General features: G+C 39.3%; 1 long non-coding RNA gene across 2 annotated transcripts; it reads right to left on the bottom strand.

Annotated features, from left to right (window-relative positions):
- Positions 1 to 42,179: 42,179 nt before the first annotated feature.
- LOC148215093 (uncharacterized) lies at positions 42,180 to 69,480 on the bottom strand. 2 transcript variants are annotated; one of them, XR_015796921.1, is made up of 3 exons: positions 69,196 to 69,480; positions 66,634 to 66,745; positions 42,180 to 42,609 (listed from the first exon to the last, which is right to left on the bottom strand). It is a non-coding gene; the product is annotated as an uncharacterized LOC148215093 (long non-coding RNA). The 2 variants fall into 2 exon arrangements; XR_015796920.1 differs by lacking the exon at positions 42,180 to 42,609 and adding an exon at positions 63,747 to 64,899.
- Positions 69,481 to 72,089: the final 2,609 nt, after the last annotated feature.

Raw genomic sequence — 72,089 nt, 5'->3', positions numbered from 1 at the left:
CACTTGGGGCTGGCTGTAGCAACAGCAGCAAAAGCCACAACAATTTATTAACACCCATCGGGTCATGGAAAGCAGGGGTGCATTGTTAGTAGAGCACTGACTGGGTCATTGGCATGGCCGGAACATGAAAATGGAGAAAGTCAGAGAAGTCAGAGATCACCTTTGTCTGGCTTAGGATATGAATATCTCGCCCTGCTTACTAAGAGGTCTTGATGATTTTTCATTGAAGGTCATCTTTTCAGTAATGAAGTAGGAACAAAGTTGTAGCAAGTATTTCTAGAGGTCAGACTCTGCATCCCACATCCTTGTGCCACTGGACAATGCAGAGGTACAGAGTACCATCATTCATGGATACAATTTTTACTTAAGGTTCTATTATAATAATTGGCTATTTATACTTTGCTAGTTTGACTTCCCAGGAAATAGCACTCTCCTGCCTACATCATGTATAAATGAAACAAGGCTTCTGTTCTGAGATTGCTTATTATTGTTTTTATTCTTGAAATCTTTTTTTTATTAGATTTTTATCCTGCCTTTATTTTTAGTGTGTGTGTGTGTGCGTGCACATTAGGCAAACATGCCTAATAATCTGCCTCCTATTTTTCCCACAACAGCAACCCTGGGAAGTGGGTTGGGCTAAGAGAGAGAGACTGGCCCAAACTCTCCCAGCTGGCTTTCATACTGAAGGAAGAACTAAAACACACCATCTCCTGGTTTCTAGGCTGGCACCTTCACCACTACACCAAACTGGCTTTCTCATTCCGTAGGAGCTGGACTGAAAAGACTTAGCTTAGAGGTTTTTTTAAAAGGTACTTAAATTTTCAGAGGGACCTGAATCTTTGAAGATTGGAGAATTAAACAATAGAATGCCCATCCCAAAATTACTGTTGCAATTAGTGATATTTATATGTGGGTTTTATGCTGTAAAAAGAATAAAGGACAATCATCAGTTTCAAAAACTGCAAGTTAAAGGTGTCCCATCTCTTAAACTGATCTATCGTGTTAGAAAAGAAATGTAAAAGCTGGCATATTCAATCTAAAATTAAATACAGATTTTGAATTTCAGGCAGCAAAGCTAAAAAGATCAAAGGAAACTCTTTACAGTTCTTTCGAATTTGATATTATGCTTCTCAGGAGATCATTTATTCCCATAATTTAGTCTGACTTATTTTGGCTTCAGTTCCATTAAAAGTATGTAGCAAAGAGAGAGCCTCTCTTTACTTAAATTTTTAACTTCAACCTGTCAGTAAAAAAAGAGGAAAGTGTCTGAAAGAGGATGATCTACAGAATGGCTAATAGCTTTCAAATCTTTTGACTTTTTGAGCCTGATAGGGGGAGGGTTTTTTTTTTCCTTCCTGGCATGATTGTATTTTAACCCTTATGGTCATTATTGCCTGAAATAGGCACATTTATTGAAGCACAGCTTTCCCATTTGCCCTTGAATATATGCTGTGCATTCTATGGCATCAACCATAACGACTCCCTTGCCAGCAATAATGTTGCTTAGGTAGCCATAATTATGAGGGAAAGCCTGCCATGTTTCCTTTGAAGTAATTAGAGGCAAATACGGAAGGAGCTGGAGATGCAAGACAGGTGAGTTTCCGAAAGTTCACACAGTGATCAGAACAATCTAAATCTCATGAGATGGGAGGCACTCAGGAGCGTTTATTTGGATTGGGCTCAGATAAATCATGGCTGTGCATCTCAGTAGCTTTTGATCAAAATACTAATCCAGTCTCCTGGGTATGCTGATGCTGAACGGCTGCTCAAGGAGCTTGGGTCATTCCCATATAGGTAAATGCAATCCATATGGCCACTATTCCTTACACGTTCTATCCCCTTTTCTTCTGATAGGTGGGCAAAATCTTTGCTACCATTTGATTGAATGACCCTAACTATTCTGAGATGGTTCATTTGCTGGCATGGGACTTGCTTCCCTGGAGAAAAAAAAAGTGATCAGTCGAGATTGCTGACATGTTAGTGATTAAACAGACTTGTGGTCCTGGATAAATAGTGTAGAGGAACTCCTTACAGGGTTTGGAGGAAGTAGTCACAGAGGTCCAGGTTTTCTAAAGTTGCCCCTGATGTGTCAAAGATGTAGTTCATAGATTTCAGTAGGACTGTTTGCCTTCAGCTAAGCAGCCCAAGCACTTTTCATTAAGCTTAGCCATAGAGTGGAAGATTTCAGACTAAGGAACAAAGTCTTCCAAAACCGAATAGCATTCTCCTAATGGTCGCTTTAGGGAGGATCTGTGTGACAAGTGAACTTCTTGAAGGAAAGATAGCTTCTACAGAGAGAAAGGGGAGATTCTCTGTAGTAGAGATAATGATAGGCATGACATGCCTGTCTCCACAATCATAGGAATTATTTTTATATCATCCCTGCCTGATCGGGTATTGCACTTTCCAATCCGTACACCTGCCTAGGTGGGATGCTTGTCTGGTCTCCATCATGCTGGCTAATTATGTATTTGTGAGTGAAATATGGAGGATGATTGCACTTTGGAAGAGGATGTTGGGTTGAGGACCCTAAAGCTAAACCCTGAAAGCAAGTATTAATTATTGAATATTCTTTGATCCATTTTTGATGTCCATAGCCCAACCGAACCCTAGTACTTTAATTGGACTAGTGACCCATTTGCATAACCAAACATATACATTTAATTAATTGGAATTATGCACTGCATAGCCACTAGTAATCACAGTGGACTCTTCCCCCCATCACAGACTCTAAGCACATTTACTCTATAATTTTTTTTAAAAAAACAAAACTTCAGAAATGTTTAAGCATTAGAGGTCACTTCCATATGGCACCATTTATTCCCCAATTCCTCCAAAGCACTTGGAAATTGATCAGCTGATGATCATTCCTACTGACCTCAGAACGCTTGAATACCCGAAGAACACAGTCTATGATACCCTTCCAGGTGACCCATAAGAGCCTGCAAAACAATGTAATTCATGGAGTGTCTTGCTGAAGCTACAGCCAAACCTACTTGTAGCAAAACAAAACAAAAACAAAACAAACCCAAAATTCAGAGCATTTCTAATAGGGTTAAGCTGCCTGGCTACCAAGCCATCATTCCTCTTGCATTACAACCCAGGAGTTGTGAAGTGACATGATATCACCTCTTCAGTTTTGCAATGAGGCACATTTTTTAACATCTCCCACCATAGCTGTTGGCAGCAGTAGTGGGTGAAATGGGGGACAGGAGGCCACATGTTATACATTAAACAGCATACCTTTTAGGCAGTAGGAACACATTGTGAGACTAACTCCACAGTTGCCATCGATTCCACTTCACTGGAATAACCAAAACATCCTCCACCTTCATTTCACACAGAAGGGAAAGGAAAGGAATGTAAAGAATGAAGCAGCCTGTGGTAATAGACAAAGAGAAAACAGTGGAGATTTTTCTCAGCCTCACTGCTGCTACGTCAGTCCACATCCCTCTGAAGCAGCCCCAAATGCTGGAAAGGGAGAGGACGCAAGGGTTCTGTCCAATGGGGAAGGGGATCATCCCAAAGCCATACAAAACTTTACCACTGCAAAAAGAAATTTTGGCAATTTGGATCCTCCACCGTAAGAAAAAAATCAAACAACATGTGTCTTGAGCTGGTTTACGCTGAAGGTTGGAAGTACTTTTGAATTGGCAAAGAATCCTCACGCATGGCATTGCCTGCCCTCCAGATAGAGTCCTGGAGTTACGTGGCAGGCATTTGCTGAAGCTCTACTCTTGTCAGGCCCAGCCCAAGAACAACAGTGAAACAGTCCAGTTGGGTAAAGTTCCTTATTTGCTTACACCTTGAGAGAATCTTGCCAGATTAAATCTATACTATTGCAACTAGTGGATATACCCTGGGAGATTCTAGGGAGTGGCTATCCTGAACCTCTTTCTCTTCCCACTTTCCCCCTGTGGACTGTATTGTCTCTTGTCTCCTCTCCCTTCCTGGAATGCACCCCGCCCCCTCCTGATAGCCTTGATCTCCCATATCACTCTATTCCTCGTAGATACATTCCATCACAACTCTACTCAACAGTGGTGGCCAACTTGATTGCGGGAATTGTTTCTTCACCAGCTTCAGTCCAAATAAATCAGCATTCTTGTACTGCACCTTGAAAGACTGAGAAGAAAGGGAGACATTTTGCCTTTGCTTATGGAATATACTTAGGCATTTTTCTTGTATATAAATCAGTTATTCCATCTGGCTGCATTTATCACTAATTCAATGCGGAAGGGGTAAAATAATTCAACAGAGCTCTAAACCCAAAGTATTATGAGCTTAGCAATAGAGTACATTCATGGATGATGAGACCAGCCCCTGACTTGATCTTGCAGGATTCTTTTTGCATCCTTCTTCTCCTAGTCTCTCTCACACAGATGTATAGGTACGTTGCATTTATATATACTTGTTTCTGTTGTATGAAAAAAATGTATGGAGTATCCTTTAGAATAGTTTCAAAGACCAGTTCTAGCCCAGAATTCTGGTGCCCCAGTAGCTAACCAGATGCCCACTGGATGACTGAAAGCAAAAAGTTCCCTCCCAGTTCCAGTATTTGAGGCATAATACAGCTATTGACAGTGGAGGCAAGGCAGAACTGTAATGACTAGCAGTCATTGCTATAATTTTGATTGGAGAAGCACCACTACAAATATCAACTTTGCACCTTTTATCCTGTGGATCACTAGGAGTGTAAGGAGTACAGAAAGTAGGCAGAAGACTCTCTCTTTGTTCCTCTCTCAACATCAGCTTTGCTTTCCCCCTGCTGGAACACTGATATTCTTTGGCTGCCCCCAAAGCCTGCTTCCTACAGGAAAAATGGACCTTCTCCTCCTTTCTCCCCTTGCTTCCCACAATGGGGATAAGAATCTCAGAGATTATTGGCCCCTGCTACTTCCTTAATACACTTTACTTCTTGTTTTAGACCATATGTATCTAGATCAGGGTACTTCAAACTTGGCAACCTTGCTGGCTGGGGAATTCTGGCAGTTGAAGTCCACACACCTTAAAGTAGCCAAGTCTGAAATATCCTGTTCTAGATACTCTTCATGGGCTTGGTTCTACTGACTCGTGGGCACTCTGCTAAATAGGGATCCCAGGGATGAAGTGGAAGTTCCAGCCAGGGATATGCCACTATGCAGATTTTAAGCAGAAAGGGTGTGTTGGCTGCAGCATGAGAGTACTCGGTGTATCTATTGGTGCCTCCTTAAAAAAGCGGCGCTGTTTCCTGGCTTGCAAGACAGTGGTAAAGTCCCAGGAAAATATATATTCAAATTAAGGTGATCTTAAGGAAGTGGGTTGTCATACACTTTATGTTTGAGCTTTCTTAACTCAAAAGAATATTTCCACTTTGGAATATCTCTAATTCCAGCCAAGGTAGCATCTAAACTTTCCCTATAGTTATATCTCATCCCTTTATAAATCCTTTTAAGTTGATAGCCATCATTATATAATATGGTAGTGAATTTTTTTCAGCTTAACACTCTGCTATGTGAAGTTCTTCCTTTCAACTGCCTGGGACCTCACACCTTTTATCTTTTCAGGATCTCCACCAAGTGAGTAGCATGACTCAGCTTCTACTATTATAAGGGGGGGGGGGCAGGAATCTCCTTATCCACTTTCTCTTCACTATGTGCAATTTTTACCACTCTTTAATTCTCTTCTTGACTTTTTTCTAAGCTTAAAAAGCCCCAACTTCTCCCTTTCCTTATAGGAGTTCTCCCAGTTTCTGGATCATTTGGTTAACTTTTTCACTGGAAATTGATGGAGAATAATTGAATTGTGGATGAGTGGACCCAATACTAAACTAGACTTCCCCAGAAGTTCCTCTGATATGGAAGCAAAATAGAAGCTGTAGCTGAGAAAACACAAATAGGATCTGAAATGGATACATTTTGTGACAGAGAGCAGAATGCCTTAAAGACTCAATTTCCAAAGAGGTATAGCGGTATTAATTTGTTACAGCAAAAACAGTTTTCTGGCATTTAAAACCACAAACCACATTTATCCTATAAAAGCTTATGCCATAATCATTTGTGATTTATTTAGATGCCACAACACTCTTTGGTGTTAATACCTTTAGGCAGTTAATGCAACTTTTAAAGAAATCTACATAATTCTTCAGCATTCTCTCATTCTTTATATTGTCTTCAAAAATTCATTTTCCACTGATAGCAAAAAATAAAAATAAACCGTTTAGAAATCCAGTTGAAGTAAATTATGACCCAAATCTTAACTTAAAATGACATTATCCAAAGAAGGGATTAAAAATCCATATTAGATTATTCATTGTTTTATAGTGCATAGTTCTGAAGTGAGGTTTCTGCATCTCCACTGTTGTGGCTGCAATCAACCTTCCAGCAATCTCTGCCAGTGAGGCTATTGCTCCAAACTATGTTAGACAAGATGGTAGCTTTCTTCAGCACGGTGCCTTTCAGATATGTTGGACAGCAACTGCCATGTTTCTCAATCAGCATACTTTCAGCATGCCCGAGTCACAGCACAACAGGAGTTGTAAATCCAACACATCTGGAGGACACAAAGCTGGGAAGACTGAGTATGAAGAATCTGTTGCTTTCAGGTAGACTGATTTTGTCATCTGATCCATTGCTGGGGTAGAATAGAAATTCAGTATCTCTCAGCTTCTTAAGATAAAAAAATAAGTGAAGAACTACAATTTGAGTGGCTGCCCGTCTTTTGGATATCATTAACATAAATGTGCAGGGAATTGTCCTCCAACTGCAAATAACCAGAATTTGCTCTTTCCTTTCCTTTCCTTTCCTTTCCTTTCCTTTCCTTTCCTTTCCTTTCCTTTCCTTTCCTTTCCTTCCCCTTCCCCTTCCCCTTCCCCTTCCCCTTTCCTTTCCTCCCCCTCCCCCTCCCCTTCCCCTTCCCCTTCCCTTCCCCTTCCCTTCCCTTCCCTTCCCTTCCCTTCCCTTCCCTTCCCTTCCCTTCCCTTCCCTTCCCTTCCCTTCCCTTCCCTTCCCTCTTCCATCCATCAAAGAAGTAAATAAAGCAAAGATCTCTTACTCCTACTTTTTCTTTTTTTTCAGATCCTATCACTCTCCCTGCATCTCCTTTGCTTTGAAAACAAGATGTTATAGATCAGGTGGAGACTGGGTGGCTTGTGCGCTGCTAGACTTGCTTCAGTCCATGCTGGCAGCCAAAGTATCACTTCTATTCTTCCCTCTTAAGCTGGGTATTATCATTTAGATGGCAGCAGCAACTAGGATAGGCTAGCTTTAAGGACTATCTTGGATATCTTTCTGAATAGCCTTCGTGGGCTACTTCCCTCAGTGATATTTGCCCTCTGGGAGCTGCCTTGACAGCTGTTATCTCATCTCCCTCCCTCCCATCTTTCTTAAAATGCTTCCTCTGCATTCTTGCTGGTACAGCTTTGTGTACAGAATTTAGAAGAGGGCGTCCAACCAAGTAATGCTGTTCTTCTCTTCAGTAAAAATGCATCAGTTAAGTGCAAGCGGTCTCTCTGTATATACCTTTTCCAAATTAAGAAATGGTATATTACATTATTCCATTAACACAGCAATGTTCCTCACTGTCAGCCTGAAAGTCCTCCTTCCCTCCCTCCAAGCTGTGTTTGGGAATGAACAGAAAAGCTTATTGTAAAAGGCTTGATGCTGATATGCTTAGGTAGAAAACAGGGTTGCGAACCAGTTTCAGTGTAGTGGTTGAAGGTGCTGGCCTAGAAACTGGGAAACCTTAAGTTCTAGTCCGCTCTGAGGCATGGAAGCCAGTTGGGTGGCTTTGGGCCAGTCACTCAGCCTGACCCACTTCACTATGGGCAAAAAAGGAGAAGGAAGCATTCGGTATGCCACCTTGAGTTGTACGAAAGAAAGCTGGGTATCAATCTAATAATAAATAAATGTGGTGCTGCCTTGTTGTGAAGAACAGTCTATGTCAGTGAAGAGCTCTAAGATAACACATATTAAGAGGGTTTTTTAAAACGATATATTTCAAGAATTAGAACAAATAACTGTTCTTTATTAGAATATAATGTACTCTGATGCAATATATCAAAGGTAAAATCTTTATTAAGTCAGGCTCCACTTCTGATGATTTCATGGACAGGTCTACGGAGTTTTATCTGCAACCATACAGAGGTGTTTCGCCATTGCTGTCTTTGGGGATGTTTTTCAAGTTCGCCGTGTACCTAAGGTCCTGCTGTTCCTCTAACCAAATACTAAAGAGGCCCAGTCCTGCTTAGCATCCAAGCCTGGCCAAGCAGGGCCTCATAAATGTATTGGCTTTCTGAGCAAGTTGCTGCTAGAATTAATGAGTAGCATTCAGATTACGTTCAAACATAACTAAGTCCCATTGAAATTAATGGAATTTAAATTAGTCACAAGGACTAGTTGTCTCTTTGGATTCAATATGCTTCTCATGAGTACACTAGTCTAAATGCTGCTCCATAAAAATAGCAATAACCTTTTTGAATTGTAGCGTTAAAGAGAACTAGATAACATAAAATCTCCAACAGTTTCTATAGGTGGCAGGCAAAATTAAAAATAGCATTTTTTTTTTTCAGTTATGGTCCAGCTCTCCCAGAATCTCAGAAAAGCAAAAATTGCATTCCTTATTAACCTGAAAAGGAGTGATACATTTTAATCTTAAATAAGAATCTGCTCCTTAGAATAAGGGCATATCCACACTTAAGCTATTCCTGTCCTGTGCTCATGTTGGCTTGACTCTAAGCCATTTTAAGAAAATCCTGCCCAGATTGAGACACAAGGTATTCAGTCTGGACAGCAAGCTACTCCATCCTCCCACTGGACAATAACAAATCTTCCCTTTACACGTAGGTTCAATCCAGTTGGGAGTCAGAGACTGCACAGTTCATGAACTTTCTCATGGGCTTGGGCTTATGCTCACGGGCTGTATAGTAATGCCCAGGAATCTTGCCCAACTATGTCTGATCTGCAATTAATACCCAAGAATAGGCTGGAGAGAATTCATTATCTTAAATGTCTTTACACTAATGCACAAAGTATAGGTAGCAAGCCAGATGAACTGGATGTCCTTAGCAGAAAGGCTAGTGAGATATAACAGGGATTACACAAGCATGGTGAGATGAATCCCACCAGTGGAACATCGAGCTTGATGGATGTACCTTGTTTCAAAGGGACAGGCAACACAAGAGAGGAATGGAATAGCGTTGCATATTGGGAATGAACTTACCTCGGTAGAGGTCCACAGGTAAGCCTTACCCAGAAGATAATGCAAATTAAACAGACATGTTGACGTTATCTGGGTTAAGGTAAAAACACAATCTAACAGAAGTGTTATCTTGCTGCAACTCTGATACAGGCCACCAAACCAGCCAGAAGAGATAGATGAAGATCTGTTAAAGCAGATAACAGAAGCCCCCCCCCAAATCCATATAGTGATTGTGATTTCAACTACAGTGACATCTATTCTACCAAACACAAGATGTCAGATATATTCTTGACTTGGGTTGATGATACTTTTTTTTCTTTCAAAAGGTTGAGGTGGGCTTCAGAGGATCTTTTACCTTAGTTTTGGTCCATATTAACTGGGAGGAGTTGACTGAAAATATTAAAGTCATGGGTATAAGTGATCATGCATTGCTAGAATTCTTGATTTTAACAAAAAGCTCGGCAAAAGACAAACTCAACCATGAATTTTAGAAAGGCAAATTCTAATAGATTAAGCTAAATAGTTAGATGCCATGGGAAGAAAACCTTAAAGGCAAAAGTATTGTAGCTGGCTGGAACTTCTTGAAAAGGCCATTAAGGATAGCACAGTCTCAAGCAATACCACGGAGGAAGTGAACTAGAAGACATCTAAAGATGCCAATGCGAGGAGCTAAGGCTAAAGAAGGATGCTTATTGGAAATGGAAGGAAGGGCTAACAACCAAGAAATTCTACAAAAATATAGCTCAGAAATGTAGAAATGAGGTCAGGAAGGCAAAGGTGGAAAGTGAGCGAAGGATAATAAGAGAGACAAAATCCAGCAAGAAGGGTTTCTTCAAATATGTCATCAACAAAAAGGAAGACAAAGGTGGTGATGGGCTCACAGCTTACTCCAAATGAAGCAGTCTTAACAGATGGTGAAGAAAAAGTAGAGAAGCTCAACTCCTATTTTGCCTCTGCTTTACATCCAAAAGAAATGGTGATTTAAGTAGCATAGTCTTGAAATGAACATAACAGTGGAGGAGGTAGGTCAATCAGGATAGAGTAAAAGATCTTCTAGCTAGTTTGAATACCTTCAAGTCCCAAGTCTTAGTGAAAGATATTCTAGAATACTGAAGAAACTGGTTGATGAGGTTTTGGGACTTCTGTCAATTTCCTTTGAGAAGTCGTAGAGAACAGAGGAGGAGTACCAGACTGGAAAAGAGCAAATGTGGTCCCCCATTTCAGAAAAGGAGAAAAATAGGGTCCCAGTAATTATTGATCCGTGAGCATCAATCCCTGGAAAGATGTTAGTTCAGATAATAGAACAATCCATTTGTAAGCATCTTGAAGACAATGGCAAGATTGCTAAGAGTCAGCATGGGTTTGTCAAAAAAAGGACCTATGAGACAAACGTCTCTCCTTTCTTGACAAGGTATTGTAATGGTATGTGGAAATGACCTTGGGAGACCGGGCAAAGAGATGCTGCCTAGGGAATGGTCAGATAAGAGGGAGCATAGCCACAACTGCACAGTGGGTAGAGCAAGAGGCTCAGAAGGGACCCTTCCTAAGTTATTGGGCTGTAGAAGTGATGGTGGGTGAATTGTACTTTCAGATTTGCACGATTTTATTAATGTAGCCTTACAATAAAGTAGAATTAGTTCAACTGGTCTTGTTTGCTGTCTGATCACCCAGGGAAGGCTGACAATGGGGAAGGGGAATGTTGTGGATATAATCTACCTCAATTTCAGCAAAACTTTTGACAAGATTCCACATGACAATCTCATTGAGAATATTAAAGTGTGATATGGATTGTGCTACAGTAAAGTGGGCCCACAATTGGCTGGCTAACTGCACTCAGAGAGACACCATTAATGACTTTATATCAAGTTGGAGAGCCATAACCAGTGAATCCCACAAGGTTATTCCTTGGTGCCAGTATCTTCAACATTTTTATTAATGATCTGGACAATGGGATTGATAGGCTGCCTATCAAATTTGCTGATGACACAAAATTGGGAGGTCTGCCCAATACTCAGGAAGACATAGAAGGATAGGAATCTACTCTGGAAAAGTTGGAAAACTGGTCTGAGAGCAACAAGATCCCTTCAACAGGGAAAATTGTAAGGTATTATATTTAGGGAGGATAAATACAAGTCACAAATACAAGATGGAGGATTCGTGGCTAGGATGCTTTATGTCAGAGAAGGACTTAGGTGTTATTGTTAACAACAAGTTGAACTTTAGTCAGCAGTGTGAGACAACTATTAGAAAGGCTAATGCAGTTCTGGGTCACATCAGAAGAGGGGGACACCTAAAACTGATGAAGAAACTTGGGATATTGAGTCTGGAAAAAGAGAACTGAGGGGAGCATAATATCAGTGTTCAGTCACATAAAAGGGTTCCAAATGAAAGATGGTTAGGAACTATTTTCAATTGCCACAGAAACTAGGACTAGAAATAATGGGTGCAAATTGCAGCTACCTAGATTTTGTATAAATATAAGGAAAAACTTCCACACACTAAGATATATACAATAGTGGAACAGTCTACCTACGGAGGTTGTGGGTTCTCCATCTCCGGAGGTTTTTAAGAAGACACTGAATGGCCACCTTTTGAGAATGGTTTAATTGGTTTTTCCATGCATTGCAGAAGGCTGGAAAGGGAGTTGCATTTTGGTATCTGTACTGTACTTTAATATAATAGGTTGCAAGACAACTGCTGCAAAATTCTTAATAGCTCATTCCTCTCAACTTCAGATTGATGTCTTCCCTATTTGAGTTTTTTGTAGCTGCACAGACCATGGTGAAAAATAGTGAGCAGTACATGTGTCCCTCAGGATCAATTTATTTATTGCATCTGTATTCTGTCCTTGCTTCAAATAGATGAGAGTAGCATTTTACTCTTTCAAACAACAAAGCTAGGACCAAACCAGACATGACAGAGAGTGTCATTCATGAGACTGCTTGATTCATGTATAAACTGCCAGTATGGAAAAAAAACACTGGAAGTGGTATTTTTTTTGTATAACATGATGTCATCTATTCTTTCATTTTTAATGTTCAGATGTCAGGATTGTTATGTCACTCATGCTTCCACTGAGACTGACATCATATGAAACCTTAAATACGTCCCCTGAAAAATAATTCTAAACCCATAAATTTCTTTTTTGAATCAAGATGATCATACAAGGCAAAGGTTCTGTGGACTTTTCCCCAATTCATCAGAAGATGCACAACAGGCCTGAAGGCTGCAGAGGTTCCTGTATATACTTGGATTACAATTTAACTTCAGTGTATTTTTCTGCTCCTTACTACCCAGACTTTTATTTTCAAATAAGAATAAGGCCCAAGGAATGACAGGGAACCTGGCCTTGGGTAGATCTTTCAGATTTCTAGCTTGTATTTGTAGCATTAGTACAAGTCAGAGGATTGTATGAGGCTACCAATAGAATAATAATAATAATTAGTAATAATTTATTAAATTGATACACCAACTTATTCCCAGTGAGTTCTGGGTGGTTTGCAAATTGTTAGAAACATTGAAAAACAAGGGGGGAAAAAAAGAATAAAGACAGCAGAAATGACAAAACCAGATGAGAACAAAGAAAAAAAACACACACATACCCATGTAAAGGGGGCTTCCACCACCCTTACCCAAGGCCTGGGCAAACCTTGCCCTTCAAGGGAATCTCAGCATTGTTAAGCATATTGTGGCTATTGAAAGCTCCCTTGTTTAGAAAAGAGTTTTACCTGTTGACATGCTCTTGTTAAAAAAATAAGATGTGTGTGTGTGTGTGTGTATGTGTGTGTGTGTATATATATATATATATATATATGTGTGTGTGTGTGTGTGTGTGTGTGTGTGGATTGGTGTTATTTGAACTTCACCTTAGCAAAAGTTAAAGCCAGCACCTGCGGATCTGGATTCCCCAGAATGCTTGTTCTTTGCTGCTTTGAAGTTGATATAAAAAATACGTCATGCCAACATCACCCTAGGCCTATCTGTGCGGTGCAATTGTGCATGTATCCGGGGCTAAGTGATAACAAAAAGCATGTAGTATTCTCATCAGAAGGTAACCATATTGCCGTCGTACCCTGCCCCTGTACGGCTTCCCGGCCAGATTGTCACTTAACGTGGGTGGAAAAGGACCCTGTACTAAATTGAATTGCATAAAAGGAAGCTTCGTACTGATTCCCAGCAGCCTGTGATTCCCAGGAGTCACTTTGTCTCCTCTATGATTTCTGATGCTGTAGTCAGAAGCCTTGACTGCAAGTAATGGGTTCATAAAACCTATCTTTAAAATTTTACCTGACAGTAATGCTGTGCAAATATCTGCTCTTCTAGTTCACCTTCTCCACTTGTTTACATCAGGATTTTAATAGAGTGGCTGTCACAGAACAACAGCTAAAGGCCACTGTTTGATAAGTTGCTGTAAAAAATAGACTGTTCAGAATGAGAATTCTAGTCTTCAATTCAGCCATCATAAAAGGTGAGGGTGAAGTTTCTGGTTAGAAGAAACAGTTGCTGGGAGGACTGCAGTAAAATTCATTGAAACGACAGTGATATTAAGGCTAAGGAGGAAGGAACTACATTTCCCATATATCTTCAGGCTGGTAGTGGAATGTTCAACCCTCTGAAGGTTTACAGAAAGGAAAAAAATAACCTTGGTTTCTTTGTGCTTTAATTGAGCTATTATTTAGAGAATTTCAGGAGGCTGTAATGGGGCATTTTAAAAAAAAAGTGTTTGTCCAGTCCAGCTTCTCTCAGACTGACTAATCCACTTCTTCTCAACCACAGGGCACAGCAAGTGAAAAGCACATTCATAATGAACTGTTACCCCAAAACAGGATACCCCATAAAATGGCTTGCTAAGGCTCAACAAATAGTTCATTTCTAAAGAGTTCATTTCAGGCCAGGAGCCTTGGTGGGCTCCAGCCACTTTTAGACAGAGCCACATAGATACCAGCCCCAAACAAATTTGGCACCAGCGGTTAAGGGAGATGACTTTAGGTGCATAACTTTAAGCAAACAAAGCCCCTTAATGAAAACAGTGGCATCTTGGAGGGAGGACACTGCATCATTTTAAACAGGATATAAAGAGCATGATTTTTCTTTCCTTGTTGGTAGAAGATTTTATAAAGGGCTGGAATCATAGCTCTGAACATTCACATACCTCCCCTGCCTATTGCTACAAATGCAAAGCTGTGACAGAAATGCCAAGCCTTCCGATAAACACCTTCAACTGCCAGCCAATGCCTGGTACTATTTCAGCAAAGACTTTTTTTTCTCCATCCCTTTTGATTCAGCAGGGCAACTGGCAGTGGCACCAGAGCACAAGTAAGTGCCGGTCTAGATCCTGTCTTCCAGAAGGCCCATCCCAGAGAGGACACCTAATCAACTACTGTGTGAGGAAACTGGGTGAGTCTCCACCCGCACGCGTGCCATTTTAAAAGACATTACATTTCTCTACTAGCAGCAAGGTAAACCAATCAGCTACTCCCCTGAGAGTCCACCTCCAATGAGTGGTGAAAAGGTTGGCCTCTTGGTCCTCCAGTCCCCCGATTGGCCGTGCATTTCCAAGCAGCGGCTAGCTTTGCTGGCTGGGGAATTCTGGGAGTTGAAGTCCATACAGGTTAAAGTGGCCAAGGTTGAGAAACACTGGGCTAGGGATTTTTGAAATGAGATGGGAGGGACAGCAGCCTCATCCAGAGCTAGTGTTGCTTAGTTTGAGCTGGATGGCAGGAGGATGAGCAGAGAGAAGAAGGCAGAGGAGTAGGAAGCAGCAGTAGCAGGAAAGAAGAGGAGACTGTAGAGCAGTGTTGTCCAAACTTGTCCACTAAGATGAGTGGACTTCAACTGCCAGAATTCCCCAGCCAGCATGGCTGGCTGGGGAATTCTGGGAGTTGAAGTCCACTCATCTTAAAGTGGCCAAGTTTGGACAACACTGCTGTAGAGGCTTTGCCCACTCTTTGCAAGACAGATGCTTTTTTTAAAATATAATGTTTACTGAAGAAATGCTTAATAAGATAAAAACAATACAAATATTAGAAAAGAAAGAAAGAAAAGAAAGAAGAATAGTGAATAGGAAAATAGAAAAAGGAAAAGAAAAGATTATAAAGAAGCGGCTTCTGATTTTTTCGACAGGGATTAGAAATGCATTTATATTTTATCCTCTCTCTCTAAGGTTACATCATAATTTCCTTCTTCTGTAAGCTACTCTTTCTAATCGTCAAACCCATGAATCACAAATTCATTTTTTTTCTTTTTTACACAAAAAGTCCATAAGGGGTTTCCAGTCACTGATAAATGTAACAGGTGATCTTTCTCTAAGTAAACAAGTTAATTTTGCCATCTCTGCTAGTTCCATCACCTTCACCAACCATTCTTCCACTGTGGGTATATCAGAGTCTTTCCACTTTTGTTCACGTAGTAGTCTCAGCAGAGATCATGTATAAAATAGTCTTCTGTGGCTCTTTTCTAGTTGTCTGTCCATTAATCCCAACAAGAAAAGTTCCGGTTTCAGTTGAATCTTAGTCTTTAAAATTCTTTGTATCAGTGTACGTTTTGCTTAAATGGAAAAGACCAATGGTTGCTGAAGTATCCCTCCAAAAGGAACAAAAATTATAATTTCTGGATACTATCATTATTTCTCTTCTGCACCTTTCTGAGCAGAGGGCTTTATAAAGCATATGTAATGCATATGATATTATCTGTTCTATAGCCAAGACCCAATTCTTGGAGTCCAGACATGTATTAACTGAGCTTTTCCATTGGCCCTTTCTTTATAACAGATACGGTGGACAGGCCTCTCCCAAAATCTGGATCACATCAGCAGTGTGTCAAGCTACTCTGTAATCAGATCATTAAAGGATTCAAGAGCTCGAAGTAGATTTCTTGAAGAAAAGCTAATGAAACCATTATAAAAGAATTCCAAATGTAAACCCTCTTTACAGTGAAATCAAGTGCTTTTTTTCTCCCTCCTGTGTGATGATGCAACAGGCAGGAGGCACACTATCAATCTGTCTCTTGTTTTGGTATTTTGGTATTGATCTGGTATTTAGATGTTTGATTAAGACTGCATGAGAGGCATCCCCACAGCCCATGTTTATTTCCTGACCTACTTAGATGTCCTAAGCAATTTATGGAAGTATCTGGGGTTGGTGGTAAGGATAATGTACTATTTTTGTTTTTAATCCTTATAAGCTGCCCAGAGTCATCAATGAGTGGGTTGCTTTATAATTTAAATTATAAATTAATAAAGGTAAATAAATAAAAATAAATAATGAGGGAAGTCCTGTCACATGAGTGGAAGTGCACTTGCATCATCTTGGATGGAATGCTATTTGGTTTTCTAATTCTTCCAATGTTTTAAGAGGTCATATCAATTTGATGTCTACAGCAACAGTATTGTGTTTTTTAGTAGATACTGGGTATGCCACACTGACTAGGAATGATGGTATTGGCAGTGTATTGCCATTGGGGAGGGAAAGACATGTACAGGTTCATGAAGAAATTCATTTATGCTATAGAAGGACTAACAATCATTATTCTATAGACTTACTATCAGAATGTTAAGACATGATGACTACTAATACCTTAAGTGAAATAAGGATGTTTCATATTGATGGAAAAAATGTAAAATATTCTGATATGTCAGTATTAGGGTAATAAAGGTTGATCCCCCTCACCTATTAATTGTATAATTTTAATTAGGCTTCCCTTAATTTAAGCAGCTGACTCCCTCTTGCTTGGCATTCAGAAAATTAATAGGATGACTGCAAAAAGACTTTCAGGTTTTTTTAAAACTTATTTTATTTAAACATTATTATTGTTGTTATTCTTGTCCTCCTAAAAATAATATTTTGTGTATTCAGTCTATCTTAAACTAAGCTTAATGCATATTTAAAATGTGTTTAAGAGTATTTAATAAATATGAATTTTTAAAAGGGTTTTCTAGAAAATATATTCTGGTTTATATCAGGCTGAATAAATTTATATACTTCTTAATTATGGCATATGGTCATCAATTTGCTGACAACAATTTCTATCTAGATGTCATACCTTAATTTCTCTCTGCTCTGGTAAAATTGAAATATTGACAGTTTTTTGTTTGTTTGTTTTGTTTTTTTGCAGAGAGAGTAGAAAAGTTCTTAGACATGTTGAAGTTAGACAATTTTTAGCTGCATGACTCTTCAGTGATAATTTGCATAAATACAAGTTGTGATGTGCAAATAGATCAGTAATAATAGCATAAATTCAGATGGATTGAAGCTATGAATTCTATCAACATAGGGATGGTTATTTCTAAATAAAAAAACTTCCATGATACTGGTTCAGAGACCTCTCTTACTGTTTGTGACCATCTGCTTTTCAGTCTTCTGCAAATTTTTCAAGCTCCACATGGACTGTGCTGGAAATAACATACATCTCTCTAATGTTACCCAGAGGACTTTTATATATATTGAATGGAGGAGGGCACCACATGGAAGTTCTTTGGTGATGTCTAACAGCTGTCCACCAAACCATTCCCTGCAATGATTTAGTGAACTGCTCATGAGTGGCTTCAGAGTTCTGCTCTTTTGAGAGGTCACCAAACCACCTGGTCAACGCAATGGCAGGTTGCAGAAAGCTGACAAAATCAGCAGAGAGATTGTTTTTACCTGAAAAGCAGTATCCAAGACTCTAGGCCCAACTGAATAGTTCTTACAAAATGGAGCTTTGTGAGCTGCATCTGATCTTAAATTTGCCATTGTCAGTGGCTCTTCCACACTCCTTCTTACCATTACCATGTAAGATAGCTTATGACTTTATAGGAGTAGATGACACCTCCAAATCCTATAATCAGTGCTTGTGCTAATTTAGGAATAGGAAACCAATAGTTTCCGAGGTCTTGCTGAACTACTACTACTAGCATCCCTTACTATTTGAATGGGGTTTGGAACTACTGGAAGTTCAGCAATGTCAGAAGGGCCTCAGAGGTTCCACCTATGGTTTAGCCCATGCGCGAGTTTATGATGGAGTTGTAAATCTTTATACTGTATCCTAAAAGTGCATTTGTTTAGGCTCTGGTTGGTTCATAAGAAATATCCGTGCAAGCATGTCTATCCACGGCTTTATCAGGAATCTCCTCGCCCTTTCAAAGTCAGTCTGCATTGGGGTAGGAAGCCTGTGAAGGGTTTTACTATGCTTTTCATCACCGTTGAAAACAAGATGTCAAAGAGAATGATTCTAAACTAGTCTTTTACTTGACATTCCACTTTTCTGTGTACATGAGTTTATTATTTTCAGTGTCAAAAGAATATTTCAGGTATGATCTCTCTCTTTCTCTTTCACACACATACAAAGTAGTATAGTTTACTTCCCCAGTGGGAACACAAATTGTTAGTAGTCTGCTAAAACTCAGGATGGCATAACTCATGCATGCAAATACAGATGTGTATAGGTCTAGATGTGTGAAAGTACCTGCAGATGTGAATGTATATGTATAAAATTTGGCTGTTTCTACACTGAAGCATTTTCCTTCGACTTAACTAATCTTAAATGCTACATAAAATTGGTACTGTAAGTTGGACTCTACTGGAGGCTCAACATTTGTAAAAGTAAGAATAAATACAGTAAATTGTAAACCTAAACAAAACAGCAGCAGTGAGACTAAGAAAAATATAATAATGATACCAAGAATTGTCACACTGCAAACCAAAAGGAAGTATAAATAGCTAGAAAGGAAAGTTGCTACAGAGAGACTGAAACGCTTTAATGCTTCATAGCATGTGGATTTGTGATCAGAGGTAATATAAAATATTGTATGTCATTATATTCTCTATTTTAGTGGCAGGTTGGCTGGAAAATTCAATCCTGAGCCTATTACATAAATATCTCCAACTAAGGGAAATCTCCAATAATTTCCATCCCATTGTGCTAATATCTACTGTGAGGAAGTGCATTATCAACTGCTGTAACCTAACGATTTTTTCTGTTGATTCTGCTGATTACAGATGATTTTATACATCCTCAATCTTATTATGGGAAACTCTGAGTAGAAAAGATCTGCAGACACTTGGTCTTAAGTCTTTTCTTTAAAATACTTTTATTTCTCTCTAAGGAGGGAACTCTAGCTATGCCTTGAGCTACTCTGCCCAAACTGAAAATGAAATGTGTATGTCTCCAAAGCGAGCTGATGTCAATTTTGGCTATCACTCTCCCTCCTCCTTCAGTGTATTTATGGCATAGTGTTTCTCAACCTTGGGAACTCTAAGATGTGTGGACTTCAAGTCTCAAAATTCCCCAGCCAGCATGGCTGGCTGGGGAATTCTGGGAGTTGAAGTCCACACATCTTAGAGTACCTGAGGTTGAGAAACACTGTTATGGCAGCTGGAGGCCCATCACTGGTTAAGGACTGAACAAGAGGCTGAGCTAAATAGATGATAGGATTCAGTAAAAAGCAGAGAAGAACACTAGGAAGCTATAGAGGGATGGGCTTACATGGCATGGTGGAAGGAATGTCGTTCCTCTGTTCCTTTTAAATGGCTCCATTTGTTGACACCGATATCAGAAAGAAAGGAATTTGCCACTCAGCTGAGAGAGGTAAGGGAGAAGATTTTGTTCCTCCCAGCAGATTGGACCTGGCCGAAATGGCCAGACACTGTTTCTCCTGAATACAGCTAAATGAACGAGTTAAGAACTAGATAAAGCTGACAGCAAAGAACCATAAGAAAAACAAGTCAATTCTTTTTTTTCCTTTCTGATTTCTTTCTTCTCTCTTTTGTCTTTCACACCTTTTAATCTTTCATACTTCTTATTTCTGTAATTCTCTTTCTCTTTCTGTAGTCTTTTCTTAATGCTAGTTTTTGTTAGTTTAGTTTTTATTATTATTATTAAATAATATTATTATTATAATTATATTATTATGTCATTATTAAAAGAAAAAAGAAAAAAAGAAAAACAGCAGCCTCGCTGAGCTTGCCTGCAGTGGCAGCCTCAAAGATAAGAGTGTCAAGGCTAGGAAGAAGCCTGGTGACAGCCGGAGCAACGAGGCAGAGGATGACCCAGTGGCAGTTGAAAGTGGCTTGTCATCAGATTTGGCAGGGAAGGCCAGAAGAGTTTCGTGGTGGGGCACAGAAGAGGCCTGCAGCCTAAGTAGTGCAGTGGCTGAAGCCCAGTGAAGACGCCCAGTGGCAGACTGATCTGGGGATCATATACACACTCAAGAGGTCTCAGTAACTGAGGCCTATCACCGAGGGCAAATGACAGTGACCAGTTGAAGACATCTGGGGACAGAGACTAGCTGCCAGCTGAGCTAAAGGCTCAGACTGGCCAGGACTTCCAGTGGAGTTACCAGCAGGATAGAGCTTGCACCAGTCTTTGTAGGCCCAGCTAGACTTAGTAAGCCTTTAGCTGGCCCAAAGACTAAAGTCTAACGGTCCACAGAAGAATTATATGGACCCCCACTATAGTTAACCAGGGCAGGAGGGGCCTAGCTGCTTAGAAGGCAGCTTGAGGATGGATGACGTAGCCCACCTCTGAGCAACCTGCCAATAAACTGATTGCCTGATTGCTGGGACTTTTCACTCCATTGGTCTGTGCTTGATATAATCTGAAATCAGCCTACAGCTGTGTCAGTGTGCATGGCATGGCTTCTTAAAAAATGTCTGTCTCTTCTATAAGACAATCCACACAGCTTATGAAGCTCAGGTCTCTCTGCCACTTGTGAATTATAGTGAGGGACAGCATTGGGCTTATATTGTGAATTTCACTGTATCCCAAGCTATGACTCTCCAGATATGTCTGGTCTGCCACTCCCAATATTGATGTCCAGCAGGATCATGGAATTTTGGGGACCGAGAAGCGATTGTAGGGAACTGGAACAAACCAGTAGGGGAAAGATAGAATGGACAAAAGTTTTGACAAAATCTGAAGTGATCCCCTTTCCTTACACTTTCTTAAAAATCTGCTTCAGTAAACTATGTGCTGCTGTGGAAAGGATCTGGGGTGAGGGGCTTGGAGATAAAAAATGGAAGAGAAATCCCATTAGGTTAGTAGATGTCCACTCATGTACTCTTGCACCAGATCATGTCACCCTCTGTTAAGAATACAGGTATAAGACCACACAGGTCAAATTTATCAAGAAATAACATTCTTTACATGATTAATTATGAAATATGGTATCCCTTTATTCCTCACATGAACTGCAATCTGTGTGTTCCTAGACCAACCTCTTCATGTTTGGTGCCCTCCAGAGGGGCACAGCTATTCTAGCCTGTAATAATTTTGGATGGTGTTTTAGATAATTAGGGCACTTCTATACCACTACACTCCCCAAACCCTCAGAAAGAGTTCAAAGTTAACTTGTGTTGTCCCTCACCATAGTCAGCCTCAAAGCACTGGGAACACCGCAAGAACCAATATAGCAGACCAAGAGGGGAATGCAAAAATAACATCCCACAACACACACACACACACACACAGAGAGAGAGAGAGAGAGAGAGAGAGACCAAACGGTGTCCTAGTAATAAATATTTCATGTATAATATTTGGGAATTTGTAAATAAACCGACAGTCAGTATGAGAGAAAGTTGTCAAGAGACTTTCTGTTTGCTTAATTTAGGGACTTCTCCAGTGGCAAAATCGACAAATATGGAGCTATCTCTATGGGAAGGGGGACAGCCTAGGAACCAGAAGGGGGGCAGAGGCAAGAGGCCTCATCAGCAGGAACACAGTCCACACTACACCCTGCAGAGCTCCCAAGTGTCTGATTGTGAACTGGCTTCAGACCGCTTTCCCTCGGTGCACAATTGTGCTAGAACTGAATCCATTCGGCTCTCCAAAAGAGAAGGTGGCAGGGACATGGGACTTACGCACCACATTATTTTCGCTCACAGGCATCTTTGACAGTTGTAATATTTAAAACAACTTAAGTATATATTTAAAAGATTCTTCCTGGTGTTTTTCATTATCAATCCCGCCCCCCCCCCCATTCCCAAAAGTGACATGATGCAGCTGTTGTAGCTCTGAAGGCTTTTTAAGCAGCCAGGTATTCTTGATGGCTGCCTGCATCTCTTTATTTAATTCGAAAACATGTGTAAATGTAATTAATTTTCCCTAAATGGGCTTCCCTTCTTTATTTTCTTCCTTTTTAAGGCTGTAAATATTATCATCCCACAGAGATTTGTTTCTGCTTTCTCTGGTTAATTAAAGGCACTCTAGGATTTATCTTATGGAACCACCAGGAGGGCACTGCTAGTGAAATATTATATTAGCAGATGGCTCGTCTATTAACATAAAGAAGTATCAGTGTTTTTTAATATTAGTGTTTCCAACATGTCAGTCCCTTTTAGGATGATGTAATCTGGGAAGCAAAGTGAATAATAGTGGCGCTAGCAGCAGAAGCAGAAGACCAACCCTGAAAAGCAATATTTATTTAACTAGAATGGCTGGAACATTTTATGAAAGAGAAAATATACAAAATAAATGTAGCTGGAGACACATCTGTCCAGCCATTTAACAGTAGCCTTGGAATTCAGATGTTTTTCTGATTGATAAAATACTTTTGGTGTCTTCAAGACAGTTGGCATCTTTTGCCAATTTCTGCTTCCAGTAAATTTTAGGAGTAAGCATTCCTAGGACTTGCTTCCATTTCATAGAGGGGATTAGGACTAAAGGCTTCAGATGCTGAGTTCCCATAGGTATGCCAGCTTAAGAAGTCCGTTTCCAATGTCAAACCCTTCCTCTGCTTTGGCCAGCAATGGCTGGATATACTGTCTGAACCACAATTGGTGGCTTCCCCAGCTTCTCTCTCCTTCCCACCTATGCAGAGAAAGCAAACACCAATTACTTTCTTTTCCAAGAGCAGATCTTTGAGAACATGGGGTTTGTAGGTCTCCCTCCATGCCCCCCCCCCCACTTGACACATTCTGGTCTATTGCATCTACTGTCCTGTTATAACTGTTGTCAATTTCACAAGGAGGGAGGGAGGGAGGGAGGAAGGAAGGAAGGAAGGAGCCTGCAATTCACCATTTCACCAGCAAACTTCACAATAATTGGAAGAAAACAATACAGTTTTACCATTATTCCTACTACTTGGATTATAAACAGAAACTGTCAGCCCAAGATGAAATGGCTATGAAGGACAGCCACAGTGCACAATATGCAATTGAAGTGAAGGGGAATTTTGGTTTTGTATGCCACCCAGAGTCCATTGGAGTTGAGTGGTTATAACAAATGTAAATAATAAAATAAAAATAAATGAAATGAAGGGCAGCACCACTGAGCTGGCACATGTTGGAAAACACTATTTTTGATGCATAACAGAAAAAAAATGGGTGTTGGTTGCCTTCCTCTTGGGAAGAGGATGATCTTGTATGTTCCTGCCTTGAGCAATGGTTCATGGTCTCTATTTGCACTATGGCAACCTGGTCATATGGACCAGACCTAAGACTTACAGAGAACGAATTCTCCCTTAGCTTAGGATCTAAGTTCAAGTCTGGTACTCAGTGCATTAAACTCTACAACCTTGAGTCAGTACAAAAATATTTTGCAAGAATTTTCATAATTCAGGCATAGGTTCGTTTCTAACTTGAAAGCAAAACTTCCAATGAGCATAATAATGTACACCTTGCACTGTGGCTCCAGTCATGCTGGGAAGTTCATGGGCAGAGTGTAATGAGAAAATCACAGCTTGGGCAAAAGGAAGGAGAGCATTGATTTTTGCCCATTCTTCCTTGCATTCACCCTTGCCTTTGGGAAATCTGTTCCAGGTATTTTGGGAATCTCCAAGCAGCAAAGAAACTGGAGCTGGGGGGGAATTGGTAGCATTTACATGCTCTACGCACCAGTGGGAGCCTCCACTGGGTAATACTCCTCTTCAGGAACTGACAAGTCTGAATCCACCCCCACCCCCCAGTTCTTTCCTGCATACTAACATCAGATGTGACTAAAGGAAAGCCATGTGAGCAGCAACTCCAAAGAGTGTTTTAGAGTCTTGAAATCCATTTACAGCAGCTGAGATCCTGACATATCTTGCCCTACTGGATTGGAAGGGAGGAAGTGATAGGTGTTCTTTAATGCTTCCTTATTTTCAATCAACGTGCACCTTAGATCATTATTCTTTGCAAAGGGGGGTGAGGTGGGAAAGAGTACTGTACAGCCACTCCAATGGGTATCTATGGTAGACATTTCTTGAATGATGACTTTTCTGCAGCTTTGTTATGGATGAAAGCTAGGGTTTTGCGGAGGTTGCCTAACCAACTTTGTAGTCAGCTCCAGGGCTGTGGAAGTAGCCCTGAGGCTATTCTGAGACTCGTGCATGCTGACTTGTTTCTTGGTTCTGAAACAATGTTTCATCCACTAGGGCCTTGAGTAAAAAGGAATACATGAGTGAATAAATACATTTTCTTAACACTACTTTCCCATAACTCTCAAGATCAACCAAATTCTTATGTGTAATGCCTGTCCTTTAGCACTCTCCATCTTTATTGTTCTAAATGGATATTTCCCCTTGGTGAGATGTCCAGAATCTACAAGCAATATCTGAAGGCCCAAGGAAATGAATGTGGATGATCCATTCAGAGATTTCCATCCTGCACCTATTGTCAGCCTCACTAGGTAGACCAGACAGAAAACACGACTAAATGAGCTAATTCTACTTTATTGTAAAGCTACATTAAAAGAACCTTGCAAGTCTGAAAGTACAATTCTCCCCCCATCACTTTTACAGCCTGAGAAACTAGGGAGGGTCCCTTCTGAACCTCTTCCCCCACCCACTATCTAGCTGCAGGCTATGCTGTCTCTCATCTGACCATTCCCTAGGTGGTGTCTCTTGGCCGTCTCCCAAGGTCTTTCTCACATTCCATTACAGCTATTTTATGTAGCATGATTGTTCTCTGATGCTTTCCATCTTTTTGTGAAGTTATCAAATCAATCTTTTTGAGGAATAATAATGATAACAAAAAAGAAGACAGCAGACACATTGATTATTAATCATTCATCTGGAGTGTCTCCCCTTCCTTGAGGTCGGGCATACTTTTCAGTGGGCGACATACACTGAAATTGACAACTGCTCTTAAAAAAAATCAGGTTACACAGTATATATCGGTAGTAATAAAAATAAACATCTTTCAAAACTTTCTTCTTTGTGTTCTACTATATTTGTAGAGAGTAGAGGGATGGGGAGGACCAGCCAGCAACAGGAGATGACTTGATATGCAGCTGTTAGGGAGAATATTTTAATTCATTCTGTGAGTAAACTCTGAGCCAAATGAAGTATTTATTATCCTTAAAAAAGAAATACTTCATTTGGCTCAGAGTTAACTCACAGAGTGAAGAATTAGCCAATCCTGGAGACCTTTGCCTGATGAAATCTGTAATCTAAATTAGATTTGCTAGAGTCTTTTGGATTTCGGATTTTGATATAAAAAATACATATTTAATTTTAAAATGACTAGATCTTCTTAACCAGTGAAGTCTAGCCTCTAGAACTGGCTACATCATAGGAAATATGTAGGAAAATAGAGTGAATCTGACATCTCCCAGAACTTTATTCTCTGCTTGCCTTGCTGTAAGCATTCTGGAACAATGGGAGTTATTTTTCTGAATCATTTAGTATAACCTTAGCTCTCTGTTTGTTTCTTAGTTACTGCTATGTGGCCACTGGGTTGGGTAATGGAGTGCTTTGGATTAAATGGATCCCAAACCATCTCCAGCTTGTTTCTGATATGCCCCTGCTGGTGAAGAATGACTGAAGGTCAACAGTGGGGAACCTTCACAGCATTAGAGTTGCTAGAGTTAGACCACTGGATGAAAGTCACAGGCGCTACAGCTCCATAGCATCCCAAATTCAGCATCACATACAGAGATCCTCTTTCACTTTTTCCCCTTTTTCCACCTGAAAAAATTGAAATGCCAGGGAATTAAATGTCCATACTATCAATAGCATAGCTCTGACAGTGGCTTGGATGTGCATAAAGGACAAAGTGAGATGTTATTATTGTTCCCCACTTTTAAAGTTGTAAGCCCCCTGGTATCTTGTGGAGTTGGGTGGCCTCTAAACTGTAAAACTAAACTGAATTAAATTGCACCTACTGGATTTGCACCTGCATTCAGTTGGTGATTCTTTCTTTTTGCTCCAGCCTAGGGGAGGGAAATATTGTCACGCATTCACATCAGATGAGAAATTTAGAGAATGAGACTCAAAAAACTGAGACAAGAGTCACAGAGGAACACAAATGATACAGAAGGAAGAATGAAGTACCTCCTTGAAAGAAATACATTAGTAATGGATAATCCCTTAACAAGACCGTGCTAATAAACAGCTATGGAAGGAATCCAGAGATCTCTGTCTGCTAATGGAACAGCAGTTTGTCACCCCCAAGAAATGTACCTGGAAGGTTGGGGATGTCTGAAGAAAATTTAACAGTAGGTGTCAAGGGAAAGGAAAGTTCCACTAAGCAAGCAAAATTCTGCTTGCACAATGTTCAGTCCTGTCCTACGATTCTATTTAAACTGTGATATTACTTGGTAAATGTCCACATATATTTACTCAGATTTCACTTCTGAGAAAATGGTTGGATCCCATCATTTAGCCTGATGTCCAAATCTCATATGGGCGTGAAATTTGCCTGGGGGGCTTTTTTCAGTGATAGTCTTAAGTCAATGTCATTTGGATGTATTTACCCTTCTTTGAGTTTATCCATTTAGGAGCCACTGGCCTAGTGCCTATTGTTAAATTATCTGCACTATAATTCTTTTTTTAATGAAGTACATCTGGTTTTCATTGTGACAAGAAGTTGCCTGTGTTTTCTTTTCAACGTGGCAAATGAATGCCAGCAAATATGTTCCATGATAACATTTTCTTTAATTGCAGGGGTGCCTGTGAACATTCTCCACCGGTGGTGTTAAACATATCCAGGTGTGAGTGATAATCTTAATAGCAGAATTATTCATCTTCATTATCGCAAGGAGCTGCCATGATCAATTTTATGAACATGGTTGTGTCTAAAGACTTGCTTTCAACTCATGGACCTCTAGGATTTTCCCAGGGTTAGGTTATTTAACAGAAACAACAGTCAGCTGTAGGGACTGTTTTATATATATATATATATATATATATATATATATATATATATATATCTTTTAACTTGAATTGTCCCTACAGCTGACTGTGTGTCTGTATATGTGTGTGTCTCTATGTGTTTGTGTGTGTGTATATACAGACACACATCCATACACACACACACACACAGACCGACAGTGAGTCACCGACAGTGACTCAGCTAGATTGAACTCTTTATTGGAGATAAGAAAGAAGCCATATACATGCAGATCATTTACTCTCTGCAGTGAAAAGAAGTCACATTTAATATAGATCTGTGCTCCAAAGTTTAAATTCTGGGCATTTTCCTCCCTCTTTTTCAGGTCAGAAGACACGTGGGTGCTTTGCTTAATGTTTCAGATACATATCCATAATGGTACTCTTTAGCTTGGGAATGTCCCAGGTGGTTGTGTCATGTATATATCATATTTATTTATTTGTTTGTTTATTGAATTTATCCCTGCCACAGCTGAAGAGATTCTTGGCAGTTTACCACTTCCATCAATACAAATTATAATGCATCCACTGTACAACAACAGAATAGAATAACAGAGTAAAAGAAATCAAACATACACAGAATCAGAACAGATAATATCAGCTCACATGCCCCAGGCTTCCTGAAAAAGCTCTGTTTTTAATAGCTTGCGGAAAGCCGACAGAGCAGGCTGAATTCCCGGGGACAAGGCTATTCCAAAGTGCAGGCATCCCCACCAAAAAGCAGGGCCCGCTCCCCTCCATCCCACACACCCTATCCATTGGGATGGCAGTGGCTGCCTGTCTCGTTTCAAGGTGACCGGCTTCTTTCTTCCCATCAAGATGCTAATCAAATAGGGGAAAAAAAACAAAAAACTGGTTGGATAGTGTCATTAGACAGTTTAGTCACTAGGTGGCACTGGACTTAGTTGCATCTGGGCAGAGTCAGAATTTCCTGTTAAGAAAGGGAGGTGATAAAAGTCTGAGTTTCTATTTAGAATGGACCTAGGTTTTCTCCTCACCTGGGCCACTTTTCGTGGTAGAGATGGCATCACATCCTAGCCCCAGAATTAAGCAGGGATCAGAAGACTACAAATAGATGAAGTGGACCTCAACTCCGAATACTCCACGCAGAGGATGTTGTTGATGTGGTCTAGGCAGAAGTGGAAGGACATTAAAAGCTGAATAATTAGGGTTGTGTCAGTCATCCAAAGGGGCACTTTGCAATGCACTTTGGCATGAAGGAAACATCCCGCCTCAAAATGTGAAGAGTGGCAGCAACATCTTCCCAAAGATTTGGCCTGACTGCCTGGAGGGCTTTCCCAACTATCTTTGTGTGCATGTGTATGAACATGTACATATCACACTTATTTTGTATTTCATGTATTAAACAAATTTAATACAGATACAGCGGCCTAGCTATCCAAGGAACTCTGGGCAGTGAACAAGAATAAAAACACAGGACATTGAAACAGAAAAAGAAGACAAAATTGAGGCCCCAATAAAAGCCTCACGCCATATATCAAACATAACCACCAACTCCATTAACATCCTGCCCCAGTGCCTGGGGAAACAGCCAGGTCTTCACTGCTTTCCTGAAGGCCAGTAGGGTCGGGGACATCTGTATCTCTTGGGTGAAGCTGTTCCACAAGGCAGGCATCATAACAGACAAGGCATATTTCCAAAGTCCCACCAGATGACACTGCTTCATCAAAGAGACCTGGAGCATGCCTACCCTTCAAGATCTGATGGGACAAGAAATATTAGAGATAGGTTGTCCCACAAGTAACCTGGCCTCATACCATGTAGGGCTTTAAAGGGGTCAACCAGCACCTTGAATTGTACCTAGAATTATATATATAGTATATACACAGACATACATATAGGTCTGTAAATGTCTTGAGAATTTTCTAAGCGAATGGTATACCATCAGCAGCATGATGATTCAGATGTCTGGGTGAAGTCTTCAGTTTTTAGTACAACAGTCTTTAATGTGGATGGTCTGCATCAGCTAACACAACCCAGTGGAACGTTACCATTAAAGCACCTGGTTTTAAGCTCTTCAGCATGGACATTTGCCCTTTTCATAGGTCTGGTTTGAGCAGGAGTTATGATTTTGATGGGCAACACAGCTGTGCTGTGTCTGTACAACCCCATTTATATCATACCATCTAGTGCATGTGCAGGAAATATATGCATATTGGTCCTATAACATCCCCATTCATTTTCCCTTCCTTTGCTTTTTTCTTCCTGATGTAAATCTAGGATTGTAAACTTCCTAATGTAGGGACTTGAACATTTGTACTTGGCATACTTTGATGGTACTTTATTAATAATACTCTCCTTTGGAAGGAGAATAAACCTAATTACATAATTTATTTCATATGTATTTTACTTTGGGAGTAGGGGGGATGTTAGTTATTCAACATACCAGAGGTGACCAACCAATGGCTCCAAAGCTTCAAGCAGCCTCTAAAAATATTTGCACAGCATTCAGAAACCTCTGACCAAAAATGTAATGTTGGTGTGGAAAACACATGAAACTAAAACAATATGTAATTTTAATGCAAAATCCTAAAACACACTTGATACAGTTCACACAACAGGGAGAGCAAATCATCTGCCTCCAAATCATAGAAAATTCCAGCCCCACCCACAACTGTGATCCTGCCCTGCCCCAGTGCAGGACATGTCCACCATTGTAGCTCTCATTCTCCAAAAGAATAGTAAATGTGTCTCCTGAGAACCAAAATATAGGTAGTCCTCAACTTACAACCACAACTGGGACCAGAACTTCCACTGCTAAGCAAAGTGGTCACAAAGTAATTCATGCCCAATTTTACAACCTTTTTTGCCATGGTCGTTAGGTGAATCACCATGGTCATTAAGTGAATCATGCAGTCATTAAGTGAATCCAGCTTGCCCTACAGACTTTGCTTGTTGAAAGCCCCCTGTGAAGGTTGCAAATGGTGATCATGTGACTCTGGGATGCTGCGACTGTCATAAATACATGCCAGTTGCCAAGCACCCGAATTTTGATAATGTGACCGCGGGGACACTGTGACAGTCATAAGTGTGAGGACCAGTCATAAATCACTTTTTTCAGTACCTTTGAATGGTCGTTAAATGAATAGTTGTAAGTCAAGGACTACCTGTACTGTCCATCGTGGTTATAGACACTTCGACTTCCAGGGAAGAAACGGAGCTGACAACTGCGGCAGAATGAAGGGCTGGTGAAGGGACCAGCTCTTCGAGATTCTTTTCTGGACAAGGAGAGGACTTGGGATCACCCACAAGTGATCCAGACAGTTGTTTCTCACAGAGAGACTGCAAGACAATGGTCTCCAGTGGGTTTAGAGCTCTGGGAGAAAAGGAAACACCATCTTAGCCCAAACTAAGGTCAGCACCTTTATGGACACAGGGTTCGCATACTTCCTTTTCTAATCACTTTTGGAAATTGTTAATTGTTTTCTAGCTATTAGGAACCTTTGGAATGACAAGTTTTTTATAGCACCATATGAGTCTCCTTCGATCCTTCATGACAGAAATTTTAAATATAGGCTTAAGGACTTTTTTCTTTTTTGGTGGAATAAACAGCAAAAGGGTGATTAGAATGCTGATTTTGGAAAGTTAGAAATGAACTAAGGGGTCAGATGGATTTGAAATAAGATTTTGAAATTAATTATAAGAATCCTTCCCATGGGAAAGTGCTATTGTTATGAATTCTTAAAAAAAAAATAGGATGGGACTTTGAATGTTGGTTACTAGAGGGAACCAGAAGGAACTAAAGTTACAATTAAAGGAGAAGAACATCTAAATTTGACTTACTAATACAGAATGGAGAAAAATACTTTAAAATTGGACATTGTCAGGCCCAGCCCAAGAACAACAGTGAAACAGTCCAGTTGCGTAAAGTGCCTTTATTTGCTTACACCTTATAGAGAGAATCTTGCCAGATTAAATCTATACTATTGCAACAAGTGGATATACACTGGGAGATTCTAGGGAGTGTGTATCCTGAACCTCTTTCGCTTCCCACGCTCCTCCTGTGGACTGTGTTGTCTTTTGTCTCCTTTCCCTTCCTGGAACACACCCCCTCCTTCCTGATAGCCTTGATCTTTCACATCACCCTCCTCTTCATAGATACATTCCATCACAGATGTATTGAAGGATATTTATAAATAATAGACCCAGAAGTTTATTATAAGAGTGTCTGCCATTATAGATAGGCTGTCTTTAAAATATAAACAAGTTTACTGGACAAGACTGAGACTGATCTGAAAGTAGATTTAAAAATGACAGGCTACAAGAATGATATGGAAAAAGATGCTACATTGGATATACAAATGAAATTGGCTGATATCTTAATAATTAAAAGGGATATACAAATAACAAACCAAAATAGTGACTTAGATATTGGATCTACAAAAGAGATTTGTTAAACTTTTGAAGAATTTTGTGAGAAGGGACAGAGAAAAAATGAAAAGAAATCAAATTATAGGATATTATGTGTAGGGACTAAAGATAAAGATTGTTAGAAGTAAAAGGAAGGAATATAAAGTTGGTTTATTTGATCAATATTAAAATAGATATGTTGTATCTCTGGTAACCCTTAATGTACTTTTCCTGATCAGGACTGAACATTGAGGTTTTAAGGATTTGTCTATAGATAAAAGATGAGATATGGGAAGAAGAGATCATTTGTTGTATTTTAAGAGAAGGTGATAAGTTACTAAAATTGTTTATACTTCTGCTGAAGGGGGAAGTCACTTCTTTATATATTTCTTTTTCTTTATATATTTACCTTTTCTTTCTATTTTTTTCTTTTCTGAACTTTCTATTTTTTCTTTTTATTCTTTTCTTTTTCTTCATTTGTATTAGTTTTTTATCTTTTTAATTGTAATGCTTAATAAAATTACTTTAAAAAAAAAAAAAAGTATGTGGCTCCTTTCAGTTAGAGTGCTGGATTTGAGTGTGGAGGCTGGCTGAAGAGCCAAGTGACTGACATTTGAAGGAACCTGAGGGGTATTTGGCATGGAGGATTCTATGCTCCAAATACCCACGATATTAACTCTGGGCTACATTGCTTGGCTATCAAACATCAGGGTCTCTCAGCTTCAGCCACCCCAGTTGACAATATCAGCCTGATGGACAACCATAGAAGTATACTGTCAACATTGGCATTTATGCCCACAAAATATGTGGACCCTTTGTTGTATTATCTTAATCATATTTTTCTTAGGTTTTGCTAGCTGCTCGTCTGAAAGATGTTACTGGTTTGAAAGCTCAGTTAAAAATAAAGCATTAGCAACACTCTGCTCTTCCCTGGTACTTGATGAATAAGGTCCCAACCTAGTATTTAAATATAAATTTTATTTTATTTTATAACTCAGAAGGTGAGGCCATCACACAGTGTTTTTTTAAAGAATGTAAAGCTGTCTATAGTATATATAATCAAACCATAAGAGAAACTAATCTGAAGCCGGAGTGGAACCAGACACAGATTCAAATTCATCGCACAACAAGATGTCACCTGCTCGGTGCAGAAGTGTAAGTCAGGGTCTTCACACTCAAGTGAAATATCTTCTGAAGAGCCACCTGAGTTCATATTCCTTCAGTCAATTAGCAGAGAGAGCCTCTAGTAGGAAACCGGAGGCATTGAAAGGAAGCTCTAGCAGTCCTTACATTCCTTTTCTTATACTGATTTTATCACCACACTGCCCTGCAGTATATTCTGTGGTGGGAGCAGCAGCTCCACACTGATCAGGAGCAAATCTCATTTAGGTATGTGTAGGTGATCATGCACATGCCTTCCATGGAAAGAAAAGAAGAAGCCAACTTCTCCCTTGTCCTTCAAAGTTTGGAGCTTCTGAGGTCTCAGCATTTGCCCTCAAAGACTGAAATCAACCATCATTCTATCATGTGTTACTTATGTTGCTTAATGACACATGTTTGTGTGTATTGAATTATCAAGAATTGTAATTATATCAATTATCTCCAGTTCCATATGGGAGGGGATAAAATAAGATAGCATCTATTGAGGGGAAGTGTGACCCAGCCTACTTGACTATGTACATACAAACATGTTTGAAACACATCAAAGAGCTGCATCACACCATCGCCTGTTCATTAAGATAAGCAGGACTGTAGCTTCGTGAACAAATGCCTAGAAGCCTGTGCCATTGACCACAGAGCCAGATTTACACTTAGCCTTTGTGTGCTGAGCCAACAACCACACTCAAGGATGTGAGCAAGACCAGGGCTAAAAAAGTAATGGAATGAGGATAAAACTTTTATTCTCAGTTTTAATGCCTGTTTCCAGTTTACCAAAAGCAAACCAAAACGTGGGGTGCTCAGGGAGTTACATAATAAATTTTAACAGCTAAGGAAAGGCTTCTAGGTGCTCACCCATAGAGTACATTTAAAATACAGTCTCTTTTCTGCCCTTACTCTATGAGGAAGTCGGACTTTGGCTGAAGTAAGACAGAGCTTCAACCTTTTGCTCCTGTTGCATACTGGATGTACAGTTTATATTGCTGAAGAAGCACCAATTATTCACCAGATGTCTTTTGGGTAACACAAGCCGCTGGCATGCTGGCCCTTAGTCCAGACGAGGGCTGATTATGACACACATAAACAAGGATTGCATGGTTGCAGACACCATCTTGATTTTTTGGACACTTCCCACCCTACAGATTGCTCCCCATCTTGACTTGGCTATAGTAGGGAGCAAAGGGTCAAAAATGGGGACGCGGTGGCGCAGCGGCTTAATGACGCTGAAAGTTGCCGGCCAGAAATGGTCGACGCTTCGGCGGTTCGAGTCCAGCCTTCGCGTTAAACAGGGTGAGCTCCTGTTTCCTCCCCAGTTCCTGTCAACCCAACAGTTCGAAAACTTACGTGAGTAGATAAATGGGGACTCTCACTCCGGTGGGAGGAAAAATGCTGGCGGCGCCTTGCAAAAAAGGAGTTGGGAGCAGTTGCCGGTAAGCGCGAAAAACCACGCTCGCCCGAAAAGGGCGCGAAGCAACGGAAACCCCACCTCCTGCGCTTGCCAGCTGGGCTCTGCCCTAGGAAGGAGGCTCTGGCAAACCACTTCCGAAAACAGTTGCCTTGAAAACTGCAAGGACTCGTCCAAGCAGTCACTGCAGGGTCAGCAATGACTGAGCGCAGACAAAAAAAAAAAAAAAAAAAAGGGTCAAAACTCTCTCTCCTAATCCAAATTGCAATCCCCATATTTATGCTTCCTAATAAAGAAAGAAGTTGTAGCTGCCAGCTGTGCCTTTATACAAACACGTGTGACTGTAGTTCCTGGGCTTCCTTTTGCACGTGTAACACCTGAGCTTCAGTGAAGGACTTGCCACCAGTTGAAATGCAAGCGGTTAGATTTATTTAAATATACAAGTCAGCTGGCAAAGAAGAATTGCCATGAAAACAGCTATCATGGCTCAGAAGCCTCATCAAAGAAAAGAAAAGAGATATCTACCTTTGCTTCAGTCTTTTCTTTATTGTCTGCTTCCCAAAGCTTCATAGACTTTGAAGCTTCACTCTCACATCATTCACTTGCCCGAGCAAGGAGGATTTGTCAGTAACCCTAGACCTCCAGCAGACATCAGGAAAAGTCTCGGGTCCACATTCTCCCAAATTCCTCTTCCACTGCTGCACAGAACTCACACCACAGGAGTAGTATAGTAGTAATTCTTTCAGGGCAGCAAGGATGATTTTAGAACAGTGATCACAGATATTCTTCCCCAAGCATGCAGGCTTGACATTAAAAAAAAGGAATCATTCAGTGCAGAAAACAATACCAATCATTCAAGCTTTCTGAGCACCAGGTACAGAGCCGTGCATTCTGACAACCAGCAACATACATGCATACATTTATTTTTGGAGAAAGCCAACAATTCTATTCCTGGTCTTCTGAATTACCCTGAATCCTACTGGATTATTCATCATGAAAATACTGAGTCAAAAGCAGTTGAAAAAAGAGACTAGGGACTCAGTTCCTGACCTGAAATGTGATGTTCCGAAAAGGCCATGATACATATATAAATAAAACTCTGCCATAAATAAGACAGGTGCCCAACTTTGAGCCATCCAAATCTTTGCTAACACCACCGCTGCTGTCACTCTTTTATTAGTTACATTTGCACTTTCTGATGCTTCTTGAAAATGATATTCTCTTTCAGGAGAGATGCCTGTCAGAAAAAGTGCTTGGGAGAAAGCAGATGGAATGACGAGTTGTTTCCAACATTTTATTTATGTCTCCGTGGGGTGGAAGTATTTTGTTAACTCTGCTCTTGAAATGCCTGGACTGGCCAGTGCTGCCAACACAAATATTTTCAAATATTTCATGCTGAACTGCTGCAAAGCTTCGGTCTGTTTTCTTGCCAATGTAGCTGAACTGTCATCTCCTTGATTCCAGACATGCTTAATTTTTTAACAAGAAGGGCAGATGCTGGATAAGTGATGTTACATGTTACCCATTTGTATTATTGATATGGGCTCCCAAAATGAAGAACTCTAGCAAAACTATAAATATCACTTGGCAGTTACAAGGGAAACCATGTCTTTTACCACCTGGGATTGTCAGCAAATCATGGTTCAAAAGGAAAATTGGATTTCTTAAGGAGACCAGGCTGGTGTCTTGGATGAGAGATCCTTCAACAGCCAGGATCAGTGGAGCTAGTTGGTGAAGTTGCCCAGCAATTTTTGAAATTAGTGCTATGAGCAGAAATTTCTCTGTATTTTTTTCTAAAATTCTTTTAGAAAATTCTTTCAAAGCGAAAGTGAATATGGATGCATTTCTCTCATGGTGTTCCTACGCTGACTTCCTTATGAGATGGCCAAATCAATTCCCGGTTTGGAAATATGTGGAAGCACCTCTCTCCCTCCACCAGCTTCAGATAATAGCCTGTTACTTCTCAGATAGAGCTCTACTGGTTCAGATCAAATATTTCCTTTTCTTAATAAATATTTCCCTTTCTTAATAAGCAGAACTGTTTCGGCTGTCATAAAATAATGTAAAAACAGTCACTCACACCTTGGTCACCTCATGGCTTGACTACTGCAACACACTCTACATGGGGCTGCCCTTGAAGACCGCCTGTGCAGGCAGGGATGGACGTGCTTCAGTATGCCCATGTGACACCCTTGCTGTGCAAGATGCACTGTTGCCCGTAGGCTTCCAGGTATGATGCAAGGTGCTATTTGTTACCTATTAAAGCCTTTCATGGCATTAGGGCCTGATAACATGAGGAACTGCTTATCTCCTGTGGTATCAGCCTAGCCAAGTTGATCGTAGAGGGTTTGCACACTATTACAAAGACTACACTGCCAAATCAAGTGTTTGGTGTATTTATTACTAAATGAGAGATGGATGTGAAATGTGGCAAGGGAGTGAATTTTCTGAACATGATGGAGATGGTAATGTTCAGACATGGTCCACGAATTTAGCGGAAGTCCTATATAGGGTACTTTCTAAGTCTAAAATGTTACAGCATTCAAATAATGTAGGTTTTCTTTTTCCCTTGAAATCAATTATACTATCTGGGTTGATTATTCAAGCTTAGGACTGATACGAGAGGGTTAAGTGGCTTGAAAGAAGTAAAGATTTGTTCAAGGGACCCTTCAAAGGTAAATCTATCCCTAGGAAGGAACCCTTCATCTGTTCTTTTGAAGAACTGTTGTTATTGTTGTCATTGTTAAGCTTTATATGCCATGCAATTCCTAGTGACTCTGGGCAGTTACAAATAAACATCAAAACCAAGAAACAAAAATACCGCAATAGACAAAAATGAAGAGAGAAGATGTGAAGGGTGATTAAAAATGAGACAAGAATGAAAAGCAACAAACACACATAGTCCAAGGTGACTTCGCTCACCCTCACCAAAGGCCTGGGCAAAGAGCCAGATCTTCAAGGCCCTTTGAAACATCAGCAGGTGAGGGCCTTCCAGATCTCCAGGGAAACCTCATTCCAGAGGGCTTCCCTATGACTCTGGCCTATACCTATGAAAAACAAATGTCCTCAAGATTCCCAGGACAAAGCCTTGGTCAACTGAATAAAAGTAAGAAGCGGTAGAACGTTCAGGAGTGAGTTCAGATGAGTTCTGGAAGAGGCATCCAGAAAGTATATTGATAGAGAAGCTTAGTTACACGGGTATACTGGCTTAGGAGTGACCAATCTATCAATGGCTTAGGCGATACACTTACTGATCATTCAAAGTCTTTTGTTTCATTGAAATGTTCCTAGGCAGTCAGTTCCCAACATCCCCAGCATGTACTGGAGCCATTTCCTAAGAGAATGGTCAAATAGCTTAAAGAACAGGGGATAGCCTGCTTTGAAAAACAGTGGCTCAGATACACAATTAGGGGTTTCAGGACATATTTTTTATGATTTATTTTCAAATCCCAAACTAAGCAAAATGGAAGCTGAAAGCTCCTGAATGAATTTAAATAATCTTTAGAAAGCTAAGCATTATCTGACCTGGTTAATAATTGGATGGGAGAGCACCAGGTAATCCCGTGGCTATAGTAAGGGATCTGGAAGTAAAAAAAGAAAATTTCTGGAAGAAGGCAATGGCAAGACACTTCTATACTGGTGCCAAAAGAACGGCGTGCATGTGTCCAGGAAGCCACTAAGGGTGAAGCTCAATTAAAAAGATAGATAAAAGAAGAAAAGACAGGAAAACACAAGAAGGGGGAGAAGGAGAGGAGGAGGAGAAGGTGGTGGTAAGTAGCTTTTTATTATCTGGCATTTGATAGAGTTTTGTTTTATTTTTAATGCCAACATTTTGATGATAATGCTATAACATTATCGTTCCTCTATGTATGGGTTTAGATATGGTACTACAAAATTGCTGCCAATTGATAATGCCAAACTTGTAAAGGAAATCATGTGTGAGCTGAAAGCCCACATATACCCTGGTACATGTGATCACTGTGACTCTTCTAGGGAGGCTGGAGAGTTGCTTCTTCTTGAGGATGCTTTAATTTGGTTTCCCACACTGAGTAGGGAATTGTACCTGACAGGGCAAATGACCCCTTCTGATTCTGAGGGTCAGCATTCACCAGTTGTGGGTGTCCTCATGGCAGGCTACAGGATCTTTGCCTCCGGAAGCTGTTAAGCAATCTGACTTTGAAATATCCCATATGTAGAGTAAGCCAGACTACAAAACCTAACATTTAGCGCAAATGTGAGAGCAGACTAAGCACATGGAAAGCCAGAAGAAACCGGAATAAAATAAAAGGCCTACATTCTGGAATGTGTACCCATTCTTGGTTCTCTGGTAAGGAGGAAAAGGATGTTTTTATCATTCAGGATGAACAGGAGATCCAGTCTCACATGACCACATGAAATTTGTCTCCTCTGGGTTTTACCTTTTTCATTTTATTTGACATTTTTGAGACTGAACTGAATTACAGATTAGTAGCCCTTAGCTCGGCAGCGGGGGGAGGAGAAAGAAAATGTGTGAAAATTGAAATGACAAGGTCAAATTGATAACTTGGTTGTAGAAGCTGTCAAGGTAAGTTGCACTATAATTAGATATGGACCAGATTGGACACATAAAATATTTATTTATTTATCATATTTATATGCCGCTCACTTCATAGAAACATGACTCTGGGCAACGTACAATAAAACCATAATAAAAAATAAAAACCAATGTGAACCTTGAATGATTTTTAAAAACCAGATCAACCAAACTAAGGCTTCAAACCTATACCCGTTAGATTTTGGCATACTTTTACCTGAGAGTGTGTTCCACTGTTTAATTTTAATTCTATGAACTTCTGATATTGTGAGGTTTCTTTTTTGTTTGTGTTGGGAGATGGACATTGAGAAATAGTTTGTAGACTAGCCATTCCCCAGGAAGCCAACCAATTTTTGGAAACAGTGCATGAGAAAATATATAGCCATGTACTTTTTATTTGAGATATTGACACATTTATCTATATAGCTATAGCTATATTGTAGAATCATAGAACGTAAGGGTCGCAAAGGACTTTGGAGAGCATCTAGTTCAACTTCCTGTCCAGTGCAGGAGTCAATTACTACATATCTTTAGATGATTGACTGACTGTTTGATTGATTGATGAGGCAAGCACCCTCACCTAAGTCTGAAAAGGAAGGTAAAGCCATTCATAGTTGTGAAATAAAAAAAGAAAAGTTGACCATTATCTTCTTTGCTGCAAAATGGCATCTATGCACATCATAATCTCATGAGTCGGGATATGAAAAAAACTATATTTTATTTAAATAAACATAAAGCAGTTCAACTGAAAATAGTAGTGATTGCATGTTTCTCCCTTTGTGCGTTCAATCAGATATCAGCAAATATTAGTAATGGTTTATACCATCCAATTGATGCACAGTCTGCCAAGAAATGAAAGGGGAACAGAGACTTACAGTGACTTGTATTCATTCAGTATTAGCAGGAGCTTCCATCTGGTGAGATTTCATTTAATCTCATCAAATCTCGCCATTTTGCTCTTCTTCCTTTCCTTTGTCTGATGCTTTGTAGTTTTTTTGTCTACTGTTTTTATACCGTTTTGGTGTATTGTGAGCACCAAAGTCATTTGGAATCAAACAGCATCAAAGAATAGAATAGAATAGAATAGAATAGAATAGAATAGAATAGAATAGAATAGAATAGAATAGAATAGAATAGAATAGAATAGAATAGAATAGAATAGAATACCAGATCATACAAGTGATTAATCATACAAGTGATTTCATACCCACATACCAGGAAGGAAAGCACTGAACATCATTTGTATGTTTCAATGTTTAGGAAGGACAAAATCTTACCATATTTTATTGCATCATCCTTGTTGGCCTTCTCATAGAAAAGCAATTTTGGCAAAGTTATTTGGTGGAATGCCTAATATAAAAAGACTCCCAAAGTACATAGGGACAAAGGTAGTGTCCAGAGCCATCGATTTGCTTCACAGATGTGTCTCAGTCTTGACAGTGCAAAATTATTGATTTATAACCCTGTATCCCAGCATAGTGAGTTTATTTTCTGTTTAATGTCTCCTGAAAATGCTGAAGTTCCTTTCCTTTGTCATCATTTCATTGGTTTTAATCTGCCTGCCCCATACTGTTTGCTGGATTGCAAAAAGAGCCCCTAACGTTTCTTGCCATCTTTGCCAATGGTTAGTGATCCCAGGCAAACAAGTGATACAAATTGAAAACTTCACTGCGCTGAAATGCTGATTAACCAATGGCGTGTGGGTGCACGGTTTGAAACGCATGTGCTGCCCTTTGGTCAGAACATAGTAATGCTGCCACTACCCTCCTTCTCCTTATGTGAAAGCCTTCGGCATTTGCTGTGCTGCCATTAGGCAAAGTGTATCAGCCAAGTAACATCTGATGTTTTTATGACACTAATGTGCATTCAAAAGTAGTATTAGTTATTCAAAAATGTACAGTGATGACATAAATTATTTACAGAGCTACAGCAAAATGCTATGTACAGTGACATGATAATTGTATTGTTCTGTCATTTCGTTGGCATAAAAGCCTTTGCTTATTTGCAAATTATTTTTTATTCAACATGAGGGGTGCAAAATATCACCACAAAAACAGCAGTCACCACAACAGCACCCTTTACCAAAAGGAAATAAATAGACACCCTTTCACCGTTTGATGAATGATGTCCCTCTAAAGCCAGCCTCTGAAGAGCAACTGGTTTCTTTAAACATCTCTCAGGTGGAATGGCATTTCTAAGTTGAAGCCAACTTCCTCATCTTGGCCATTTCATGAGAATAAAAGCCACCATGGGGCAGCTAGACCTGGACCTTGGGACTAAACTCTAGGGCCCAGCAGCCCAGGATATGAGGCAGTGCAGGCGGCCAGACCTAAACCCCATTCCTCAAAGTCAGGTCTCACATTGCTTGGGTAACGTCCTTTTTTTTCTATTTTTAAAATGATTTTGTATTCAGGAGGTAGCCTGGCACGCGCAATTAAGACTGCAGATCTCATTTTCCTATCTTTTTCTGTAAAGAAGTATTTTGTTTCGCATGAGGCGAGCAGTAGAAAGCTTCCTTTCATTCCTTCTGTTGTGACAATCTTTGGATTTAAATCACAGGTGCCTAACTTGAGGTTCAGGGCAGTGCCTGGCCCCTGGAAGTCCTGGTACAACTCTGCAATCCCCCAAAAGTTATGGGCAAACCATCATTTTAATGCAACAGAAGGGGAATAGGATTAAATATATGACCGAAAAGTAATATATTGTATGATCATCAGAATTGTGCTTCCTTGATAAGACAATGTAATGCGGACAACTTTATAGGCACAGAATACCTCTTAATTTTTTAACCAGAGTGGAAAATTACTTTTGTTTTGTTTTGTTTTGTCCTAGGATTTGGGTAGAACCCATATGTGGAGAGGACAAAGTCGTGCATTTGACCATCCCATATGTTCCCCACCTTTCTATGACCATTAAATCCATTGTCTTTTGATGACATGTCACATTATGAAGCAGGATGGAGATATCTGAAGGATCTATTTTCCACATAATCATGTTTTCACTTTTAATATTGATTTAATGGTTGTGAAATATGGAAGTCTTTGGTTCATCTAAAGGTAAGGTTGAGCATCTCTCCTTACATCAAATGGCAGTTAGTAAGAGGATCGAGGAATCCGTGTTCTAACCATCTTAACATTAAATGGAGTGTTATAGTAAATGTATCCAGATTTCTGTAACTTAGCCCCCTTTTTCCATTTCAGTAAATCTGGTTAATAAGATTCTGTGAGGATTTAGCTTTCTTGATGGGAAGAGACTGCTAAGGGCTTGACAAACACTTTCCCCAACCTGATGATTTTGATAGAAGTTGGATGTAAAAACTCCCCAATTTTCAGCTTGCATGTCCAAGTTGCACTCTTCAACACATATGAAAGACTACAGCTTGCAGGAAGAGCTACACTCACCTTTCCTTTCAGAAGCATGGGAAAAAAGGTGAGTCCAAATCCAGTTTAGAATTTGAAATTGGAAAAATGCACCACATTTCAATAAAGTTTATATTTATAATGAAATTCACCATATATACAAGAAAAAAAGAATAAAGCATAGATGGATTTTTAGTCTCATCATATTTAATTCTTCTGTCTTCCTCAGTACTTCACCTTGACTTTCAGACTAATTTTGTGAGATGAAACTTGCCTACAAGCAAGCTACTCTTCTTTTAGTATGCTGTCTCATGTTTCTCTGAAGGACATTGTCTGCCTCTCACTTCAGGTTGATGCTCGCTCAATATCATTTCCTCTAAGATTAAGCATAATCAGTTCAAAGTTTGGAGGTGGGGGTTAATTCCATCTGTCTGTCTGTTTTCTTCATGCACAGGTTGCATAAGTATCAATCATAGCTGTGTTGGAAGAGAAGATGTTCTTCCCCCTGTACAGTTGCCCAGAAAGAAACGAAACTCATGATTCCCACCCAGATTTCTCCCCTAAAATGAAACATCAAGTTCTAGAAGCTGCTTAAAAATCAGTGAATTCAACCACCACCCCCAGAACTGATACAATTGGTAGTCTACCAGAAATGAGACAATCCAAACATGATTATTCTTCAATCTGATGACGTTTGATCAATACCCTTGTCAGTCAGTGAAGTGCAAAGAAGATTTGGGTGATTCATGCAATAATTTCTGTTTATCTTCCTCTGTTAATTACAGCATTTTTGTTTTTCTAGTAGATCGGAAATATACCAGAATGGATGTCCTCAGCATAGGATGATCTTTACCATAAGAGTGATAGGGTATATGATTCCTTAACATCTGTACTATAGTGGCCCTCAGGGCTCTACTTTTTTCCAAATTCTTTTTACCATCTACTAGAAATAATTGAATGAGATCATCTGGAGGTTTGTGTTAGGGATCATCCACATGCAGATGATATATTAAATCAAGTAGGGGAAATCTGTCTAGTTAGGTCCAAGTAGTAAAGTCTTCTTAAGAAAAGGATTGTCCCATCCACCTCAGGTAGCTGATCTAAAGGAAATAATGAAGAAACCCAGCTCTATTTCTTCTTTTCATGCAATTCCTCAGAGGTGTTAATAGTCCTGTTCTATGCCTGGATGTGAGGGTAGACTTGATGAGAGTCAAGAAATGTTTCAGTTCAGATAACAGAGTTAGGGTTAGGTGCCTGTGTTGCACACACTGTTCCAAATGTGTTTACAGATTCATTGAGCTCTTTAGTCTAGTTTGATGGATATGCTGCCTCTGTGGTATGGAGTGCCTTCTATCAACTAAACTGATAAGTCATTTTTAACCCCACCTGGACAGCTAGGCTGGCCTCAGTAACCAATGTTCCACTGAGCTCTAATTAGACAACTGTAATGTATTAAAGATAGGGTCCTCTTTGAAGACTGCTTAGAAAATGCAGTTAGTCCAAAATATAGTTTCAAGACTGTTTATCGGACCAGGCATTATGATAACATGCTGGTGTGTACTTTTCCAACTATATTAATGCAGTTCAGAATACTGGCTTTGACCTAAAAACCCTTCACAGCTTGGGACTGAAGTATCTCAAGGACTCCTTGTCTCCACATGTGCTTGCCCGTGCACTAAGATTTTCAACAGAGGCCCTTCTTTGGTGCATCTATCATCTGAGACACAACAGGAGCACCACAACAGTGGGAGCTTGCCTAGAGCCTACCCTTATGTCATTTTGATGTCAGGCGGAGAACTTGCTATTTTCTCAGCCTCCATGCTGCTGGAAGTCTGTTTGTAATTCAGCTGGCTGCTTTTATACTGTTCTTTTGTATTGTGATGTTTTAATATTATTGTTATACTGGCATTGATTTAATTTCTTCCACTGCAATCTTAATTTTTGTACTCTCCCTTAGAAACCTGTCTAAGGTCAGGGTATTAATTCACGAATTAACTAAATAAACAACCATCACCATGCAGAGTTAAAGGAAGCAACCCAAGAAGCTTATCATGGGGACAGCAGTGACTAGGGTTCACGAAGTTGGCTAGTTTGTCATGTGCAAAGCTAATACTGTGTATTCTTCACGGATTGAAAAAGAAACCCCAACAGCCCTTCAACCAGGTCTACGAGTATGTCTGCTACAGATTTATGATTTTCTCCACCCACACAATTCTGCTAGATATTTAGATATGTTTATGGTTGCCAGGGATAAGGTAGAGAGGAAAATATAGCTAATTCTCTTCTAATTGCTAATTTAAATGCTAGGTCCTTCCTTTCTTTTGGATTCCAATTCATGGAACTGATAAATCTGTTGAGCCTGTCCTTATGATTTACTAACTTTATTAGGCTACACTGCAGTTTGTTAAGTTGTCATTATAAACCCTCTTGAACACGGATGGTTATACTGAAATCATGTATATAGTTACACTGCATGTCTTATTTTGGAAAGCACTCAGATATGTAGGTTCACATATCCCCCTCCCTCCTCATCCTTTGTGGACATATCTTTGGAATAGAAACATAAAGGCAGGGATTGTCTTACCACTGCCCGTGTACACTGTTTTGGCTACTCCCCCCCCCCCATAGATAGATAGATGGCTATAGATAGATAATATAAATAATCCAAACAGCTCCATGACTACTTCCCATCACATTTACTTTGAGATGTACTTTCCTTAAAAAACAAAACAAACTCCCCCTCTTTTACTTATACAGCGGAATGGAATGCCCTCTCCTTGAAAGTGAAACAATAACATTGTATAATAATTCATTTAGGTTTGTGTCATTTTATTCAGTGTGATTTGGTAATGCATACATGCGCACACGCTCCAAACCATTACAGCGAGAGAAAGTCAAACTAGAGATTATATTCAGCGGAGGCAAATGGTGTTCACCTTTTATAGTCTCCCTGTTTTATAATGAAGATACTTCATTGAAACAATGATGCATACTTCACCAGTTCCCTGGAGAGCTGTGAATCGTGTTTGGAGAGATTCATGAATATCTGCATTAGCACAATCCAACTGGAACTTGCTCTTAAAAACGAATCACAAGAGAGGCCGAACAGGTTTCGCTTACGTATATAATCAGGAGGTTATTATATTATTTCTGTCCCCTTAATGGGAAAAGAAGATGCATAGGTGTCTATCATGGTAGTTAGATGTATTTCCAGTGGAAAGAAAGAAGGAAAGAAAGAAAGAAAGAAAGAAAGAAAGAAAGAAAGAAAGAAAGAAAGAAAGAAAGAAAGAAAGAAAGAAGGAGGGAGGGAGGGAGGGAGGAAGGAAGGAAGGAAGGAAGGAAGGAAGGAAGGAAGGAAGGAAGGAAGGAAGGAAGGAAGGAAGGAAGGAAGGAAGGAAGGAAGGAAGGAAGGGAGGACAGTGAGATGAAAGGATCTGTCTCTTTAGACAAAACTGCATGAGGGTTGTTGTTTTTTTTCCTTTCGTTTTAATATTGTATCTGCGTTAATTTAGCCAGGACTATAAATAAAGCTGATGCAAGTTCAAAAGCCTGGCAAAAAGATGAGACAAATCTATTGCACAGTCAACAATGGCAAAGATATAAACATAGGCTTTGTGTCCTAAAGGTGAATGTGGAACATTTGGCAGTTCTTAAAGCTCAAGTTTATTTAAAGAACCAAGGATTGCCTAAATAAGACTTTGGCCCAAAAGGTGATGCCCATCTTTCCAAACAAACCCCAAAGATACCACAGAGCTTTTGACAATGACAAAGAAGAAGCAGACTGATTTACAGATGTATCTTCAAGTGTGCATCAACTTCAGTGGCCTGAAAAATTAGAAGCACCTTGCATCCTCTGGAAAATGCTTTCTGATGTTCTACTGTGTCAGTGGAGTGTGTCAATCCAATTGCAATTATTCACATGGCATAGGGCGCTACAGGCACTTCATAGAATCATAAAATGTAAGAGTTGGACAAGATGTTGGAGTTCATCGAGTTCATCTAGCATATGTTTCTTTGAACTCCATGGGACCGTCTGGTGTGTAAAGAGACAGAGGATTTCATTATGTGTGGGAACACTGCTCAAGATATCATGGATCAAGATGCCACAGTATCTGAGTATAAGTAGAAAGTTTTCATCCAGCCTAAGGTTTCCCAGACACTGGTTATCATACACAAAGTACCTGTGGCATAACTAGGGATGCCTGTCTCTGTGTAAGCAATCTCTTTATCGAAAGAGATCATCTTCCTCTACACTAACTTCTACAGTTGCCACGACCATCAAGAGCTGTCCTTTTGAATGAGGAAATGGTGTCAGGATGGTTGTGTATACCATCCAAGACAATCAGCAGAACATTTTTATTAAATTCACAATTTTGTTTTTTGGGGTGGTGGGAGAACTGAATTTGCTGATTCCAACGTTAGCAGGTAAGCAGGCAATGATGTTTGATGGCAAAGCTAGTTTTAAAATACACAGAAGCCTTAATTTGTTAGCTTTGTCCAGTGTTATTTTTACAATATGGATGGTGTTTGACTGTTTAATAAGCCTATTAGATTGACAGAGTTAGCCCTGGGACTGGTGAAGAAAGAAAGGTGGGAGAAGTATGGGGGCTGCGTTGAGTGATTTTTGTCATCAACACAAGGATCTTGCAGCATCTTAAAGGCTTCTAAGTGTATTATGATGCCAGCTTTGGGGGATTAGAGCTCACTTTACCAAGTTGAATGGAAAATCATCCTGAATTGGCAGGTGCCAATCTCCATGGTGGGGAGAGTGTGGGAAAATAAGCAGTAGGAAATGACATGCAAAAAGTATAAGTTATGGTGCAATAACTATACTGACCATTCACAGTTGGTAAGGCTAAACTAGATCATATACAAACTGTGTGTAATCCTGCTCTACTTTCTGGTTTTATTTAACTAATTGTATGCAGATGGTAGTCTGAACTGTATCAACCATTTCCCCCATAGAGATACTAGTTTCCTTTTTGTTTTAAATCCACTGGAAAAAGAGATAGGGGAAATTGTTAGGTTCCCTCTTCCTGCACTTAGTGGTCCCAGTCCAGATTAGACTATCCTGCATGTACAATTTTAAGCAAACAGCATCACAAAATGGGAGGAAAATGAGAATTTCTGTTAGTTTAACCTAGTAAAATAATGGAAGAAATTCTACTTCAGAAGGTACAACTTCCATACTAGCACTATATTACCCTGGAGTGTTCTCAGATTTTCATGATGTGGTTTATTGGTTCAGTCTTCCCTTTTCAACAAAGAATTCCTCTCTGGTCACCTTTTCCAGACACTGGAAGCAAAAATGATCATGCCACATGATGATGGACTTTTAAAGGATAGCTAAAATATATTGAAAAGGCACAATTATAGCCTTCATTGTGGAAATAATCACATAATTATGTGGAAAATTGAGCCTCCGATTGCACAATAAATGGAACATGCTAATTTGGCAGCATTCCAGAAAAGTATTTGCTTAAAAATCCTAGAAATGGATAAATATTACTTTTAAAACAATATGGGCTTTAAGACATCTATGTTGAATTTTTACCCATCAGAATCTGAGAGGCAATGGTGAGTTCTATTGGGAGAAAAATGTTTCAACCACCTTCCCATTTGCATATGTATTTTCATATACTGTTCACTGCTTGCCTGCAACTATTTCTTTGAGTAGTCGTTCCTCATTAAATGCAGTCACTCCACATAAACACATACACAATTCATTTTCGGAACCTAACACGGAATTATATTCTTACAGAACCAACTGAGCCAATTTGTTTGTGATGACATCACAAAGCCAAATCAGGAAAAAAAGTTTTCTGTGAATAGACTTCCTAATAATACCATGTAGCCCATATCAATGATATTGCAAAGCCAAATCAGAGCAGGGATGATCATTTTTAATCTCATTCTAAATGGATTAATTTTTTGCTTCATTTCATAGCCTTTCCTCAAGTCACTGATGAGAAAGACAAAATGTGGCTTCATGGGAATTAATACATTGAGAATTGTGAAACACCATCATATTTCAGCTCAATCCTATAATTTACTCAGTTTCATTATTTATCTGTTGGTTGACTTTGTCATATAGACACTTCCTTGTTCCTGCTGCTAGCACAACATTTTCACAGTATAACAAAAAAGGAGCACACATTTCAGCATGAATAAGAATAACTGCTTTGTTTCTTTTCACTTTCAGTGATATGTTACGTCCCACATGAGCACAGCAGTTATTGCCACATGTCACAAAATAACTGGCATAAGTGGACATGCTGTCCCTCAGACATGACCCCCATAAAACTGAAGAATGCAGCTAAAATGTTGCTGTTTCTGATTTACTTTATTTTCTTGTTTCACATAAGCGAAGGAGAAGGAGAAGGAGAAGGAGAAGGAGAAGGAGAAGGAGAAGGAGAAGGAGAAGGAGAAGGAGAAGGAGAAGGAGAAGGAGAAGATGAGAAGATCCAGCATATAGCAGAGGTGACAAATTGTTTATGCTTTACAGCATATGTAAATGTGTCAAATAAGAGGGAATAATTGGCTAAACCAGGCAAGGGCCCACCAATATTAGATTCAGCACATCATAAAGAACATTATGGCATTATTTTAATGAAATATGCCTTGCACAATTTCCTCAATTCAACACTGCAGCATTCTTGAATGGAAACCACTCCCATGTGTATTTTCTGAAAGTGGGAAGGGAGCAGGAAGACTGAAGGTCATGAGGGGTAAATTCCAATTTCTGAGACATAATTTTTATGGGATGATTCTTAGTATGTGATAAGCAACATTTATCTAAAGAAAAAGAGCTTGAAATGAGGAGTTGAAATAGACAGCTAACAGAAAGCCTTTGACGTACATTGCCAAAAATGTACTGTTGTCATAGAAAAGTCATTCACTTGTGTGTTTGTTAATGGGTTATATGTTCATTCCAGAAATCTCTGGGAAATTTTCCTTACAGTGGATAGAAACCATGCTATATCTCACAAGTGGTTTCTATGAAAACTACAGAAAATCAGGGGAAAATATTGTTTACGACATAAACAGGATATGATCTCTCCCTCTCTCTTTCTCTCTCTCTCTTTCTCTCTCTGTGAGGAAAAACTACTAGTAGTACACCAATAATCAGCACTTTTACATCACATTCCCAACATGTAGAAGACATACACTAACTGAACCTTGCAATGGTTCTTTATATAATAAGCCAACATTATTACTGTACTGTTCCCTTCTAAAAGGCGTGGTGATGCTAGTCGATGGATTTAAAAAGGCATTAGAGAAATTTGCACAGGATTAATTAGTTTTATCCATTATGGCTACGTAGAATCTCTAGGATCAAAAACTATCTATTACTGAATTTGTCAACTTGGTTTCTTATGTTTTAAATCTGCCAAGATAAGCTTGCTGAACTTGACAGTTACTTTAAAGTTTACAGTAAATTTGTAAAGTTTATGATAAAAAAAAGTCTGTGATTTTGGTAAATATTTCTCCAAACATATCTATTTTTGATTTATTTTATTTTTATTTTGCCTTATCTACATAATTTTCATAAACAATTTTCTGTAATACAGTGCATTTTTTATATTATATCATTTTAATGTTATTATCATATGTGTGTGCGCGTGCACACAGACTTTCCTCTAATAACCTGTTTTTTAAAAAAATGTGCATTGCTTTGAAAAAAACATGATGTCATGCTTTATAACCACGTTGCTTAGTGATGGCAATTCCAGTCCCAATTGCCATTGTTACCCAAGGACTACCTGTATGAAAATGGGAAAGAAATCTGGAACTGCTTGATATCCCTTGAAGTTACACTGAATTTGGAGTGAAGAACGTTTGGACTCAAATCCACATTTTCAGGTGTTACATAAGGTACGGTTTGCTATTTAGAGGCGATTTACTTTTTGAATTATTATTATTATTATTATTTACAACATACAATCCAAGGACTGTGAAAGCCACTATGTAGGACAAACAGACAGAAGATTAGCAGAATGCATCAATGAATACCAGTTGGCTATCAGAAGACAGGATGAAAATTCTTTAATTTCACAACAGACAAATTTAACCATAAATTCAACTGGGAAACTAAAACCATTTTTGGTCAAGCCAAATCCATGCAAGCCTGGCATTCTGATAGATCAGCCACTAACATACAGCTAAACCTGGTCTACAGAGTATTAAAAAAGCAAACAAAGGCCCAAGAAGGAAACCAACAGCCCAGGGCACTTCCTCCCTGATCATACACCCAACAATCAACAAGAACAAAACAAGGAAGAACAATACAATAGGCAGGAACAAACTAAGATTAATTAACATTAATGCAGCCAACCAAACCAGGTAGGTCAATCAGAAACAGGCACACAAATACCACAACCCAGGCAGGACCAACTGTCACACATAAAAAAATCAGCAAATTCAATTTCCTTGTGTCAAAGCACAGAGAAGGTTACCTAGTTTGGTAATGAAATGTTTGCAGGAAGAAAACCAAGCTCAGCGAGCACCAAGATCCCAACACTTCTGATTTCATATGGATCTTCTTCAAGTGTTTCTTTAGAAAGCTAACAAAGTCATCTAAGTGTTGCAAGGAAGAGCACAGGAGGAAATCATTTCTGCTTGAACATCTGCTGCTGCATCAAAAAAATTCTGACTAAAAGAAGAAGGTTAAAAAAAAAAAAAAGGAGGCACAAGTTCTGCCTTGGACTTTTAAGGAAAGGCGAGATTCCGCAATTAAAATAAATATAGTACAATTATAAATGGAATCATCATTAGAACACTGAGTTAAAGGCGTCAAGAGTAAACCTGTAATTTTCTTCTTTCTTCCTACTAATAAAAATCAGAACAGGGTTCAGTTCAATCATTCTGCATGATTCCTTTTCCTTCTTGCTTGGCAAATGGTATAGACCATTCATATTCCTCCTATAATGAGAACTTCTACTTCTTCCAGGTTTCAATGATTCTCTTCAACAGGACTTTTGGTGCCATTCCCTGAAATGTGACAGATGTGATATTGCTATTGCAAACCAAGAAATTCAGCAGAAGTCTGGAATTTACTTGCCAGAATTCCTTGCAAAGGAACAGAATTAACAAGGGGGGTGAGAGGTAATGTAATGGATGCTGATGTCAGTCGTAATTTCATTACAGTAACTTTTCTGCTAGTGATTTCAGAATTACTGAGGTTCTGGTGTGGAACAGAGGTGTTTCTCTTTTTTAAATATCCATCAGTGATGAATGGCACATTGTTTTTCTGTCATTCATACAATGCAGCATAATCTACCTTCCACAGTCTGAGATCTTGAAACACATTAACTTGAAAGTAAATTCAAATAATGTCAAATGCGTTTCCAAATAATAATTTTAAGACTACAAACTAAACTGTAGAAACTAAATATAAACATCTTAGCATTCTGTAATAAATTGGGAATGATTGTAATCTGTCTGATTGCAATTCCACATCACCCTCTTCAATACTTCAGACAGAATAATACAAGATGTGAGAAAACAGGACTGTACTAAAACAGAGGAGCCAACATGAGGTTCTACAGGTCACATACAACCCAACTCCCAAAGTCTTGGGCACAGCAGTGTTTGGAGCCAGCCCCTACTAAAAAGTTGCTGCTGAATTGAAAGCTTTACTAAGATTGAAGGGGAGCATTATTAAATGCTTTGGGAGTAATCCTTTAACTTCATTCAATTAATTTAAATTTAAATTATAAAATTATCCCCACTCAGTTTTGTGTGTTGGTCTGGCCATTCCCACCTCTTCATTCTTTTGGAGTGCAGCTCCAGGTATGACACTCAAAGGACAAATGTTATGCACTCTGGGGAAAGGGAAAAAGACCAGATTTGACAAAACCTTGGAAAACACTACTTAGCCAGAGGCTCATCAAATTTCCATCACTTTTGAAGCAAGCTTGTTTTTTAAAAAAATCAGAATATGATTCTTCTTGGTGAACATCTACTCGTTCCATCTTCTGACTGGGGCAAATGTCTTCATAATACCATTATCTGTATGATATCAGTGTGAATTGAGATGATATTAACTGTAGTCAAATCTCATTAAACAGAAATTGCCCAGATATGGTCTGCTGAGAAGTCTGTCTCCCCTATTGAGACAGAGACCTTCTAAGTGAAAGGTGGCAACTAGTCACCCTAGGGATCAACAGGCCTCTTAAAGGATTTACTGGTCTTTCCGGCCTCCCAACAGAACTTGGGGTCATGGTGATTTTGAGGTTCTCACATTAAAATCCTTTCTTTCTATTATAATTTTGTGGCCTGCTTCCCACCCACTCCTGCCCTGAAAGAGATGGAGATCAGCTGTCACAGAAACCATTCCAGTATCACTACAATTCACAAGTATGGGTGTATTAGTAAAGTTTACAACAACTGCAGATTACTCATAAAAGGCATAGATGTAGCTGATGAATAAAGCAGGATGCACTTTTTCATTTATTGTTTTAATTTGTTACCCTGGCATTAGGTGATAAAAACAACAACAACAACAGAGGTTTAGCAAAAGAAATGGAGTTTGAACATCCAGCATTCCTTTTAAAAAACTGAACTAAATTTCAACAGGACAAACACTTTATGTTTAGGAAAATATATGCTTTTGGTTAAATCAGCAATGAATTTTATTTTCTGTAAATAAATTATGCCTTTATTATTTAGCAGACAAAATCAAGCTATGAAGTGATGCTGTGGACTCTTATGGGTAAGTCTTATTAATACAGAATTTAATATTTAATCTACATGTCAATAATGAAATTAAATTCAATTGAATGTTAAATATTTCAGTTTGAACAATCCCAGGTTAAAGATTCAGTGCAAAATTAACAATCCTATGTACACATAACCTCCAGTACATATAATTTTTACAACACTTTAATGTTTATAATTTTAATTAAAATTAAACTTGCGGGGGGGGGGTCTGGCTGTATTGAGAAATATTTGGAAATACTAGGAGCTAATTGTTTGCACTTTTTTTGTAATATACTGTTGGATCATCTACATTGGAGTATTAACTTACAACATGAGGGCTGTAATTCAGAAAAATCTAAAACTGAGGTGGGTAACCTGCAGCTTACAAACTACATGGGATTCCCTGCCAAGGCCTTCATTTGCAGTCTACCAACATCCTACAGTCTTCCTCTGAAACTCAGCAGCAAAATGACCAAATGGTGGTGGTGCACTTTTAAAAAATTTTAGTTGCCCCCCCCCCCCAAAAAAATATAAAACTGGAAATAGTAAGGGAAGACCTCTTGGAGGAAAACAACTCCCATTCCCACTTTAGGTGCCATATAGGGCAAAATAACATAACTAACATTTGGCAGCAAAAGGGCTGAATTTTGGTCTGCAGACAGAAAACAAAAATGAGAGTAGAAGTAGGAGGCATCTGGGAGACAAGCCATTGCTGTTCCCATCTATAACATCCCACCCAAAATTCAAATGAGCAAAAACAGCCAACCCCACCCCTTCCTTTGCATTAGCAGCAGGAAACGGGATCTTTTAAATCATAGTGGTAAAGTCTCTTGGAGCTCAGCAGCTCCATGGACGCAGCCATGGAAGTTTTCTTGGCAACAGTATGGAAGTAGCTTTCCATTGCCTTCTTCTGATATTTTTTTTCCAGCTTTCTAGCCTAGCCTACACTCCTCGTCTAATGAGGCCCAGACCTGCTTAGCTTCCTAGCCCAGACAAGATCAGCCAGCTGTTGCAATCATTGTAATTATGTAGCTGAGCACGTGGAGCCTAGCCTAGCATCAGACTTGGTCTTTCGCATCTTAAAGCCAAGGCTTTCCAGAACATTCAGAGGCAAGTGTCCATGGAGGTTTTTTACTGTCTGGGGTAAATGTTTAGAGAATTGTTATTGTTTACCCCAGTTCTAGCATTTTGATTATTAATATTATATATTTTAATTTGTATTCCACTACCTATATTCCTCTACCTGTGACAGTATACAGCATGATAGGCTAAATTTTATTTATTCAATGATCTATCATTTATTTATTAGTAAAGTTCATATCCTACCTTCCCTCCATGAAAACACTTTGTCCCCCATTTTTCCCCACAACACTGTGAAGCAGATGGGGGTGAGACAGAGTGGCTGTGTATTGTGCAAAGTCAGAAAATTAGTTGAGTAAATCATGATTAAGTTAGCCATAGATAGGGATGACATGTAAACTTGGCCTTTGGGCTTACTCCTGAGGAGACAAGTACAGTAATGTATAGATTATATAGAAGTCATCTCCATAGGAGTTTTACCCCACCATATCACAGCAATGCATACATACACACACATACACACATGCATTCACAAGCTTTCTTCAGTTCAAGATCTTGATGGCCTACAGACTCTGTTTCTCTGATTCTGGGATCAAGGCTTAGGAATATGAATTGCAATTCTTTTATTTTTTAAATGCAGCATAACCACCTGGAGCTGGAGATTACTTCACCGTAGTGAAGCTGCACACCTGTGGAGGTACTATTTCAGTGCTGGGATGATCACCTTTATAAGAGGGAATCCCTAGCTCTACTTCCTCCATCTTTATTGGGTTTCATTTCAGCATGGCAATCCCACCCACCTACTTATTCCCCAAATTTAGCAATAGGCGTAACAGGAGGATAAGTGGCTTTGAGAATGCTTACCCAGCTGACATCTAGGAGAACCATTTTTGATCTCTCCACCCTGTAACAGAGATTTAATCATGCAGTAGAGTGATCAGAAGTTGTAGACTTGTTCAGAATATTCTGGTGAGCCCCTTGAGACATCTAAATGATGTATATCTGTCTTGCTACAATCACTCTTGATAGTATGTGGATGCTACTTGTGAATGAAATGCTACACTTTCATCCCTTCCAAGCTTGTGCTTGAAGTGAATTAACTGATTAATTTGGTATGTGATCAATGGAATTAACTGATGACTTTGGCATGTGGGACTAGATTGCTGCCTCTGAACTATGGAAGAGAAGTAGAGCCCCATGCACCGTGCCATCAGGTTAGAGGCAGTGGTGGCTTGTCGCACATTCTTATTGTTGACTAATGTCACAGCCCTTCTATTTATTGTCTTGTGTCTTCATCAGGGTCTGGGGGAAGGGAGATCCATTGTACATTGTTATAAATCATTTGAGAGTAAAGGGAGAACATGTTTCAATTTAATAAGGCAAATAAGTGTGAGAAAAAACAGTATTAGTGAAAGGGAAACAATTAATGATTAATATATTAACGATTGCTCGTAATTGTGTTTATATTCTTTTAGATAATTATTTACATGTTTGGATGGTGCTCGTGTCTACCTTTTCTTTAAGGATTGGAAGGGACAAATCATCTCCAACAGCATTTATTTGAATTGGAATTTTATACCATTATAACTGTTTTCATATTGCTAGAAAAAAAACAAAAAAAGCTATTCAGTGTGAGATATTGAAATAGCAACAATCAATCAATACTAAAAGCCTTGAAACATTAATGTTAATATTCTTCAGATAAGATAGAGATGGAGGCTTGACAGCATCACATCTCCTGTAGAGATGAACATCTGTTTGAGGGAAGTTGCTACAGGAGATTTCTTGTGCTTTCACTATATTCTAAGTGCCCTCTACTGCCAGAAAGCCGCATGGCAGAAGCAAATCTCTCTATATCTCTGTCTCTGTCTCTGTCCCTATCCCTATCCCTATCCCTATCTCTCCATCTATCTATCTTTAAAATGGAGGTGGCTAATAAACAAGTGCTATCACTCCTATTAAAAGTGGCTGTGCGTTTTGATGCTATAACTTTGTATATATAAATTTAACTTAACTTGGGGGGGGGGTGTATACCTATATATACACTCCGATATACACACACAGAAAAGTATACCTGTCCAGTAAGACTTGCCCACAAGGAAAACAATGGGCAGTCCCTTTACTGGGAGGGAAAGGTGGGAGATCACAGCAGCGATGGTAGGAGAAGGACTGGGCTGAATACCGTGCAAGCTGTTGCCAACTTGCTTCAGTCTGGACATGATTTCCTTATGCCAGCTTAAACTCAAGATGACACAAGCAGAAGACAGGAGCAGCTTAAGGTTGCAGGGTAGATATGCCCCAAGTCTATCAGACCTTATGGTAGGGGACACCAGGAAACGTCCCCCTTTCCTTTCACTCCTTTTCATTTCTCTGACCGATTCCAGCACTCCTTAGAAGAACCAAAAGGGAGAGAAGCTGTTTGCCACATTTGCAGCTCTTGCTCCCTGGTTGGCCAGAGGAAGCCTATGCACATTCTCTTTCCTTATGACCATAGAGGCCTTCTTGCCTTCCTAGGCTGCAGAAAGATGATGTTCTCCTTTGTGGATGCCTTGCCTCCATTCATTCATCCATATAGAGTGAGTGCAGGCAGAGCATCCAGGAGGACTACTTCACTGGATTCCTAAATATAGGAATCATTGCTTTGGGAGCCAAACAGTAGAATTTCATTAGAGTAAAAACTTCAATTCTTGCACAACATGCACTCTCTCTCTCTCTCTCTCTCTCTCTCTCTCTCTCTCTCTGTATACACACACACACACACAAACACACACACTTTTTTTTAAATGATGATGACTACCTGTGCAAAGCCCCTGCAGTTTTCTCGGCAAGATTTTTAGAGGTAGCTTGCCCTTACCTCCTTCCTAGGGCTGAGAGACAGTGACTGGCCCAAAGCCACTCAGCTGGCTTTCATGCCTAAGGTAGGACAAGAACTCATAGTCTTCTGGTTCCTAGCCTGGTACCTTTAACCACTACACCAAACTGGCTCTCATATATATGGTCAGTGAATCCTCCAGCCTCTTTATATTCTGAGGAACACATTGAGAAGTAGACAGCAGCTGACAGTGCAGAGATTTTAAGTGTGTGACTGTCTTTTATATGGTTGTATTTCAAGAGGAAAAGGCAGTAGCCAGGCTGGAGAGAAGCAGCAGCCAGAAAGTGCATTGCTTTGGTTTGTGATGTAGCATGTGCATGCATAAATGTACAAAAATTAGGACATGTAGGTTTGGTATATGTACCTCTTGCTGTCTTTTAATTCTTTGAAGATAAAAATTACACAACCATTAAACATAGTGAGGCACGTACCCAATGAATGATGCACAAGTTTTACCATAAAGTAAACTTCACCCCCATGTTCACATATGCTAGCAACTGGACCTACATGGACAGAACCTTCCTTAAAACACAATAACCACTTAGTTCCCCCCCCCCCACACACACACACACTTCAAGAGACCTGGCATCAGTATGTGTGGTTCCAGCTTTCCAAAAGAGAGGTGTAAGTGCACAGTCCCTATAATATGATTAAACAGAGAACTGTTTTCTCATTTGGTATAGCTTGGAGGGCTTAGGAAAAAAAAATGGAAGGTGTTCAGGAGTCATATTTTGAATATGGCTTCATACTACCAGATTCTTTGCTTCCCTTTCCTCTTTTTCCTCTTCTCTGTGCCCATTTTTTCTGCCTCATTCTTTTCCCTTCATACAAATACAACAAGCTCTCTGATCTGAGAGCTCAAACTTCTTGCCCTACTACCACCTAGGGGAACTTGTAGTTAGTGTCTTAATTGGCATCCATCAGTGGCTTTGTGAAGGACTCTTGGACTTCTTAAATAGAGCCCTTGGGCTTCAATGGGAACATGGGTTTGTCAATATGAAACTCATCATGAATTGGAACATCTGGGATTGATCAGTTCATCCAGGAACAATGCTAAGGGCAATACCATACTTCATTTCCTTCTTGGAGTCCCTAGCCTTATCCCCAGAATCCAAAAGAGTAAGGCTGTGGCATCATCTAAGGCTCCCCATTTACTTCACTGGTGTTTAGTTTTGGGACCCTGTAACGTTTTCACTAGCAAACACCTATGGAACAACACCCATGGAAGCATATGATTTGACTGTACTGTCTACTCCCCCACTGCTTTCTCATCATCCTATCAATTATTTCAATTTGTTCTCCTTAAACTGCAGTTATGCTGATGACAAAAGGCCCAAGATTCTTCAGTAACCATATTATCTTGCTAGACCTTATATTCTATCAGCAGTTGGAATTTGGTGACAAGTCTACCTTTAGTCCACTCTCATAACTCACAGGTAGAATCGCATCAGTAAGCAGAATTAACTTTAAAGTGAATCAGGGATAAAACGTTTCCAAACATTTGTAGTGCCTAGAAATTATGCTCATTTGCAAAGGAGAAATACAGTTTAGCAACATTCAAACTGAAAGCATACAGCTGATTCATAAATACAATATGCAAATATCAAGTCATCTGGAGATGGGGCTACTTAGCTCCTTAGTTAATGGCTACTTGGACTGTGTATAGCCTATTTAATGGCTGCATTTCTGTAGATGCCCTGGTCCTGGCCTACTTACTTCCTTGCTTACTTTATTTATTTAATTGAATTGCATTCTAGTTTCTCTGTTCTGTTATTATTCATAACTAATAAAACACAAATCCAAAACAAAAATCTGAAATTTTGCAGGAAAGATGAGTGTCTGACTGTGGGGACAACTTCAAAAGGACTTCTAACAGACAGATTTGGAGACGCTGATCCTTACATAGTGGAGTCCTAAGGTATTAAGGCATTAAAGGTCAGTAACAATAACTTAAATACTACACAGTAAGCAATTGGCAGGTAGTACAGATATTTTAGTGCAGCTATCATATGATCCCTGTGTCTTCTACTAGTTGACAGCTCAACTACCACATTTTGTGCCAGTTTCACCTTCCGGATACTTCCCTAAGATGCTTTTCAAGCACTGTAGCAATGAGAAGCTTATTGCTATGGCTGAGACAGGATGATAAGCTTTACCAAATCTGGCTCTGGAAGCAATCTGGTTCATGTACCAGACGTAATTTTGTGAAGGTTCTCTTCACTATAACCCTCAGCTGTGGAACCAATCACAGCTGAGGATCAAGGAGCACTCCCAGCCTACAAACTGAATCTTTTGGGGAGAGGGGATGCAACCCCACCCAAAGCAGGTTGAATGTTGGTACTTGGATCCAGCTTCTTATTTAGCAGCTTCCTATTTTATTTTGGGCTTGTCTGGATTGAATTTCAGCTCGTTCTTTCTCATCTGCCCATTACTGAACTTCAAGTGTACTGATTGCTTCCTTGGAATTGAATGGTAAGGAACACTAAAATCATAACTACATATGATCTCCCCTAGCAACATCTTTTGGACATGGCCAAACAGGAAGGACCAGAAGCACAGTAAGATGTGTCCCCAAGGGTCAATATTGCTGGGCAGTCCAGAAGGATACACATGGTCAATGACACCAAGAGGTCTAGGAAAATAGTAAGGCCTCATTCCTCCATCCAGTATTCAGCATAGAATATCCCGCAAGGCAATTCACACTGTATCTAAACAATATCCCAACTGAAAGCTTTATTGAAATTGATTTTCAACATTCACATCATTCAGGTGTACCTGAAACTGCCAAACTACCCCTTTCTTGATCATTTTCCCCAGAAATAGAACATTTGAGATTGGCTTATAATTGTACATCCAGGATAAGGGAGGATTTCTTCATTAAAGTTCTTAATAGTTTTGGAGTGGGTGGCCATAACAAATTTAAAAACAAATAAACCAACCTTTTCTGGGCACCTCCTTCAAGGAGGCATTGATCACCTACCTTAACCATAAGCCATTTCCATCCTAGCTGATTTGAGCAACCAGGAGGTTCAAGGGACCAAACACAAACGATGCATCCCTCATCTCTACACGTGCTCTCTTTACATCCTTGAGATCTACAAGTTGCAAAGAATCCAAAATAGCAGAATGGGAAGTTGCAGAGGTTATATCCATATAACCTTTCTGAACTCTGGAATCCAAGCCAAGACAGTTCTGAATGACTTCATCCACAAAAAGCTATACAACTTATTCATAGCATGCAACCAATTATTTGGTCTTCCTCCTTCCAACATCTTGGCGGAGAAAACACCACACAGCATGGTGGTGTCAGCCTGTTCTGTGATGGTGCAATGGAGGCAGGGAAGCTAAGTACTCCTGGCTGCACCCTTTGCTGTACAGTAGGGTAGGCTCTACTTCTTACACAGTTTGGTCTGCCCTGTGAATTCCTCCTTTTGCACTCCAGCTACATCCTACCTGCTTCATAATAAACTAAAGAGCTGATTTGACTCCACAAGAGGGAAGAGAGTGTTTAGAAGCAGTATTGTCAATCACCTGAGCCATATTCCACAAATCAGCTAGAGATGATTTCATTGAAAACAACATGAAAAAAGTTTCCAAAGAGCATTCAGGGATATATTTGGATCCATCAGGCATCTGAATTGGATCATTTTAACTAGGCTTCCAGATTAACACCATTCATCAATCTAAAACTGACTGGGAAATATTATGTCCATGACAAAGGAGTCACACAGGGCTCTTCCATCTTTAGATCATCAGCTCTACTGACTAGAAACTCCAGCATGGGCCATGTTGCATTCATGGGACCAGCTACCAAACAGGATAGGTCCATGGCCATCATGGGAAATATTCAGTCCTGAACCACTCCTCACTGAGCAAGTGTTCAGTGTGGACATTACAATCCTCAGGACAAGGTCAGTCCAATACCACACCCAAGATCATCCAAACTAGTTCTGGAACAGACACTGTTAGGCAGTGAAGAGGGCAGTTCTGTAACAGTACTTCTACACTGTTCTGGCCATCTGACCTTAGCAGCATGTGCTCAAAATTGGCAGACTGCTGTATGAAGCATTTGTTCAGCACAATGAAATTCCATGGCCCTTCCACTTCCCCACCCTCCAATTCTATCCTGCTGTAGTGCAGAGCAGCCTGGCAGAAAAATCTGGAAGAGATTAACACACCGGTGTTCTGTCAGCAGGTCTTTGTGACACACACCAGGTCAGCACTTTCATCCAAGATGAAATCTTGAATAATAAATGCTTTAGCAGCAACTGATTTATCATTAAAAAGCAGGACCTTCTGGTTGGAGGAGCTACCACTGCGGTCATCTTGATTTCTCTAGTGAGGGTGGAACCCGCAAAGAAGAAGGCCAGACATCAGTCTGCACCTCTTCCTCAGCAACGGCCCCCCGTATCTGCCCTGCCAATGATTGCTTCAGTGTTTATTCCCAGACCATTTCCCAGGCCCTACTTTACCCCATTTTCTGGAAGTATCTCTTAACAACTAGCCATGACAAATGAGCAGTGCAGGTTCCTAGCCCATGCTGCCCTCTCCAGAGGGTCACATATCCATAAAGTAATCAGAATAGGATGCCCTCAGCACAAAGACCTTGGTAAGAGCTAACAAAGGAGCACCCCCCCTTGAGAGCCACCCAGTTGGTGGAAACCCTCTTGGAGGCAACCTTGTTGTCCCAGGGCAGAATTGCTTTAAGCTACAGTGACCATACGTCCTTTATTATAAAGGACAGTCCTTTCTTTCAGAAAGCTGTCCTTTAGATTTATTTAATTTAATTATTTATTTTCTTGGTTTTGCTCCTGAATTTTCCTTTGCAAAGCAAAAATTATTATTATTTTTTTTAATTCTTATGAACCTCTTTGAGATTTGCCCCTTTTTCAGGATTGTCCTTTATTTTTTCCAAAAAAATAGGGTCACTGTACTTAGGCCCAACATCCAGGAAGGGGATGCAATCTTGAGGCAAAGACCTCAGTTAGGAGCCCACAATCCACAACCTAATCTTGCAAGGAAGCTGTTTCCCACAGGTAGCCCACAAGCGGGCAGCCTGATGGTGCAGTACACGCTCACTCTCCCTGGCCGTCTCCCTGGGCCAAGCGATGGTCTTTGCGGCCTCTCCTTCCAGGGAAAAGATGCTGACCCCCAACAAATGAAGGGCAAGCCAACTGCATGAGAAGTATCTAAGCTGTGTTGTTCTTTCCCTTTACACAACCATGCTAAAGCTTTCCCCTCCTCCTCTGGCTAAGGTTGATTATCTCTGAACTTAAAATACAACCATGGAAAGGAAGGCGGGGGGGGGCGAAAAGTGGAATAGTTGCCCCTTCCTGCCTTTCCACTCTCCTAAAGTCCATTTCGGTGGCTCTGTGCTCGTTACCTAGGAAACCACCGTAGAATGGAAGTGGGACTGGATTGCTTCTCCTTCGCAGTGATTGTGAGAGATGTCAGCAGTTTGGAATGGTGGACCTTTTCATATGCTTGTGTGGAAGCGGGTGTGTGTGTCTGTGTGCATGTACAGATTCGGCAAATCAAAGGCTCACCGTCCCCCTTTTGCAGGATGAAATAAAGGCCTGCGTAAAGCAGCACAGTCCTAAAGAAAAAAGCAGGCTTACAAAAGAGGAGGAACTGGCTTGTTATGTCATGCCAATGCCGTTCTCCTTGCTAGTGCAGCAACGTTGGCAGGAAGGTGTTTTATCAAGCATGGTTTAAGTGATTTGAACAACGGGGATATCCTCTTCTCTCTTGGGAAGATTTCTTCAATTATTCGGTCCTGGGAAAGCCATTTAAAAGGAAGATTGCCCTTCGATGCATTTTGCTCACAAATAACATTATTTGTGTTCTGAAAAATTAATGAACATGCATTGTTTGTTTAAAGGAGGAAATGAACCTCATCACTTCATTTTTACTGCAGAATTAGTTATTAGATTTGGGATCACTGTAATTAATTGATCTCCCTTCCATTTTCCTTCCCTCCCTCCTTGCCCCTCTCTCTCTCTCTTTCTCTCTCTCTCATGTTTTGCAGTCTCAGCAAGGAATACCATAAAGATATAGGAGTTGCAGAGGGCTGAATTTGTACGTTGAGTTTATTTATCTTGTACAGGTTTTTTCACTGACAACAAAAGTAAACTTTATTAGGAAGCTTCAGAAGTTAAACAAATTTAGTTCTTTTTAGCTCATCTAAATTTACAGCAATAAAAAACAAAAGAAAAGCAAAATGACAACTTAATACTAGCAAAGACAAATTTGTCCTATAATAACATTAGAAGCACTGTCTAAATAGCAAAATATCTCAGCTAATTAGGAAAGAGATGAGGGAAATAGTTACCTAACCCTGGAACAGCATTTCAAAGGTTCAGAATAATATGGAATAGGTGAATCTTTCATTTTACTAGTAGGAAATTTATTCAGGGCATCTCTGCTTCAGATTGTGAGGTTGACAGAAAAAGAGAAGAAAAGAAAAGAACTCAGCAAGAAAATTGAAATACATTTAAAAAAAAATGTTTCTCTAAATATACCTTAACTTTTTCTGGTAGGAGTACTTTTTCCAAGCCTGGTTCCCCCAAATAATGTATTTTTATGAATTCTTTTTCTAACATACAGAAGAAAAAAATGTTTTCTGAAGACCAGCACTCATTAAAAAGAATGCATCTGAAAAACATGTTTATTTTAGTCAGCATTGCTATTATTTTTGTTAATTACTATTTAAGCTTTAGTTGTTGTCAGCTCTTTGAGATAGGTCAGGTCAAGAAACAGACCTAGTGGGGATTCTGGGAATGCTCTTTATTGTTATACATTAGAACAACAGAATCTTGAAAGAGTTTCTGTTAGAGTTTCTTTCTACCCCATCTTATGCCAAATAAAATCAAGGCAGGGTAATGCTGAGGGTTTTTTCTCACACTTCCTTCTGTCTCAGGACTGAGTAATTTTTTTTAAAGCCCCCCCCCCCCCCCCCAGCAAATGGTTTAATCATTCCCAAGGCCAGATCTACATTCTTTCAGTTGTTGCTGCTCAATGTTAAGGAGATATAAGATGGCTTTAGTTGAATTTTTATTTCATTAACTTTTATGCTGCTGAAGATTCAAATTTCTGAAAACTCAAACATACCTTGAAGGGGCACTTACATTGTAGAGAATGATTGCAAACCATGAATAAGTAAATAAATAGCATTCAGTGTAATGGAACAGAAAATGTTGAATGACTGCAAGCCATTTTTGATGAATGAGCAGGTGTTTTAAAGAATTTATAATCCACTTTTTATGTTCATGCCCTTCCAAAGTGGCATATTTCGCAGTACAACACTATGCCCTGACACTAATTGTGGAGAAAGAAAGGGTAAAACAAACAATTGTTCCTAAGCATGTGTGCTTAGGATTTATTTGCTTGTTAGTCAAAAGCAGCCCAGAAATGAAAGGCTTTACAATTCAAAGATTTGTTGAAAGATTGCTGCTGAACAAGAGGCGTAAGTGCAGAGGAAGGGTATTGCACAGAGTAGATCCTATCATGTGTGCTTGATTGTCTAACATATCTTAGAAGTGAATATTAGTATGTGATGAGTGAGCAGTCACTTATAGAAGCCTTGGATGTGAATTATAATGTACTGAACTGGGTTCAGAAGTATCTAGGCAGCTAGGATAAATGGTGCAAAATTTTGCATAGCATGTTCCAGATTTCTGGGCAGCTGCATTTTGTGCCTCCAAACTATTTTCAGAGGCAGCTGCACATAAAGTACATTTCTGTAATGTAGTCTGGAGGTGATTATGTAAGCATGGCTAGGATTGCTTTTGATGTGGCCAGGACAGACAAATCAACTTAGGTTCCTAAACAACCCTTCTCATCCCTACCACCAGCAGGACTTCTCCAAACAGAGATTAGGTCAAGAATGCCCTCAGTGACCAGTCCTTCAAAGTAAATGCACTACTTGCCCACTGGAGGTGTTCAGTGGAAACTATATAATACAAAATCTGTGTAGTATGAATGGGATCTGACCAATTTTTGCAGTAGAAATATAGCATTTTATTTGGATGCAAATGCTAAAAGGTATAAATCCAGCTTTTCTCCAACTTTAAGTCTTAAGCAAAAGCACAAAATAATAGTAGGAAGCAGTTCTTGGGAGACTGGCAACCCTTCCTTAGGCATCTATGGGGTAGGGAGGAACAAGAGGAGACAAGGGATAAAACATGTCATGACATCATAATATAAATCCCATGATTTATGTACTTGCATCTGAGTTGAGATGAAAGTAGGCAAGGATGGAGTTTTGTTGTGACATCACTATATTGTTATCATTTCTTTGTTATCTCGATTACCTATAGATACCTATGCTCATATAGGCTAGGATCTCTGGAACTTGCCCCTTATCAGCGGTGTACTGGATCAAATGGTTCAACTATTTGATGGGATCTTATCTTTTTCATTCTCACTTTCATGACAATTCTCTTGCAAGACTGAACATCAGATGTGCAGTGCAAATGTATATATTGAAGATTCTCCCTATTTAGCAATGTTCAGCAACAACAATCTATATATAGTAACTCATATGCATTTCAGTAAAGTGCATTAATGTAAGTACTATCACAGTACATAAATATTTCGTATATGCAAATACATAGCTATCATTAATATTCTCCAACACCTTCCACTATCTTGCTTTTCATTAACTTAGCACCACCCAATTACCACAGGGAAAATAGACCACAGCTTGATTTGCTTAGCACAGAATTACACAAATGAACATAAAGTAATGAATGTTCCCTACTGGTTCAAAGTTAATACTGTTGACTTCACCAGTGACCAGGCCCCCTCCATTCATTATAAACTTCTCCCATAAAAGTATGGGTCCAAAAGAAATAATCTGTATGCAACAGAAAAGCTCTTCTGCCTAGTCATGATTGAAATCAATCATCTTTTATTAGTTTTTGAAGTTTTTGCCTTCTAAGACCATTTCTACATTCATGACTGTAGGAAGAAATCTGCATATAGCTATGACTGGATCCCAAAATATTACTGGCTGTTCTGGAGTTGGAATGCTGTAGCACATTGATACAGCATATGTTTTGCATACACAAGGCCCAGGATCAATCCTTGGAATTGCCAAGGAGGACTAGAAAAAAATCTGTTGTGAAATCCAGAACAGCCACTTCATTCATTGTCAACTGTTTGGGGCTAGAGGGCAGGGCTACCACTTACGAGTTGCAAAAATGTGGATGGCCACTAGACAGCAGCAAAGAGATTCAGAAAACTACAACTTCCTGCTGCTATCAAGCAATCATTTACATATTTGTATTCCAGATACAGTAGCCATGCTAAATAATCAGTGATCTAAACTTAAACTTTTACTTAACTTATTCTGAGTTTTACCTGACACAGAACAGTTTTTTATGTTCCTAAGCCCCATAAGGCCCATTAATTGTCCAGTAAATCAGGGGTGACAACATTCTGACAATCTTGCCCAAAGTTCTTCAGATATCCTATATGGAAATGTCAAAATCTGGTTAGATCTCAGGCAAGATCATCAAAGTCACATGCAATACTTAAAATTATTTTAACAATTTTAATTATTTACTTTATTATTAATTTAATTCTAATTTGAGGGAGCTACCATCTAACTGACCTATGGTTTAAGCAATGCACTGGCCATCTCTCTACAGTTTTACATCTACAATTTTCTACTCTTTTCAGTTTAACGCAGAATTGAATGTATAATATGCAACCAATATTTTCCTTACAAAAATTCTGTAATGGAGAATTTTGAGGATGAATTTGCCCACCATCACAATCATCTAATTGAGGAACTCAGTGCTTATCCAATTGATTGTAAGCTGAGCCAAGCATCTCTGATAATAGTGAGAATGACAAAAAGTAAATCTTCACCTTTATTCTTTTTCCACTGTAGGCTGCACTCAGTAGAATTGTGGTCATTCTTGGATCTACTCATGTGTCTCCTCTTCAGTTCCTCCCATCCATCCCTTGGTTACATTTTCATCTGTGGCCACAAACAAAGAGTAGCAATCTTCTTTCTAACTGCAATTTTGGTCTTTTTCTCACATATTCTCTAACATGGCAAATAAAGGTACAGTATGGAACTTTTGCCATTAAAGCAATCAATGAAGTTGGATTGAGATTAGTCAGAACAACACATACCAGTTATAACAGCCTTCCTCATGCTAATACCATCTAGATGTGCTGCAATCTGGTCTTATTTCCATCATTTCCAGATATATTGGCTAGAAGCTCAATTATAGAAAATAGAAACCAAACTTCATATGCTGAAAGTATCAAAGAGACTGAAGAACATACCTACCTCTACTTGTATCTCTATCTTTATCTTTGTCTCTATATACAGAATCTTATATAATCTATTTTATGTATCAGTATGTGAATATATATGCTACATAAAAATGTAACCTATGTTTATTTCTCCTGTCCATGGTTTTGTTTTGAAATGCTTTAAATTTTTACCCTCACACACACACTCATACACACTCATACGCATATACAAATGCATGTACATTGTCCTACCCACCAACTAAATATTTTTCAGGGTGGCTTTCACTACATTTGACAAATATTACATTTTTTACATGGAATAAAATTATCATAGGGTCAAACTGAAGCAATGATGGTTGTATATTTATAAACAGAAATAACAATTTTCCAACAAAGGAAAGAAGAAAAACAATTCTCAGCTCTATTTAAAAAATCTCTTTCTAAATATATGGAATAATATGTTTCTGTTTTTAAAAAAATTATATGTTGGGTTTGTACCACATTAATTTTATCAGTGTCACTGTTAAAAACAAAACTTAGGGATTTTTTTTTTTCATTTTAGAGTTCTTAAATAAATTCCTTCTATGCATTAATTCCCCCTTCACTTCATTTAACGGCACAGCATGAAGGGACTGGGAAACAGCACAAGGGTTGTTTTGTCTTTTGCTGAGAGTGTTTTGAAATTAAATCACTGGAAGCAAGAGAGAGAGAAAGACATCAGGAGTTTGCTTAGACCCCAAACCATCAGAACTGTGCCTCTTAAGCCTGTTAAGATATATACCGGCTCATGTCCTTCAAAACAATCTCTCCAGTAATTTCACAGGCGTCCCTGAATCTCCTCTTCTTGTGATTCATTGCCGACACAAGCACAACTGTCTATTGAGAAGACAACTTTTCGAGTTCCATGGTGATCCCTCTTCTGAGATCACCCAACTCAAAACGTTAGTCCTAACGAATGTCACAGACCTTGTAATTGATGGCACTCTCTCATAAATCTGTGTGGAACTTCAAGAATGCAGGCCAAATGCTTTTCTTTCCTGCATGGTGATAAACCACTGCGGTCTAGTCTGCGCAGCATGAAAATAGTTCTCTGTAGATCTTGCAAGGTTTGGGGAAAATCAATATAAGAAAAGGCAACGCAGAGGCTCTACCACTAACTTAATTAAACCTGTCTATGGTATTTATCTAAACATTTAGTTGATTTTTCACACGAATTGATCAGTTCTTACTGTATGCCTTATCCATGTAAATTTTTTCTCCACTGATGTCAGTGACCCAGTACGTGGGAGAAGGTAAAGAAACTTCAAATATTGAAATAAGTCTGGAGATTTAGGGTACTTTTATTACCCTGAATGAAAAGCAGTGATCCGTTTAATCATTTCAAATACTGAATCACATTTTCAGTGGGACTCCCCTCCGTGCATGGAACCCAGGGAAATTGCCATCTTACCCCATCTTGAAATCTCTTTACATATATTGATGGGACTGCTAATCATAGCTTGCTTCCAATCATAGTTTGTGATCATGGCTAGAAGTGGGCTCCAAAATCTAGTGTAATGCTAAGAATAATTAAGTTTCAATTTTTTGCAAACTTAAACAGTAGTTCTGAAATATGAAGAGATAGAGATTAAGAGAAGAAAGTATGAGCATGGTGAGAGGTGGATCAGAACAATAGGACAGGTGTTAATTTGTTTAATTTGGACAGTTGTGACATTTGATGACAGTATTATTTGGGGCAGACATTTCAGTATTATTTGGGGCAGTCTCTTTCTCTTCCCCCCAATTAACCATATTTCTGAAAGAAAAATGGGGGAAACAATGATATAAAGATTGTCTATGAGATTAGCTATAGAGCTGTTCATTTATTTATTTAGATATTTATGTAGCCCAGTCCCATCCACATCTAGGCCTTCTCGTGAAGAAATTTCTTAGAGCAAACATTCCAGGCTGAGCCTGTTGAATGGCCAACTAGTCCAACTGGTTGAAGAGTAGTAGAGGAGAGGCTCCCTGCAAAAGTCTAAGATGCTTTCTTACACAAAATGCTCTCTGAATGGAAAGCAGTGGGTGCCCATCTTTCCTAGAGGGGAGGAGAAATCTAACCTTGCTGATGTAGACACATGAATTGTTTTAAATATAATTTAACATGTCTGAATTTGTTTGGCTTACCTTTGAGTTCAGCAAAGCATGTTTCCAGCGCTCGTTGCTATTTTGACAGCCTTAGTTTCTTCTTCCATCTCTAGGCTGTGATTCCAGCTCTGTCATCGCCTTGAGCAGATCCCCTAATATAGAGAAAATGTTCTGATTGTGTCCTTACCCAGATGTTCATTCCACCTCACATTTGCTGTCCTTTAAAGAAGTGTTTTCTTTTTTATATCCTCCATTATTTCCATGCATTGGAACAATTGTCAACATATTTCATCGCTGTCCACTTGCCCTTGACATGGGAGGTCAGCCTTGCGGTTGTGGATGCCAAAAATAACAGGTACTGTATCCTTAAATATTTGGGGCCAGCAAAATACTTTGCAAAAGCTAGATTGGGAAATCACATTTCACATGGATGGTGCCACGTGGACTCTCACAGCCTAACTACCTGACAGCCCATTTTCCCAAGGCCTGACAGCTCTTCTCAATACAAATGTATGCTTTACATACATATTTTATTATCACACACAGCATGTGAGTAGCGCACTCTGTGAGTCCTTGTGTTTGCAACAGTGCAGTGGTACAGACTCTTGCATTACCCTATACAGTAAATTTATATGCTGGAGAATATAGCCATATATATTGTAGATGTAGATTAGATATTACATAGATATATACTGCTATAATTGGGGCAGGCACAAAGTGTAATGTAAATCATTTTACCAAGTCAGATTAAAGATGCTATTACTCATGGCAATGTAATACCATCTATAATTTCTGTGTTAAACTTGACATTATAAATCCTTTAATTTGAGTATTTAAAAGCTGCTCTATGGCTCATTTTTCAAACGGCATTCCCGTTAACACATTTACTGCTAATGAACCCCTATCGTGCTCTTTCTTTCTTAGACAAACGTTGTTGACCAACATTATTATGTGTGCCTCACATATTTTGGGGTGGGATGGATTTTTAATGTAATTGCTTCCCCAGCAGAAAATAAATTAAAAATAAATAAAAATAAGCCAATAATACATTTCAATTATACCTCCCAGGTGACCTGTGTAAAAAAAAAAAAAATCTTATAATGAAGCCACAATAATTAGCCTGTCACTGTCCATTCTGGGGCTATTGTTTTGTCGTCCTCTCTAGGACTCATCTTCTCCTGCCTCCCTATGCATTATCTCCCCTACCTCTTAGGAAGATATTATAAATGTGTGTCATACCGGCCGAAGCAGGCTTTCTAATTATTGTCAACCATTTCTAGTGTGACGTGATAGATTCCCCAGAGAACTAAAAAAGCCCACTACAGGATTTATAACAGGCCTCAGAGCCAAAGCCGGGGTAGAGAGATCTTTTTCCCTCAGGATAGATAATTGGTTGACATAACAGCTCAACATCTGAGCTAAATTCATGGAGGGGTATATCTGCGTGTTTCCCTGTGTAATCTCCCTGTTTATTATACACACTATTTGGTGTATTAAATGTGATGTGACTTGCTGTTTAATAGCAAGATAATTTCTTTGCTCCACAAAAACTGTTATCCGTGTATACTTTCGCACACACAGCACTGGAACATTATTAAGATCAATTTTGGTGATACTTAATTAAGCAAAACATTCAGCACTGGAAAAGTGTTGCTCATTTATGTCATACAAATTTTAGTCTTCTGCTTATGATAAAGTATTTCCATTGGGGGTGGATATTGAATATAATACTGTTCTTTTTTTATCTATTTAAATAGGACTGCACAGCAGTTTAATTTTAGATCTTATAATTTGATCTATACTGTCTTCTTTGGTAATAAGGCAATATTATAAAGCGTACGTTCATCTCATTAGTAATTAATCGAAAGAAAAGCTTGGAAAAAATACAAGCATGTTATAATGTATTAGCTATTGCAATCTGTTGTACAAGCTTTATCTGTTATATAACACATAATATCACAAACTAAAGAATTATCACCTGAAGTCACGCAATGATTTGTTTTGCTTTGCTTTGTGTTTTTTGAAAATCTGTTCTTTTTAAGCAAACTGACCTAATGCACACTTTCTAGATTAATTCACAAATTGGCACACAGTTATCCTTAACTTGGGCATTTTGTATGCATTTTGTAATACAGGTCTTCCTTTGGAAAACATTTGTGTGAATTTTCAGGTATTTGTTTTTTAGTAATCATTTGGAGATTTATATAGAAAAGCAGAGAATAGATTTACGAATGAACACATTAGAAATTAACAATTAAAACCAATTTGTTTTTAACATTTTCAGTGTTTTGATGTGATTGACTTGTCCCATTGTTCTTATGGATGGTAACCTGCAAAGATGTTTTGTTATTATAACTTGGCGTATAAAGTTATACGACATCTCCTTGCTATGCAGCACATCTGGAGCCTGCCAATCATGCTAGACCAGAGCTAGACCTATGGCTCTCCAGATGTTTCTCAAACTCCCTTGGAAGTATTGGCCATTAGTGAGGGATTCTATGAATTGCACTTCAGCAACATCCAGAGGGCCAGAGGCTGCCAATCCCTGAGCTAGACTCTAATTCCCCAAGAGCACCAGATTGAAGATGGTATTTATAGAACCTCTATATTTAGTGAATCTAAATTGAGCAAAATTGAGCAAAACCCCAAGTTTCCAGGCATATTTCTGAGACTGAATACATAATGTAAAAATATTGAAAGTAACATATTCTTCATATTACTTTGCTGCAGTAAATATGATAAATTTATTTAAAGAAAAAGGGTCATCAGGGTTTCATGTATGGCTCGCCCTTGCATGGAGCCAGCCAATAAGTATATACTGTGTCCCTTGTTCAGCTGCTGCTTTGAGTCCCTGGGTTGGGGAGAGATGTACCTGGTAGTGTAGGAAAGGACTTTACTGGAAGGAAGAACTAGAAATCTTAGCAAAGCATTTG

This window comes from Python bivittatus, unplaced genomic scaffold (assembly GCF_059951505.1).
Source record: "Python bivittatus isolate LINGU-HERP-01145 unplaced genomic scaffold, Pbiv_v1 ctg000480_np1212, whole genome shotgun sequence".
NCBI classification, from domain to species: domain Eukaryota; kingdom Metazoa; phylum Chordata; class Lepidosauria; order Squamata; family Pythonidae; genus Python; species Python bivittatus.
Note: the sequence above shows the minus strand (reverse complement) of the source record. Positions and strands in the feature narration are given on the sequence as shown.